The 72089-nt window shown below is 36.0% G+C and overlaps 2 protein-coding genes across 21 annotated transcripts; one reads left to right on the top strand and one right to left on the bottom strand.

Annotated features, from left to right (window-relative positions):
- Positions 1-28460: 28460 nt before the first annotated feature.
- Positions 28461-31748, bottom strand: LOC145006090 (uncharacterized). Of its 20 annotated transcripts, XM_078965187.1 has the most exons (8): positions 31403-31746; positions 30625-30735; positions 30370-30404; positions 30119-30154; positions 29847-29872; positions 29634-29734; positions 29017-29051; positions 28461-28729 (listed from the first exon to the last, which is right to left on the bottom strand). In XM_078965187.1, the coding sequence occupies exons 3-8, from the start codon at positions 30386-30388 to the stop codon at positions 28632-28634; spliced, it is 315 nt and encodes a 104-aa protein (XP_078821313.1). In that variant the 5' UTR covers positions 30389-30404; positions 30625-30735; positions 31403-31746; the 3' UTR covers positions 28461-28631. The 20 variants fall into 20 exon arrangements, 6 of the variants coding, with proteins under 6 accessions (XP_078821313.1, XP_078821311.1, XP_078821310.1 ...); XM_078965185.1 differs by lacking the exon at positions 29017-29051 and having other exon boundaries at positions 30648-30735; positions 31354-31748; XM_078965184.1 differs by lacking the exon at positions 29017-29051 and having other exon boundaries at positions 31354-31747.
- Positions 31749-40341: 8593 nt separating this feature from the next.
- On the top strand, positions 40342-41319 carry LOC145005316 (thaumatin-like protein). The gene is made up of 2 exons (XM_078964396.1): positions 40342-40387; positions 40463-41319. Exons 1-2 carry the CDS (start codon positions 40342-40344, stop codon positions 41125-41127), a joined length of 711 nt encoding a protein of 236 aa, XP_078820522.1. The 3' UTR covers positions 41128-41319.
- The last annotated feature ends 30770 nt before the right edge of the window (positions 41320-72089 follow it).

Here is a 72089-nt window from a genome sequence, read left to right as displayed (position 1 = left end):
ACAGGTCATTGGTCAAGTGGTAATTGCTTATGGTTTGATAGTATCACCCATGGATGACATGCGTGTCATTGGTTAACATGGTAGTTGCTTATGGTGTCCATGGATGACATATGGGTCATTAGTCAACGTGGTGTAGTTGCTTATGGTGTCCATGGATGACATACATGTCATTGGCCAACATGGTAGTTGCTTATGGTGTCCATGGTTGACATATGGGTCATTGGTCAACATATATCATTTTGACCGGTTGTGTATTAAAATAGAAATTGATTTTTCTTTTAATTATGAATTCTGACAAAACTACCCTTACTAATTAAATATGAGTCATTGTATGTATGAGGATAATTTGGTCATTTTATAATGGAACATCGTCTAGGCGCCATAATGTTTTCCGACAAAACACGTTGTTTCAGTTCTTCACTATTATTTCAGTCACTTGCAAACAACCCCAAATTCAAATTTCTGACAGTAAAAAAAAAACCCTAAAATCATTTTCGTAGAATCGTTATCTTAGTGAAGGTTTATTATTATGGAAGCTAGTACTTCTTCGAAGATGCAATCAAGAAATCAAAGCAGATCGCTAACAGACATGCCCTTGGAAGTGATGGATAAAATAATAGTTGACTTGGGAAAAATTTCAGCAGTTGAGGCTTTGAGGATGAAGAGTGTGTAAGTTTTTTTCTATGATCATTCTATTTCACAATTGTATTTCAGTTGTCTTTATATTTTGGAGTAAATGCTGTGTTTCATTTGCAGTTGCAGATTCTTTAACGAGGTAGGAAGAACGGACGACATATATAAACATATGGAGGTAGATGGATTACGATTTCGTGGTTGGTCTGACCAGAAACATACAGTTGTTAACAAATGCATAGAGATGAGAAACCCGAATATTTTGTTCAGGAATGGATTGGTACGTTGTTATATATATATATATATATATATATATATATATATATATATATATATATATATATATATGCATAGTATTAATTAATTTCTTTCTTGTTTGCATTACTTTAACTAGAAATTATGTGTTTAATGTTTTTTTTTTTCAGATGAAGTTATTTTTCTTAGAAGTTGATCATGAAGGGAAAACGATGCTTGAAGAAGCATCTGCATTGGTACATTTGAATTCAACATTTGTCATGGGAATGATGGTGATGGCTAAAGGGAGACATAGGAAGCAGGAAGTTTTGGACATGTTGAATAATGCTTGCCGCAAAGCAAAAGCTAAGTTGACTCTTAGAGCAACTTATTCTAAGGTTCATCTCAACTTAAATAGGGAACGGAAGAAACATGTACACTTCCATGGCTTCCATAGAATTTGTGTAATGCATAAGTATGTAATTAGTGTGTCATACACTTTTGTGAATGGATACAAATGGGTGTTTAGGTGTGAAATTTGTTTGTGGGATGCTTGTGTCGTTAGGTTTTCTAGGAGTTTGGTATAATTTATGAGTAGTTTGTTGATATGTACTTTCATATTATGACAATTAATGCTATGTACATTCTTTTGGTTTAATATACGAATATCTAGTAACTTACTTGATAAGTAAATACTTAATGTTGTTACTTGATTAGTAAATATGTTGTGTTGTTAATAAAGGACTAAAAGAGTAAAAGTTTGGAATGATGTTTGAATGATGTTTGAATAATGTTTGAATAATGTGTTTTGGACTTTCAATATTAGTTTTTATATTGTATTGTGATTATAGTTGTATGTAGCAAATGTTTGTTCTTTCCTAGTATTAAATACATATAAAATACAATTGTAAAGGCATAAACGTACATGTATTTTATTTTGGATTTGGTAATTTGGTTTAATATCAACTAGTGGAGAACCCATGCTTTGCATGGGGTAAAATTGTAAAGACATAAACACATGGACTAAAAGTGGCAACAAAGAAAAAGTATTGTGGCTAAAATCAAAGTAAAAAAGTTACTATAGAGATAGGGACTAAAAGTGGTAACAAAAATAAACTATTGTGTCTAAAATCTAAAGTAAAAAAGTTTACTGTTAAAATTTTGTTCCACTTTTAATATATATATATATATATATATATATATATATATATATATATATATATATATATATATATACATGATTATATACTAGTAATTTGGTGAAATGTTAATATGAATGTATTACATTATGGATTCTGATATATATGTTATTTTTGTCTTTTTCATTTCAACAATCAAAAGTCCACTGTTACCTAGCAATAAAAGGTTATAATATTTGAATAATGTGTTTTGACACAAATACCCTTAGTATTCACATATTTGGAATGATTTCAAGGGCACTTTGATCTTTTTGCACTCTAAATTGTTAAGGAGCCATCATACCTCTGACGTCACGCTTGCGTTTGAATCCTGCAACCATTCAGAGCATCTCAACTTTTACGGACGATAAATCTGCATAAAAACACTAAAACCCCCAAAATTGTCGAAGGATAATCGTTCTTAAAAACGATTTTCTCTAATAATAGAGACTCATGTACTCCTTGCGACCATATCATCATAAAGTAAGGTTTTTTTTATACTCTGTTACATTGTCTTTCATAGTTACACTTAATTTTTTTAAAAAAAAAATTGAAATCGACTACTCCAATGTGTATTTTGTAAGTAGAATGTCGAATACTAGAAGTCACCGTTCGTTAGATGATCTCCCACTAGAGATTTTAAGTCAGATATTTGTAGTATTAGGGGCAGAATCTACGAAAGACATTGTCTCTGCAAGACTTTGATAATTCTCAATAAACATCAACTAATGAATGTATATTTGATGAAATACAACTTTATTTATTTTTTATTTACTCTGTATTTAAATTTTTGAAGTTCAAAGAAGATGTATGAAGCGGGGGGTGATCCGCAAGTGTACAGAACATCATGCATTGACTTGTTTGAAGGAATGGGTCCCAAAAATCGAAAGCTGATTTATTTATACGCACATGTGCATTGCATAATAACATTGAAGCCATGTTCAGACAAGGAATTGTATGTGTAGTTTCAGTAATTATATGTAATCTATACCATTTATTAATATTTAGTGTCATTAATGTTATATATTGATATTGTTATTTTGTCAACAGGATGAGTGCTTTTATTATGGCAATTCTGATTTAGGATTGACTTTGTTGAGACAAGCAGCACATGAAGATCATCTTGAGGCAATTTATTTGCTTGGAATAATCTACATTTCAAGAGGCCTTCATCAATGTGATGAAGGTATGTATATTTGGTATATATGTAAATTAAATTATATATATAGTTAATTAAGGCATGTTTGTAGTTTGGGGTTATTATTTAGTTGTGTTGTGTTGTATAATATTTAATGTTGTATTGAAAAGGATACATTGCATAAATTGCTGGATATTTTAATGTGTAGGTTTACAATTACTTGATGCCTATTTTGGTTTGGCAATTCCGGATGAAGGGGAGTACACGGGTGTTGTTGATGGCGCCAAAGAGTTGTTGCGGGATATTGATGTTGTTCATAGACTTACAACGACTAACATCACATTCCAATGTGAAGACTCACGTCATTCTGTTAAAGGTGCATTTGCAATAGGCCATGAAGAGGATGAGGATCGACAAATATATTTCATGGTTTGTCGTTGGTATGTAGAGTATGGTTGGTTTTGTATATTTCTTAAAAATATAAATGGTTAATAATATATTGGACATTCAATATTATTGTTCATATTGTATTGTATATGAAGTTGTATATTACTATAATTTTATTTTGGTTTTATGTTTACATTATTTTGTTAAAAGTGCATTTTAGTCATTTTTTGTTTGCTATGTTGTTTAAGTAGGATGAAATATACATACAACCCATGTTATTTTTATGATGAATTATAGTTAATGGAATTAAAAATAAGTTTGTAATGAATTCGTTATTAAAATAAATAATCGATATAGATTATATATTTTAACATGCCCAATTTTAAGGGAGTGCAAGAGGTGCAACCGCACAGCCCCCGAAAAAATAGGGTCCAAGTTCTAATAAAATTATATGGTTAATAAGTCATTTTATACTATGTTTTTCAAGAAATTATACACAACTAGCTTAATCACGCCCTTTTCTAGCATAAGCTTAAGTTCGAGTCCGCTTGCTAGCAATATCTACTTTTATAATTCATTTTTACATTTTTAGCTATTAGTTTATGCCACATATTACCAATTCAAAAACATTTCATTCAAACCATATCTTAAAAATTCCATTGATCATAATAATAATTCATCCATAGAATAAGAAAACTAATTAAGCCTACAACATCCCAACAAATGTCATCACAAATTAGCTACACGTTTTGTTCCATAGCAAAACATGCAAACGAAATCATATTCCATAGCAGAATCCCCCAGCAAAATACCTATGAATGATACTTACATAGCAAATCAACTATGGAGTTGGTTTCCATCACAAACTCCGTTGCATAGTAACCACGATAATTAATTTCATAGCAGCAGTACAGCGGAAAGTGATTTCGTAACAAATGTCGTTGGAAAACTGTTACGAATTTTTGTTCCAAAGAACTATCGGTAGCATAATACCAACGGATATGGATTCGGTAGCATTTTCCCTAGCAACTCTCATTCTCGCTACCAGAAATAAAATCCGTAGACAATGTGGTAACAACATTGCTATGGAACAACATTCCATAGCACGATCCATTGAAGATTAACAAAGAAAATACGTTCCATAGCGACCCTCCCTAGCAAAATCGCGTTTTTCTTGTAGTGTGTGCAAACCCTAAAAATTAGGGTTTGCCCTTGGCTTGATTACGCCCAACGTACACATGGCTACGCACGTCGTACGTCGGGGATACCCCGATGATACGTATTCAAGGAGGATGTCGTGCGTACCTAGTGTACGCCCACCGTACTCACAACCTTCCATCACCTTTTACTTGAATTAAACATAGATTAAATAAAAAACTTCATACTTGGCGACTAGCGTGCTACACTTGGTGTGGTAGAATTTTTAAAGGAGTTGTCTTAAAATCTTACTCTCGCTAACTCGGTTCTCAATAGCTTTTCGCTTTATTATTTTCCATTTTATTGGGCTCCTAAAAAGGTTATTAATATTAGAAATGGTATTATAAGGAGGTTTTTGTGGGGAGATGATTAATATAAGAAGAATATAAATAGGCTTGCATCTTAGGAGGTTATAAAACGAAAAGATAAAATAGGTCTTGGTGTTGGGTGTTTCGATTCGACAAATCGGGCCTCGCTTGCCAAATGTTTGTGGTAGTTAAAACTAATTTATGGGAAACCAGTGAGTTAAAAATAGGTTTTGGTGTTGTATATAATTCATTCATAATGTAAAACTAATTTATGGGAAACTAGTGAGTTAAAAAAACAATAAAATATGTGTGGTTATGTATTTCTCAAATTGATATGGATTTGGGTGACAAGGATATTTTGATGTTTGATTTATTCAAAAGGTTTGTGGGTACGGGGGACAATTTTTTGTAAGGATTCTTGGTGTGGTGGAATTGTTTTAAAGGAGTTGTTTCAAAATCTTTCTTGCTAACTCAGTTCTCAATAGCCTTCCGCTTTATTATTTTTCTCTTTCTCGAGCTCCAAAAAAGGTTATTAATATTGGCAATGGTATTAAATGGAAGTTTTGTGGGGAGGCAATGAATATAAGAAAATGATAAATTGGGTTGCATGTTAGGAGGTTATAAAACTAAAAGATAAACTAGGTCATGGTGTCGGGTGTTTTTATTCGATAAATCTGGCCTTGCTCATCAAATGTTAGTGGTAGTTAAAAATGGGCATGATTCATTCGTGTTCACTTGTATAGAGTCCATTCATAATGTAAAGTTAATTTATGGGAAACCGATGACTAAACAAATAATAAAAGGCGTGTTTGCTATGTATTGGTCAAATTGATATGGATTTGGGTGATAATGATATTTCAATGTTTAGTTTCAAAGAAGAACAAGATCTAACCAAACACACAATGGTTATTATTGAGGAAAAACTAAACACAAATAAAACTCAACTAGTTCACGCTTGATATCACAGCTCGATAACTAAGCATGTATTTATATAGAATACAAGACATAACAAACTTGCATCTATTTAGGATCCTAGCATCAATCCTTATCAATATCTAATTTGTCAACCCACAAGACTAGATAACTCCTATTATACCTCATCGTATATAAGCATAATTCAGAAATTTCCAACAATCACATCCGTAATTTCTGAATCTGTATAGTAAAGTCTTCAACACCCAGGAGCCTCCTCATTTCTTCAAATTTAACCCTCGCCGGTGCCTTTGTTAAAATGTCAGCTTTCTGTTCATTACCACACACATGCTCAACCCATATCTCTTTTTCTTCTACCCTTTCACGAATATAATGATATCTAGATTTGATATGCTTGCTCCGTTTGTAAAATACTGGGTTCTTAATTAGTGTAATAGCTGACGTATTGTCTATCTTAAGAGTCACCTCCTTCTCACTTATCCCAAACACTTCTTCTATCAAATCTTTTAACCAAACAGCTTGACAACTTGCGGCTGAAGCAGCCATATACTCGGCTTCACAAGAAGACAATGCCACCGTATCCTATTTCTGTGAACAACAAGTAATGGGTGACTTTCCAAGATAAAATACATATCCTATAGTGCTTCTTCCATCATCTTCATCCGCATTATGAATGCTGCCATTATATCCCATTAACTTTCCATGATTCCCATGTGGATAGAAAATACCATACCCGATAGCTCCTTTCACATACCGTAGTATTTGTTTAACTGCCGCCATATGTGATACTTTCGGTGTTTGCATGTAACGAATAACGATTCTAACTAAGAATTCAAGATCAAGTCTAGTTTGTAATAGATATCTCAGTCTTCCCACCAAACTCCTATACTCGGTAGCATCAACCTCTTTTTCATCTTGTGCTTTTGTGATTTTCTTGTTACAATCCATAGGAATCAATGTAGGATTGCAATTACTCATCCCTGCATCTTTTAGAACTTTCTTTGCATATGCTTCTTGAGTAACAATTACACCCCTCATGCTTTGGTATACTTCAATACCCAAGTAATACCTAAGTATGCCAAGATCTAACATCTCAAACTTGGTTGACATTGCAACTTTAAACCGCTTAATAATATCTACACTTGAACCCGTTACAATCAATTCATCCACACAAACACCTACGACAATAAAATCATCGCCTATTATGTGTTGATACACAGCCCGTTCTTGCACGCAGCGTTTAAATTTCATACCTTTCAGAATACCATCTAACTTAATATTCCATGTTCGGGGAGCCTGTCTTAATCCATATAATGCTTTATCTAACTTGTAAATCATTCTTTCACACCCGGATTTAACAAATCCCTTAGGTAGTTCAACATAGACATCTTCTTGAAGCTCACCATGAAGGAATGCCGATTTTACATCAAGATGATGAATCTCCCATCCTTTTGATGCTGCTAGAACTAACATGATCCTCTTTGTTTCAATGCGAGCCACCGGTGCAAAGACTTCATCAAAATCAACTCCCGCTTGTTGCAAGTATCCTTTTGTGACTAACCTAGCCTTATACTTACTTATTTCCCCACCAGCATCACGTTTGATTTTAAACACCCATTTAAGATCTATCACAGTTAGAGCTGATGGTCTTTTAACGAGTCTCCATGTGTTGTTCTTCATAATGGAATCAATTTCCTCTTCCATTACTTTTACCCACCTAGGATTTTTCACCGCTTCCATAAAACTAGCTAGTTCGTCATCTTTCATTGATAAGAAAAGAAAATGATCTTCCATAAATAGATTGACAACATTATCATCAAACCTTCTTGGTCGTTGAATCTGCCTTGATGAATTCCTTAGTTGTTCATTATTGACCTCATCATCAACCTGTGGCTCGTTGTTGACCTCATCATCGATTTGTGGCTCGTTGTTGACCTCATCATCAACTTGTGGCTCGTTAACTATAATATCAGACTCTCCATGATTAGCATCCTCTTCATGCCGATTCTCATTTAAGTCCCCCATAACAGGGCCTACTCCAGTGTCTACGATCGTTTCCCATTGAACCCAAAACATTCCAGGCCTTAGCTCATCCTTTAGCCCACTATTCCAAGTCCAAGTGGCCTTATCATCAAAGACGACGTCTTGAGATACGATTATTTTTTTGGTAGATGGATCGAATAGTATGTACACATTGCACCCTGGTTCTGACCCAAAGTAGACTAATTTCCTTGATCTATCATCAAGATTTTTTATGTTCGGACCCAATACTTTCGCATATGCTATACAACCAAAAACCCGAAGGTGTTCAATGTTAGGTTTTCGTCCAAAATATCTTTCGAAGGGTGTTGTATCAGACAAGGCTTTTGTGGTAACCTTGTTGATGATATATGATGCATGTCTTACAGCTTCTCCCCAACAATAATTCGGTACCTAAGTTTCCTTCAACAAACTTCGTGTCATCTCAAGAAGGGTGCGATTTCTTCTCTCAACCACCCCGTTATGTCGCGGTGTATATGGTGATGTAAGGTGCCTCATCATACCATGGCTCTCACATAGACTATTAAAATATTGAGATGTAAATTCACCACAACGATCCGTCCTTAGCGTTTTTACCGAATTACCTGTTTCCTTCTCAACTTTAAGCACACATTTTTTAAAGAAAGACAGTGCATCACTCTTTTTCTTTTAATAAATAACTCCACATAAACCTCAAGAAGTCATATATTATAACAAAAATATATCTATTTCCACCCATTGTGGGAGGTGTTATAGGCCCACACAAGTCACCATGAATTAGCTCTAACGATCGTTTTGCCCGAAACTGTCAATTCAATGAAAAAGAACTCCGAGAGTGTTTTCCTACTAAGCAAGATTCACAAACCTTGTTTGACCCGTTGACTTTAGGTAGGCCATTTACCATCTTCTTATTTGCCATCAATGTTAGCGTTCCAAAGTTTATGTGGCCAAGCCTTGCATGCCAAAGCCACTCAACATCATCCAACCTCCCATGCAAGCACACAGGTTTCCCAATAGCAATCTGAGTCTTATACAAACGGTTAACTGACCTCTTCACCTTGAACAACAATGTGGTTGTATTATCATACAAGCATAAGTATTCACCCTTCATGCTAACTTCACAGCCACACTCCGTTACCTACCCTAGGCTGATGATGTTTGTTTTTAAATCGGGAATAAAGTATACATCAGTTAAAAGCTTTTGCCTACCTTCACAATTTTCGAACAATACCAATCCTTTTCCGCAAATCTCAACATAACAATTATCACCAAACCGAACCCTACCACCTATTCGAGTATTTATCTCACTGATGTAAGAACGATTACCACTCATGTGATTGCTTGCTCCATTGCCAAGGTACCAAACGTTATTTTCACTCGTTTGTGAGTATCTAGATGGAATTATTGCAGCCTCGTTTAACAGAGCAGTTTTGAACAGGGTTTCTGTCAAGAATACCGCCAGATCGTGCTCATCAACTTCACCGAGATTAACCTCTTGTTGTTTGACCTTACATTCCGGACAACGATTAGCAAAGTGCCCAAATTTATCACACCTATAACATTGGAATTTTGAGTGATCTTTTGCTTTACTTTTTATCCTTTCATTTTCACCACTGGCTGAACTCGATGATGGGTTTTGTTGGTCAGTTGTCCCGTTATTATTCCTTCTTCCACGACCTCGTCCACCGCCTTTACCCTTCCCGCGATAAGACTCATTGTTCCGCGATGACGACACATATTTGTTGAGTAGGAGTTTGCCTTGATTAATGGTTTGAGAGTCATCACGGGTCCTCTCTTCGTATGCCTTCAGCCTTCCAATGACATCTTCAAACCCAACTGACCCAAGGTCTAAGATTTGCTCTATAGAATCAACTATGTGGATGAATCTTCTTGGTAAGCTTGTTAGAAATTTTTTAACCATCTTCTTTTCATCAATTGTTTCCCCAAGAGAAGATGATTTAGAGGCTATGACCGAAAGTTGGCTCGCATATTCATCAATTATAGCCGACTCCTTCATCTTAAGATTTTCAAACTCTGTAATTAGGGTTTGCAATCTAGCCTCCCTCACCTTGTCCGCACCCAGGTTACGGATTTTTATGGCGTCCCAAATTTCTTTTGCCTTATCCATCATTCCAACTTGTAAAGTAAGATCCTCAGGTATTTCTTGGAAGATCACAGCAATAGCAACATTATTCTTCTTTGGATCAGTCTCACTAGCAACGCTATCTTTCTTTGGTTCTATGACATTCCACACCTGATGAACATTCAATATCACTTTCATACGAATTGCCCACACAGTATAATTCGTTGCATTCAACATTGGTACTTGAAATGAGAAAGAGGTTCCTTTGTCGCTTACCCCTGGACCAGAAGATGATGACGAATCTCCCTCCACCATGGCTCTGATACCAAATCAAAGCAGAACAAGATCTAACTAAACACACAATGGTTATTATTGAGGAAAAACTAAACACAAAAAAAACTCAACTAGTTCACGCTTGATATCACAGCTCGATAACTAAGCATGTATTTATATAGAATACAAGACACAACAAACTTGCATCCATTTTGGATCCTAGCATCAATCCTTATCAATATCTAATTTGTCAACCCACAAGACTAGATAACTTCTATTATACCTCATCGTACATAAGGATAATTCAGAAATTTCCAACATAGTTTGTTCAAAAGGGCCGTGGGTATGGGGACAATTTTTTTGTAAGGATTCTTGGTGTGGCGGATTTGTTTTAAAGTAGCTATTTCAAAATCTTACTCTTGTTGACTCGGATCTCAATAGCATTCTGCTTTATTGTTTTTCTCTTTCTCGGGATCCAAAAAAGGTTATTAATATTTAGATATTCGTAATGCTATTAGAAGGAGTTTTTTGTCGGGAGGTGATCATTATAAGAAGAAGATAAATTATGTTGCATGTGAGGTGGTTATAAAACTAAAAAAAAAAATTATGTCTTGTTCTTGAGTGTTCCGATTCGATAAATTTGGCCCTTCTTGCCAAATGTTGGTCGGGGTTAAAATGGGCTTGATTCGTTCTTGTTTTCTTGCACAAAATCAATTCATTACGTAAAATTAATTTATGGGAAAGTGGTGACTAAAAAACAATAAAAGGTGTGTGATTATGTATTGCTCAAATTGGCATGGATTTGGGCGACAAGGATATTTCGGTTTTTGATTTGTTCAAAAGGGCTGTGGGTATGTCGGTAACTTTTTTGGTAATCATGCTTGGTGTGGTGGATTCGTTTTAAAGAAGTTGTGTCAACATACTTATGCTTTGGGGATGAACAAGAATTGCTAGGTCATGGATAAAGTAAATACATGAGCCAATATATATTGACTCCAGCTGGAATTGAGAGTGGTCATGAAATTTAAGAAGGGGGACAGTCCAGTCAATTATCGGTTATGATGAGTTATGTGGATGATTTCTAATTTAGGAATAGGTGTGATAAATGGTAGTGGCATGATGACTGTGGGGGCATTTTCTCAGTGAAAGCTTTTAAAAATCTAATTGATAATCTAGGTGGAGGCAATCTTAATAGCCTTTGTTGGGTAAATTAGATAAATCTCAAGTTTAGGGATTATCGTAAACTCACCTTGATTGGGTGCATGTATAAAATAATTGCTAAGCTTCCTGCCTCCATACTCCATACTGAAATTGATTATTAGGCACAACATTGACGAGGTACATTCTGCATTTATAGAGGGAAATAATATTCTAGATGGGCCATTGATATTGAACGAAACATATTCATGGCCGAAAAAAGAAGAAATTATTATTATTCAAAGTCGATTTTCATAAAGCATTCAGTTCTATAAACTAGAAGTACCTTGCCTCCACTCTTACTCGAATGGGGTATGGGACGAAATGGAGGAAGTGGATAAAGGGTTGCCTCGAATCTTCCAAGGGAATGGGTTCTTGTTAACATCTCACCGAACGACGAGTTTCCTATTTCTAATGGGGGTAAGACAAGGTGATCCTCTTTAATCTTTCTTTTTTATAAGTGCTATGGAAGGTCTCAATATCGCAATGAAGACGGTGTGCGAGAAAGGTGTATTTAAGGGGTTGAAAATTCATTGGCCTTATATTAATGTGTCTCTGCCCTTATAGGTTAACTATGCTCTATTCGTTTGTGAGTGGTCCAAAAATAACATCAAAACCTTGCTTGTATTCTTCGTTGTTTCCACATTGCCTCTGGGCTTAAGGTTAAGTTTAATAAATCCAAAGCTTTTGGTGTTGGGGCTTCAATGCAGGAAGTAAATCATTAGGCCTCTCCTCTTGGGCGTGAGTCGACATCCCTTCAATTTACTTATATGGGTGTTCCAGTAAGAGCCAACATGAACCTAATGAATTGGAGATTGATTATTGATATGTTTCATTCCAAGCTCTCCTTATGTAAATATAAGACCCTCTCATTTGAAAGAATGCGAAGGAAATTCCTTTCGGGCAGAAGTGAGAATAGAAGTAAGATTAATTAGGTAGCTTGGGAACATGTTATTGCTCCAAAAGAAAGCGGTGGTCTTGGGATTGGATCTATCAGAGCACTAAACATATCCCTCATATAGTTAAATGGTGGTGGAGATTTAAACTTGATCATACTTCTCTATAAAATCAAATCGTCAAAGGATTACACAACCTTCAATCAAAACCGAACAATTGCTTGTATAAAAAAATTATTACTGGAGTGTGGAACAATATAACTGGAATCATAGGATCTATTGAAGTTGAGAAACCGTATCGGGGCTATAATTAGGAAACAAGTTAATGATGGTAATAATAAATTATTTTGGTGACATAACTGGATGGGACATGGCACCTTCAAAGATTACTTCCCTGATCTGTACAATCTTAAAAGAGTTAAGAAGTGCTTGGTGGCTAATAGAGTGCAAATTGGTGGTCCCTGGTGGGATTGGAAGAATACACCTCCCTATGATGATTAACTAGAGATGTCACTGATCTTTTCTATAATTCGGATGTTTCAAACCACAACGTCCCCCGATTCCTGGACATGCAGTTTATCCTCTAATGGGATATTTCTGGTGGATGTTCTTAGACACAAAATGACTGCCTTCTCTATATGGCATTTGATCAATTGTTTGGCTTATAGATATCCCCATCAGGGCAACTTTCATTGTTTGGAGAGCTAGCAGTGGGCCTATACCTTCAGTGGTTGCTCTTAAATGAAGAGGTATTCCTATTAAATCAGATACGTGTATCTATTATAGAGCTGATGTTGAAGACACCGATCATATTATATATGGGCATTCTTTTGATGAATTGGTCTAGAACTGGATCTTCCATTGGTTTAATATACCTCAACCTCACTTTACTTCCATAAGTGAGATAGTAGTATATGTGTTTCTTGGGGATAATAGCCTGAAAAAGAGGAACATATTTCTTAGCATTTGTTATGGTACTATGTGGTGGATATGGGAAGCAGGAAATGAAAGGATATTTATGAAGATATTCACATCTCCAATGAAGGTGGAGGATAACATACAATCCATGGTGTTTACATGGATCAAACATAGAAGAAAGAAACATAATTATAAATGGGTTGAGTGGTGTGTTTGTCCCTTTATTTGTAGTTAAACTAATGTAATTTTTCAATTCCTCTCTCTAGCTTCTTGCTAGCGGGGGTTTTTCTTTAATAAATCATTTGTCTGTTCTAAAAGAAATATAAATCTCAAAATAAATTGCTTTGAATGGCGATTGATACAATACATAATTCTTATTTATCCCAATTTATTTAAACAATAGATTGCAAATTCTTCATGTCAATGTCCTTTTTATCTGTAGTCTGACAATAGCCTAAATTACACTTTCTTTTCATGTTTTGTGGCTTCGGAACTATGGAACTATTAAAGTAGCTGGTGGGATAGTATTATGTTTTTCAACATCAACCCTCGTCATGCAACAACTTAATAGATATATTGAGCTCAAAGGATGGCAACAAGAATTGGCAAATTTGAGGTTGCCACTTGTGTACTTCACCTTATGGACGATATGGAAAGAGTGGAATGTGATAGCTTTTCAGAACAAAAGGTGCGCAATTATGCTTATGGCAGATGACATTAGCATTTTAATTTGTAATTAGATTAAACATAGATGCAAATAGAATAAGATTGATTAGTTTAATTGGTGTATGTCTCTCATTTCAAATGTTTGTTCCGCTCCTTGTTGAAGCCTAATTTATTTTTTGCTAATATATTTTTTTTCTTCGTTCCAAAAAATATATATATTTTAAAACGTTAGAATAAGTAATTCATACCCAATTTTCTCAATTTCATTTATATAATAAAACTTAGTTATCATCGTACAACGAGTGGATATAACATTACTATGCATGATCACTTGTAGTGTATTAAGAAGCTCCACTGCGTTCAGCATGAGGAAAGCAACGTATCAAATGCAAATGATATGAACATGTGCTGATTTTCCATTCACGATTTCTCATGTTTAGTGACCTTGCCTGTAAGAGCTTTTAAAGTCGTTTGTCCTACCATGAAACCCCCAACCCTCAAGCCCACGAGAGGGGATACCCCTGTAAGGTCCACAAATGAGTGTTTCCCTCCAACCCATCCAACAATTAGAACGTTGGCTGGCCTAAGGTTTGACCTTCCTTTTGCCAGGTCAGTCAAGAAATACATAGGAGTCTCTTTGTTGGCAGAAACCTTGACAGACATAAATATGTCAAAAAAAAACATTCTTAATCATATTGTGCCTGTATTTGAACCCTGAGAGTTTTTTACAATAAAGTGCATGCTCTCCAAAAGAGTACAAACATGCCTTGAGGCACACCGGACATATCTCATCAGTTGTGCATTGGGATCATGGGTTGATATTTGAGGATAGCACGATACCCCACAAGAGACATATGTTGGCCAAACCCATTTATACGGATAGATAGAAGAAAATCTTGAGCATGTGGTGCTCATAAACATTGGAAAACTGCTTTTTGCTGAGCCGTCATGTCGAGACGCACTTCCATATCTTGGACAATTTTACTAAAAAGGGCACTTGCTAGTGTATTCTGGGATTTAGGGGGCGATGTCCTAAGTAGTAAAGTTTCTAAGGTCAATTTCTGGAAGCTTGCTACGAAGAGAAGCCAAGGCACAAGCGTAATCAGAATCTATACCATACATGTAGGTATCCCGTAATATGTCATCTTGTAATACCCAAGATTGGAACCTTGAGGCAACAAAAGCGTATAAGTTAGCCTTAGCTACCAAGTATAAACCCAAGCCAACAAACTATAACATCTGGAATCTAGAAGGTCATTTATGGAAATAAATTCCCTTTTTAGGGGCCAAGTCGTTGTGTTTATGGCATAAACTCAACGTGTTGGAAGCTTTTGGGGTGTGTGCTTTTAAGGACCAACTCGTCGAATTGGTATAGGGAACTCAACGAGTTGGCCGCTGTTTGAGAAAACCCTAATTTTATTCTTATGCACCTTATTTAAAGACCTTAACTCTCTTAGCTAGCCTCCTTACCAACCTCCTTGTCCAAAAAACCCTAATTTCGTGTATTATCCTTCAAGGTTGAGTGCGTTAGCTTGTGGTGAGCTTGGAGAGTTGGTTTTTTGTGTTCTTTGGAAGGAGTTTGAAGAATGAAGGTGTTTAGTTTGGAAGGAAGGTTTTGAATCCAGAAACTCTCCGTTTATTGCAGTCCTTTTGAGGTATAAAGTTGAAACCTTGTGTTGTTATCTTCTAGATCTCTTTGTGGGAGGTTTTAGCTTTATTTTTTTTGGGTGTATGGTTGGGTTGTCCAAAGGTTAAGGGTTTCATGGGTTATTATGTTACATCTGACCCTTTTATGATCTATCTTAGCATTAAGATGCAAGCTTTGCTAAGTCCTAAGTCTCATCCATGCATTAAGTCCTTTATTAAGCTATTTGGTCTCTAGGGTTCCTTTCTTGCATGCATGGACGTAAAGTTGGAAACTTTATGTGATAATCCAGCCTTGGGATGCTAAATCTGTGTTTTGGCACTATGTTTTGAGAGTTTAAGGGCTTATTGGGTTAAGCCTCACTCTATTAAGTCAAGGATTTAGGTTTGGGCTCATTGTAGTGGGTTTTAAGGGTAAATTTGGAAACTTTACCCTTCTAGTCATCATTTGGGATGAGATCTGAGAATGGAAGCTTCTAGATTAGATGGAAACGACTTAATGCATTAAGTTGTTTGGTTCCCGGCCAACTCGGCGAGTTGATGCGAGTTTTCCCGATATGTGCATTTAATGGGGAAACTCAACGAGTTGAAGGGCAACTCGGCGAGTTGGGTCAACTCGGACTGTTGACTTTGACTTTTGACTTATAATTAAAGGAATTATCGGCTTAGTATATGTAACGCCTGTGTTTTTGGGCTTGCCATTTTTAGCAATGTGATAGTCTAGGTTAACCTTTGTAACCCGTTTTGAAATAATAGAAGTGTATTATTTGAGTATTATGTGTTTTGTGCTTAATTGCTTAATTATGTGGTTTGATTAATTAAGAATAAAAATAAGCGTCAAAATTTAAGTGTATAATAAACTTGATATCTTTACATAATGTTGTAGTAGTTGAAACAAGGTTTCCGAAGATATAAACAATGCCGAAATCCAAGTTATAACGAAGAAGTTATGACATGTCGAAATTTCGCGACAGAACCGGCACCGCTGAATAACGTAAAAAGTGAAATTTACGTTAGAACGATATTTAGCCTTAGTGATCTAAACGAGAATCGAAGATCTCGTTGTTAGTATCAAAGCGATAAAAAGTTAGGCAAGAACGGACGTCAAACGAAGAAGTTATGAATTTATAACGAAATTTTCTGTCCCGGGTTATTAAAAATAAATTCAAAATTAGCCGACGGAGTCTAAACGAAAGTTGTAGAGCGTAGTCTCACCTTCGTGTGGATATAAAGAATGTCGAAAACGGAGTTCGTATGAAGAAGATATGAATTTCCGAAGTTTATTAAATAATTAATAATTAAAATTAATTATTAAACCTCGGTATTATCCGGAGGCGAGTCACCGGACTCATCCGGAGTACGCCCTGCGTACAGCGAAGAGTGTCGACACTCACACTCGAGGACTTCGGATGACGCATGTAGTGACGTTTCGGAGGCAGTACGCCCCGCGTACTGCGAGGCATCAGCCTCCTATAAATAGGATGTGAGGGCAGCCGGCTTCTTTGCTGTTTTTCTCCATTCTCTCTCCTGTTTTGCCTCGATTTGCGTGCCAGAAATACCCTGAAGCCCCGGTAATATTCCCGAGTCCCGAAGCAAGTCCCGAGATCCCGAAGATCCCGAGAAGTGCGGTTTCAGAGCCGAAGCTCTGCCCGCGAGAAGTTCGATTTTTGTAGAGATCTTCCAGATCTGCTGAGGATTACTACTTTTGCAAGTCGTAGTGCTGTCCGATCATCTTCTGATCAAGTGAGTGTATACTACCTTTCATAAACACAATAATAATACAAGTATGGTTTGAGTGTATTAAGTATATTATTGTTTATATGTGGGAGTGCGTTGTTACTTTCTCCTAACGTATAATTATGAAGTATTTTATACGAGATACGTGTTATGTGTATATTTTGTTGTTATGTGTGTGAATGTATATTCACTTTCTTCTATCTTACAGATCTGATTATTTCTATATGAAATACGTGTTATGTGGGTGTGCCTCATCTGTTATATGGAAAATGTATTGATCAAGCATGCTATACAGGTTTTGAAAATATATATAAAAATGTATGTTTTTATCTACTAATATGTTGGGTAGAACATGGGTAGATAGTTGGTGTCTAATAAACAGATGAAAGGCCTCGTTGTTGTTTTGATCCAGTCATCTAGCGGAATTTAGATGACGACCACGGACTTTTCTAGACAGTCTAGTGGAACGTTAGCAGACTCATAACCTGTAGGTGTTAATGAACTTGGGTGTTCATTCGTTGTATTCCATCCCCCTCATGGTTGCCTTATTTGACTTATATTGCTGAGGAACCCCCGTAGCATGTGTTGTCACCCCGATGAAAATATTCTTAGATTAGGTCCCTTGTGTTAGTTATTTTAGGGACATAAAGTGAGATTAACGGGAATGGGTAACTGGGTTATTGTTGGTTGATAATAATTAATTTAATTATTTATTGTGGGTTGAAAACCCTATATGCTCACCAGGCTCCCAAGCCTGACCCACTCAGTTTTATTTGTATTACAGGAAGTGGCGCAAGGGCGTAAGATAGATGAACCATCAAGTTGTTTTGTTTACAAGTCTGTATATGTATATATTTGTTGAATGACTTGTAATGTTATCGTTTATGCTTATTGGTCTGTATCGGAACATGACACCTCGAGTTTTGATTATATAATGAAAATACATTTCTTTTATGAAATGCTTTGGTAAACATTGTTTTATCATGTTTTGTTTTTGGGAACAAATTCCGCAACTCTTTCAAATCAAAAGGATTTACTCTGAAATTATTTTAAAAGCATAAATGAAAATCGGTCTTTTCTGGCCATGATTTTGGGGATGTCACAGTATAACACCCGTGTGGGGTTGAGCCAAATTTAGAAAATTGGGCCATTAGTGGGCTTTGATGGATCTAGTAGTTTATGGTATTTTGGGCTTGAGTTATTAATGGGACATCGGGATACAAAGTGTTTAGACTAGAAAGAATGGTTGGGCCTTAAGGCAGGGCCATGTAAGGAGTGTTAGGAATTCATCCGAGCTGATGAATGCGGAATATCAAGAACAATCAAGCATCAATCACCATAATATGCAAGTAATCTAATAAAGATTTTGTGCATATTGATTATGATATGAACATACAAAGAAAACCCTAATTCAAAAAGAAAAGCTTACATTAAAATCTTACCTAATGATTATTTATAGGGAACATAAAATATTTATCATAAATATAAAACCAATGCCTTAGAAGAGCTCAATGAAGAACTTCTAGCGTAAAGACACCATACGGAATCATAAAACAATTAACCCTAAAAAGACTTCCCTAAATAACCGAAGATGCCAAATCAGTTTCAATATCTCAAATACTCAACAATCTCCCCTAGATGTTGAAACTGATGAAGATCACGATTTTTGATCTTCTTGGCATTTCTCCCTTTAAAATGTGAGACTCATCAGCACATGGGGTCTTCAAAGCGAAACAAATAAAAATTATCTTCCAAATACGAACTCCCCCTTTAATAATCATCACTCCCCCTTGAATCTTCAACAAATACCATTGAGAGAATCAAGAAAGTTAAGAAGAATCACCAACAATCTTCCAAACCCATCAGATTCGATGAAACAAATCCTTTTAGAGTATCCCCAATTCTCAAAAATTAAAACCGTAAAAATAACAAAAATTAATTTTGTATTTTTCAATTCTTAAATTTAGACAAAAGAATAAAATAAGAAACAATTATTTAGAAGGGACTAAAAAGAATATGACCAAAGAAAAGGATAAGAAGTGAAAATATTTTGGTAAGAAAGGGTTAAAATGGTCAAAAAAAAAAAAAAAAAAAAAAAAAAACCATTTAATTTGTAAAGAATTTTAGATATGGGGTTGAAACTGTGAAGGTCTGAAAGTTAGGGGACTATGGTGGAAAATATAATTCATCGTAGTGATTAGAATCGATGAAACAAATAACATTTTCCAAGGGGGTTGAAACTGTAAAGTTTGCAAACATTTGGGGACGGAAGTTGTAAACTAAAGCGTCTTCTACAAATGAACGGGAAGAACTCATGATTTAAGTTGACTTCCAAAAGTCAAAATTTGTTTTGATCGTAGACCTCTAATAGCCCTTCGTTTAAATCGTCAACAACGTTTCATCATTAAATTCCGAACGTGATTTCTGGATTTAACTTCCGATCAATTTCCATCCGATCATTTCGTATAGGAACATATCATGAGAACTCCTAATGATTGCAACCTCCGAATGCATAAACTCCGAAAGTGTTTTAATTGCGAAACCGATTCCTTCCGAATGTTCGCAGATGAATAGTGAACTAGGAATGCCTCCGAACGTTCGGAGGTATTCGGAGACGAACGGTAAAATCAATTCTAATTCTCCGAACACAAAACCTGCGAATCGATTACACATCCGATTCCTAGCCGACTGGAACTCCGAAACCAGGTTCCTTCCGATAGATTTCTGTTAGAAGATCCGAAGAGCAAGTGTCGATTACGAGATTCAATTTCAACGAAACCAGTTGTTGGTTCCTTACCTGATGCAAAATGAGGATTTCCTTATACTTACATTTTTCACCCCTAAAAAATCAGCAAAGAATCGAATTCAGCCCAATATATCGATCAACTTCATTTTTTATTGTAATTCCGAATTTGACCCTTAACATTATAATGAATTCGCACTTTTTACCCAAATTCCGAAAATGACAACATTTTGGGAATAATTCCAAATCTAACCCTCTTTTTGCAATAGATTGACAGTTTTAGCCCACTATTTGCTATAATGTCATATTGCAACCCTCCTTTTGCAGAAAATATCATTTTCCACCCACTTTTTCAGCTTTTGTCGTTCCCATCCATTAAAAATCAATAAAAATTGATTCCTCCAATAAAATTTCATCATTTTGACTCAAAATTCATCAGATTACACCAGATTTTGTCCCCTTTTTCGTTTTTTTAAAAAAGGTCAAAACTTTTTATGAGACCTTTGGTACCCATTTAAAATTCAAGATTGAAGTTGGTTTCTTCCACACCCATTTATTTGAAGAGAATCAATCATCTTCTGAAAATAATTGTTTTTTAGTTGGAAAACAAAATTCTCCAAAAACTTCATTAAACCAACCAAATACTCTTTTCACTTTTCTTTAACTTCTAACATATAACAAAAATGAGAATGAAATTTCTTTTGAACATTCTTGACTTCAGCTTTCAGAACCTTTTCACATGCATTAAGTACTTGTACCTTAGTCATCCAAACCTTCTTCATTTTACACTAGTTCTTTTTCTTCTGATTTTTAGGCTTCATAAACGAATTTCGGATCTGAACAACCTCTTCACCTTTCTGAATTTGAACATTTGAAGACTTTTGAAAACATTCCTTAGGAGTTTGGTAAATATGAACATCTTGAATAATTTACTTTCTGTAAGGAACCATTCCCTCAAAAACATCATCAGAACAAGAAATATCATTTGTTTGGCTTCCACTAGAACAAAACTTTTTCACTTTCACATTTTCAAGAGATTTGCCTTGCTATTCACTATTTAAAACACTGGATTCGGATTGTGAAGCTTCTGAAAAACATGAAACTTTTGACTCCCCCTCAACAAGAACATCTGGAGTTACTCTTTCATCATAAACATGAAGAACTTCATGTACTTTATCAAGAACATCAAGAACACTTTCTTTTTCTTTTCTTTCTTTCTCTAACTTCTATTGAATTTTCTTCAAAATTAAATATTCTTTTATAATGATAAATTGTTTAAGCAAATATTTATCATCTTGTACATGATTACTTTTAAATCCACCACAAGAAATCTATGTGAAATCACCAATCTTCTCATCAACATAAAGATTATACATCTCAATTGCATTCTTCAACATAGATTGATTAGGAACATCCCAAAACAAATATCCTTCATTAAGACAAAACTTTGGATCTGTAAAATTTAATCCTAGTCCTTTCATGTCTTTTAACACCATATAATTTGTCATTAAATCTTCAACAAGAAAGAAAATTTCAAGAAACAGAAAGTAGATCTGATAAAATTTCTAGAAAGAGAAAACAGATCTGAGGTGATTTCTAGAGAGAGAAAATGGATCTGAGATGATTTCTAGAGAGAGAAAACAAATATGAACACAAAAATTCAAAAAAACATGAAACTTTTCTTCTAATTCTCTTCTAGAACACGATTCAAGAACACATCAGATGAAATAATGAGTACAAGATAACAAATTTGAACAACATTTTGCAATAAAATAAGGTATTAGACTTTTTCTTTTCAGAAAACTTACAAAACTTGAAGAACAAGGTGAGATTTATTATAAAATATCGCCATAAACAAGATGGATTCTTGCAATAATCGTTGAGATCTACAAGAACCTGCTCTGATACCACTTGTCAGGAATTAATCTGAGATGACGAATATGGAATATCAAGAACAATCAAGAATCAATCACCATAATATGCAAGTAATCTGATAAAGCTTTTGTGTATATTGATTATGATATGAAGGTACAAAGAAAACCCTAATCAGAAAAAAAAACTTACATCAAAATCTAACCTAATGATTATTTATAGGGAACATAAAATATTTACCATAAATATAAAATCAATGCCTTAATATAAAACCAATGTCTTAGAAGAGCTCGATGAAAAACTTATATTGTAAAGGCACCATAGGGAATCATATAACGATTAACCATAAAAAGGCTTCCCTAAATAACAAAACATGCCAAATCAGTTTCAGTATCTCAAATACTCAACAAGGAGGCGCAATTTGGAAAATTAGGCCATCACTTGATTAGCGGCCCTTTGGGCCTTTCATATTGTAGTTTGGGTCATGGGCTTGGACAAGGTTAGGTTGGGGTAAAATGGTCCTTTTACCCCAGGTATGGAGTTGTGGTTATGGATCCGAGTCCAATTATTAATTGGGTGTATTATTGATATTTCTAGTCCGGGAAGCCGTCAGGGCAATAACTAGGGATTCTTCCAGTGAGCTTCTGTAATGCGAGGTGAGTCTCCTCACTATATCCATGGGTCGAAGGTACCAATTCCAGCCCATTATGTGTTATGTGGTATGATATTTGTTAGTGATATGTGGTATGCTAGTTGTCTTTGTGATACTTGCATAGAAGACCTCGGGGGGTGCCCGTGACAGTTGGATATCAGACCATGGGGGGACGTCCATGGCATTCCAGGCAAAGACCATGTAGGGGTTCCCATGGCACCAGAGTACGACCATGGAGGGTTTCCATGAGATCCTTATATGTTTGTATGCATGACTTATGTGGACTTATGTGGTTTCAAGTGTGGTATGGTATTTTAGAGAACTCACTAAGCTTTATGCTTACAGTTTTCATTTTATGTTTCAGGTACTCCAATCTTCAAATGAAATAGCTCGGGACGATTGCAGGACACATACCACATGTTTTCGCATTTTGTGAATTTCTCTAATTTTGATGATGTTTTTGCTAACTCTTGGTTACCTTGGTTTCATGAGAAAGAAATGTATTAACAGTTTATTAATACAAAAATTATTTCATGATTTTTGGGGCGTTACACAAACCTAATAGGTAGGAAAGCAATTCACCACTATATGTCACCAAAGAAAGGGCCACCACAAACCACAATGTCCTTAATTGCACTGCGCAACCCATTGTCAAAGAACAATGTTGCGTCTTCCATGTACACAGGTTGGCAAGTCCTCATCCCAATGAAAAATTTATCAATACCCATACAAGACTGAAGTAAAAGGAGCTCACTCTAAGGTTCATACAATTATGGAAGAAGACACATCACAGTATATTTGACTCTCCTTATTGCTAAACTACTAATGAAACTATCATCTCTACTAACAGCTCTACCAATAAGTTTCATCCCTAATGGTCGACTCCCAATACCAACCAATAAAAGCCCCTCATGTAACATTCTACCATCACACAAGGGCTAAAAGAGCTTGGTTTTCTTGATATTCAACTGAAGGCCCAATTTTGGGCTAATCACCCTAATGATGTCCAACACTTTAGCCACCTCCTTCGAATATTCAATAAGTATGCCATCATCAAGCTACTATGCATGGAGAAGATGCATGCAATTATCTCTAATTTTATGCAAGAGAAAGTGCAAAATTAGGACTAAGAGAAGTGGTCCCATGGGGTCTCCTTGTTGAACCCTAGTAGTGGACCAAATATATGTATCTCCTAGATACAACATTGCTGCATGACCATATAAGAATTTTACCCACAAGGATATAGAAGGGAACCTCAATCTGACCTCATGAATTAATGCGGATCTGTCGATAAGGTTAAATGCATTGGAGAAGTCCACGATAAGCATGGAAAGAGACCCATCATTATGGCGCTCACTCAACACCCTGTTGGCGCTATGTAATACGACATCAACACCACCCGATACGTCGACACCAAACTAAAAATCATTGAGATACTTGTCGATTTCTTTACCAACACCTTTCATAACCAACTTGGAAACTAAATGTATCTATATAGTTCCCACTACAATAGGTCGTATTGTAATAGCACATATGTAATAGCACATAGGAGGTCTTTGCCTATAGCTAAACCTTCTCCACAAAGAGCACCCAAAATGTGTTGAGCTCTCAACCCATCTCTCCCACATGAGGTTCCTTTAAGGAATGATTTAATGCCCCCATGGACATTATCAATATCCACTACAAAGGGAGGTTCTGAATATATGGTATTCAACATGGATGATGGTGGCTTCTGTGGATGCTTATCCTCCAATTCCTTCATGGTATCATCCCCATATGAACAACCCCTGAGGAATATAAAACTTTCGTTGGTGATGTGAAATTCCCATCTATAACTTTACAGATACATTGCCTGACGTTAGTGTCGCTCTGTGTTCTATCTTCCTGGGTGTACTCTTCTTTTTTGACTTGTTGCTCAAGCCTGGCATGGTCAACCAAGTTTTTACCAAGCTTGGCTATACTGTATTCTATACCCCTAAGTAGCTAATGCACTTAGGATATTATGATGCCACAAGGACTTCCTGTTCCTAGACCTACCTTCTTGGCTACTCTTAGGCCTAAACAATTAAAGAATACACCTAGGAAGAACTAACAATGCAACCCACGCTTTAACCGACACAGGATAAGCGACCACCTTGAAAAGGATTTATTTTAAAGCCTAAGATAAACCCATACGACAGTTACAAGGGATGATTTTCATGGTGGATATAGGTAGTTTGAAAGCAAGATAAAGTATCTGAGCATCCAACACCAAACCATCATTAAGGTCGTCTTCTGGTTCATTGGGTGGCGGATTTGGAATGACAACAATATGCTCACTCATGTCATCAGCCCCGTCAATAAACCTAACCAGGCCACCTGACTGGTAACACGAACGATTCATGGAATGAACACTCATGTGTTTCCCACATATCCATTGACCAAACGCCTTCAACCTTACTGCCACAGACATAAACAATTCATGGTCAGAAGTGATAACTCATTCCTACATATATATATATATATATATATATATATATATATATATATATATATATATATATATATATATATATATATATATGACCGAGTTATTATGCTAACTTTAAAATGTGTGAGAACATGCGAACTATGGGTCTACAGTTGAAAACTATGCGTCCCCAATCATATGGACTGCCGATGTAGATATACATGCATATATATATATATATATATATATATATATATATATATATATATATATATATATATATATATATATATATATATATATATAACAACAGTTAAAAAAACTTTGTCAAGTATTTTTTACTCTATATATGGTTTAGACGCTGCATTTCTTTATTATTTGTGGTTTTGGTGATGAAAAATAATGAGCAGATTATGACTTCTCAAGCTCTCCGAAATCTTTAAGTTCTCAAAAGTACTTCTCTCTCTCTATGTATGTATTCATATATATATATATATATATATATATATATATATATATATATATATATATAGAGAGAGAGAGAGAGAGAGAGAGACACTCACACACCTTAAAATGCATATTTTGTAAAACTATGAATTTTAAGAGGTACAAAGAATTTTAAGAGGTACAAAGCATAATGCAATTTGTATAATGAATTTATGAATCAAAAAATAACGAATCTTATCTTGTCAACAAGTTAGTGAATTACACATTTTTTTTTTGATTGGTCTCTTGCTCCTATCTCTTATATATTTTTACCTAGACCCCTTTAATCTCTATTGGAGTCAATGTTGAATCGTGATATCTCGACTGGTATCCGTCGATTCTTGCTTACATTCCTTTATTTTGTTATATGTGCCAATGATTTTCCTTTCCCCATATTTTCTCCCTAAAAAAACTTACACATTCTGTCAAAAATAGAGCGTGTTGTGTTTTTGCTTCTTGATTTTATCAAACGTTGCAAAAATCCATGTTTCCTTCCTCTCCATCCCTCCTCTCTCTAAGAAAAACCATCATCATATCCTCCATCAGCCACCCACCCTGGAGATCCATCCTAAAATCTGATCGGAAGAGAGACAACCTTTATAGCCGCTAACCCACGACACCACCAGCACCACCGATTCTCCCTTCTACGACAAGTGGCAGTGTAGTGGCTTGAGTGATTGTGTTCAACTACGGTGTTTTGTTGAAGGTCCGATTATGGTGGTAGGTTTTGATTATGATGACGATGGATTAACCATCTACCTCTGCCTCCAATGTTAATTGCCGATATCAGCAACCTTTACAGCCGCTAGTGGTTACCATCTAACAATGAGGAATAGTAGCGAGCTCCACCACTTTCATCTTTTGTCTCTTAAAATCCCTATCTATTCCATCTCTTTGTATCTAAAACACCAAATATGTTTATCCTCTACCTCTCTCATTCTCAGGCCACAACTACCACCCCATTATAGCCTACATTGGGTGCTTACACGACCACCATGTCACCATTTCAATAACATTGTTTATTGTTGTTACTATCACCATAAACATCGTTGATAAACAATATGACACAGCTAACCACCATCTCTCACCGACGCTTGTAAAACGATAGATCTAGATCAATTAACAAAGGTACTAAGCAACACCATCAGTTACTGCCATACAACTCACCAAATGCACTTCTTTCACATATGACCATGGTCACTCTATATCTCTATCACAAAATCACACACACACGGTTTAGTTTTTTATTTGTTTTTCACATCTAAAAATGTTTAGAGGGTTAAAATAACCTTGCAATTTGGTATATGGGTTTAATTTTGTTTCCATTTTGGTATTTGCAGTTGAGTTGGCTTTCATGGAGGATATTTGAAGCAGATGGGTAAAGATCACACATTATAGAAACAATTAGCAACAACTCATACATGCTAAATAAGGTGTAATTTGTTTTATTTTTGCAATATGTAGTTCATAATATTGTTTTTGTTTTTCGTATCTTGGGGTTATGAAGCATAACATGGAAAATATGAGTTTGAGTTTGAGTTTTTTATTTTTTTCAAAACAGATCTACAACATTTTAGTCATCTCAAATCAGAAATCTCTATTTTCTCTCCAATATATGGTCGATACATAAGAGCATGGTTATAGGTTATTTAACATGTTCGTATGATTGTATTAGTAGGATGTATATCTCCAATTTATATATATATATATATATATATATATATATATATATATATATATATATATATATATATATATATATATATATATATATATATATACTAGCCGTTTACCCGCGCTAAGCGACGGGTACGAATAGTTTTTTCAGAAATCAGTTTCTAAAGGCGATTAGCTCCTTTGTGCAAATAGTTTACTACATAAAATGATTATCAATAAAAGTTATTACAAACACGAAATGAGTAAGAAAAAAATGAATTTTTAGGATTGTTTACAAATGTGTACGAACATATGATTAATGAATAGTTTTCTTATGAGTAGTGTCCTTTGTTGATTAGTTACATAGTTGCCATGTTTTTTTATTTTAATTTTTTTTTTATCTTAGAACAATTTACACATGTATACACTACTTTAATCCTAAATTCACATCTTTTTACTTAAACCCCCAACCTCTTGCTAAAAGCAACTATATGTCAACTTCTAATACCGTTAGACCAAATACACTTTAATAGGGAGGGGGTACCGTTGCGGCAAGCAACAATTAGTTTTATTTATATCAACTTTCGTATTTCTAAGAACAATAATGTATTGATAAAAACTTACCATTGAAATAAAAATATACGACCATTAAGTTCAAAAGAAATACAAAAATTTCAGTTATGGTCTTGCAAGTTTTCTTTTTTTTTTTTTTTTTTTTTTGATCAATAGTTTTTGAAAATGTAAGTTGTTAGATTGGATCAATGTTATAAACAAAAATGTATATCAACATTATTTGTTTTATTTATATGGTTATTTATTTATAATCTATTAATAAGTATCATATGTATCAAATTAAAATTTTGAAACCAAACAACTTATAATTGATGATTGCAGTTGTGAGCCGTGTTTCAAAAGTTATTTAATTTCCATATTAATCTAAAAAGAAATATAATAAATAACATAACGAAATTATTAATAATATAGGTATATTTGAAACTTTTTGTATTTTTGAAAGATTTTTATCAGTTTAAATGAAACTAAAAAAATTATTTTATCCAAAAATCACTCTAACAATTAAATTTGAAACTCACAAAACGTTGGTAATATAGATGTAGAGAATTAGAGCGAAAAATTCATTTGAAAGCACGCAGATACACAATAGAATCAAAGGATTATGTCTAGTTATATTGTTTTTGAACTGTGACAAACAATAATAAAACAAATAAAAACCAACTTCCAACAAGTTACAAAGAGTATCAAACAAAAAACTTTACAAGAGAAAAAAACAACACTTAAGGTCAATTATGACATCACCATGTGAAATTACCAATATCAAATGAAACTCATAGCAACAGTAAGCATCATGAGAGAAAAAAACACCAATATAGCACTGAACTTTATTGTTTTCATCAAGCAACGTTCCTCCATGTCTACAAAAAAAGAACCATAGGTAGCACCAGAAAAAAAAAATATTCAAGGTTAGCAGCTGGTTAATTCAATCAACAATCAAGATTTAAAAAAAAAAAAAAAAAAACCCTTCTAAACTCCATTTTGCTCCATGTGGCTGATGATTTATTTTTTGTTTAGGTAAAAAAAAGTATATTTTTTTCATTTTAGTCCATATTTTAAGATTTCATTTTGGTTTAGGAAATATACGAATTAGGACTCTAAGCTTTGCAAGGTGCTGATGGCGTCAAATAGCAACCAACTTTTATACCTTTGTGAATCATAGATCCATTATTTGTCTTCAACCTGAAAAACCACTAATGGCTATATGAAGATGCAATCAACATTATGTACACACAATACAAATGTATGACCAACTCAATCGACTTGTATGACCATCAAAGAGTGATTAATGGCAAGAAAAGATAGTGTTCTACCTGATCAACTGATTTATCTTGTCTAATGTTTCCAATTGCTTTTTATCAATAACAAACTTTTCTTTTTGTGGAAACTATTGGTTGCAATGCTTGGCAAATGCTTTAGCTTTCTTTCAAAGTCTAGCAAAATCAATATTATTTTGCATTTATTAAACAAACCCAAGTGGGGTTATAGGTTAAAGACAAACATCTTAGGAAAAATGAATAATAATCACATCTTCATCAATCTAGTTATGAAGGAGGGAAAACTCATTTTCTAACCATTAGCTTCAGGAGGAGGGAAAAGTTTTGAATATGTATAAGAAATCACCAGAAACTGTTCTTACAACTGTTAGTCAACCACAGAGTTACCATTCTTGCAGAAAACAATCATATGAAGTGTTGGCCCTAATTAAACAAACATATATATCATAGTAGATTAAAAACCAAATAAACAAAAGGAAAAAGATACCTGATAAAAGTTTCATGTAGCAAATGAAAGACAATACCATCATCTATTTCCGATGGTGACACCCATGTTTGTGCATGGTTGGTTGAAGGCAACACCACTATCTTTTCTTCAAAGACCCAAAAAGAAAAAGATGTGTGAGATCTACAGGCTCAAATGAGGGGTGGATAATGAGAACTTAAAATAAGATTAGGAGAAGAAAAGCTGAGATCTTACAATGAGATAGGGATCTTCCTCTAAATCTGGAAAAAAAAACCAAAAAAAAAAAAACAAAAAAAAAAACAAAACAAATAAAAAAAAAACAAAAATGTACCTTTAGTCAAGATCATGTTTATGTCACATTTAGATCAAAGGGGACAAAATTTAAGAATTCTCTGTAGCAAAAAGTCATTAATATTATGATTTATTAGCAATAGCTTCTTATAAGAACAACAAAATTAACCTAATAACTAAAAACAAACAAAAGCTTACAAAAAATCGAGGCTTACCATCTTCATCTATTATGGTCCATTTCCACCATTGGCCTGCAATTATAATTCCATCATCAATAACATATTTTTAAAAATTAGTCAAGAATATCTATCTAACAACAAAACGGCAATTTTGATATATTATGACATAAAAAGAATAGGAAATTAGAACAAAATGCTGATAAAATACCATCTTCTCATCAAATATGAACTATCTGCTATCAAGATTATTACTGTAGCAAACATAACTTTCAAATTTAATATCATACCCAAATACCCTCTTATCATTTAATTTATCCACAATCTGCATCCAAATAACAAACTTTCAATATTAAAATCAGGATTTTCTTAAGCATAAAACATAGTATTTAATTATAATCCCATTGTATCTATTGATGGACCCCTGAAATATGCATCTACTTAGATTAAGAGTTGAGATAAGAGAAATGAGATCTATGTATATATGTAACAAATGTGTAGACTTGTCTGATTAAGTTTATGAAGTTAAAAAAAAAAAACATCACCTTAGGAGAAAAGAACAACATACTTGAGGTTCAAGCGACAATGTGAGTTGTATATCCAGATGGTCATAAAGAGATCATTTTGCTTGTTTTGTTCAGACACTTATTATATACCTAGCATCCAAATAACATACAAATTTAAAATTAGAGGAATATATACAACACACCATCTGTAGAATTTTTTTTTTTGCCATATTTAAAGCTAATGGGACCTGAATTGCATCACAATATAGGCATACAATCAACTTGCAAGTCTGTAACCATTACACAATATATTCTTGTTGACTTAGAAACAAAACTGAATAAAAACATTTGCAAATAGAATTAATTAGATTCAATCACGATACATTACCATTAAAAATTCAGACTTTCCTAGGATTCCAACTCAAAAATTGGATTTATTCAAACTTCTGTTGCAACATATATAAAACAAAATGAGCATATGTTGAGACAGGAGAGAGATACACGAAAAACTTAAAGCCCTTCTGTTTGATGTACCGTATCTAACAGTTCCATCTTAGATATCAGGGCTTTTATTTGAGTTTGTAGTTAACGAAGAACATGTGAAAGAAAGTAGAAGAAGAAATCAAGAAATAATCGAATCCGATAACCTCATATTTTGAGTGACGAATGCAGTCAAATTAAAAAATTGAACACCAAAACCTAACAAATCGGCCTTCGTTAACCATAACCCAACAAAGAAACAGACAAAAAATTGGAAAAACCACTAACCGAAACCAAACTAAGTCGAATTGCAGAAGAAATCGATGTAGGTTTCTACCTAGGAGTGAGAAAACGATTATGATCCATGGTGTAGAGTCGGTGCTTGTTGTGGTGACACTCGCTTCTCGGTGAAGATGATGGTGGACGAAATCTGCGATGTGTTGTGCCTTTTCATGAAAGCAGGAAGAACAGATAAGTAGAAGAGGTAATGGTGGTTGGGTGCGTTTAGGATTTGTGCATTTAGGAAGAACTGATTTAGGGTTTTAGTGAGTAATTGGATCAGGTCTTCGATGGGAGACGTTGGTGGAGACGATGAGAATTGGTTTGATGGCGGCTGTGTTTAGGAGATTAGGGTGAGTTCCGCGTGTAGTGTAGTGTAATTCGTATCCGTGTAACGTAATACGTATATGAGTTGTTATATGTTTAATACTATTGTATCTGATGTAATACATGTTGTACCTCTTAATTTTCAAGAAATGAGCAATATGTTTAATAATATAGTAAATATATATATATATATATATATATATATATATATATATATATATATATATATATATATATATATATATATATATATATATATATATATACTGTTAAGTTGGAGATACAAATCAAAATAGAGAAAAGAAGGTTACATTGTACATACAAGTATTTGTTAACCTCCTATCCCCTAAACGTTTCTATAATTTGATAATTTCTTTGGTAATTTTAGAGTTTATCTCAAGATTTATCGCCGTGTTCTATGGAAGTTGAGTCATTGGAGTCTATGGCGGCTACTAACACATGTATTTTATTTTAATGTTTGGTGCTTAATTTTGTTATAGTTCTTTTTATCAAACACCTAATCATAATTATGTTCTCCATTGAAATGATCTTTCGACTAACTTAAATTTTGTATAACAACACTGATATGGTATTTCTAATACACTAGTTTTTTATTTGTAACTCCTAGTCTATCGCATCTAAACCATACCTTACATGAAATGAACTTGATCGAGTATAATATAATTTTGATAAGCAAGAGCCTCGAACTCAAAGGGAACGATAGTGAATTAATATTATAATTTTTTCATCATAGGTTATACTAATAAAAGGAAGCAGTAAAAAGGGGTTTTTATTATAAAACCTCAATTAAATCAACAACTAAACTATCTAGATAATCTGAACAGAAACAAATCATTTCAGATACTTTGGTTTAGATTGGATTTCACCGCAAGACACTAGTCAACTACTAAGTATAACATATATTTATTTGTTAATCACTAATTTCTAGATCGACTAGTTTCTGGGTTTAGACAACTAATCCTTTGATTTTTAAGACTTTTAATTGCAATGATCAAGTGAACTAAATAATTATCCTAACAATCGGTGTTCAATTCATATCATGAGACTTGAATGACTAGCATCAAAGATTATGAATCTACTGAACACGAATGATCATCATATGTATTTTTATAGATTAAAATAATAAAATTTACTTTTTAACCTTAGTTTTGATCAAACACTAGTCATACAAATTTATAATTTATAAAATCATATGATTTAAGCACATCAAGCAAGATTGTGTATTTAAACCTAACAATACTCATCAATAACAGAAAATACTGAAACTTTAACACATAAGGATCATTTATCAAACAAACATGATAAATTAAATAAGAATAAATAATCCAAATAGCAAATTAATCCATAATCTCAATGATTCATCCAGTTTAACACAAAACAATAGGGATTTTGAATCCCTAAATCATAAAGTAAAACATACGAAAATCATAACGGAATGCGAATCATGGTCGGAACAACAAACCAAATGATTTATGGCATGAATCGACTCACTAATCCTTCAGATTTAGCTCCATGTCAGCTTAGCGGCCCTCCGACCGCCTTCGAGACCCTCAAAACAACACATCTGTGGTTTATTTGTATAGGGAACAAATTAGGGTTGAAGATATATCATTAGACTTAAATTTTGGCTTTATTTATAGGTTATAGAGACTCCACTGCGTGGAAAAAGGCTTTCCAGACCGTGGAATATGGAATCTTTACATCCATGAAATTTTCTAATTTTCCATGCCTATAAATGACTTTGTCACGGCGTGGGAACTGGGAATCCGAATTTTTCACAAACACGAAAGTCGTCTGAAATTTTGTCTAGCTTTCATAACATCTTGAATCTCATCAATCGGAGTTACGAGCCATGTGATATGGGCATAACAATGAAGAAAGGCCAGGGAATCCAACAACATCTTTCTTACGTCTTTTTTAGCTCTATTCTCTTCCTTTTACATCTTTACTCTTATTTTAATTGTAATTGAACATTTCAAAGCATCTTAAATATCATATACATTAAAATATAACATTTTCATCAAATATATTAGGAAGATAGCCTAAAATACATAGTTAAACAAGGCCATATCAAAATACCCACACTTATATTTTGATTGTCCTCAAGCAAACTAGAATCATTATGATTTCATTTTAATACCACCACATCAAAACTTTTTTTCACTAAATCATATAGAATAAACGAATTTCAATTCACCCATTATGTTTCACCTAAATGTATATATCTGTGTCTAAATCATAACTACTTCCCATGTTCTAAATACTAAGCATATATATCGAAAAATAACATAGAAAGAAAAATTACAATAAATTATCTCTTGGCATTTTGCCTTATTTTTCATTTTCTTCAAGATTTTCATACATTGATAGTTTTTATTCACTCAACAACTGTTACATTTTTTTTCCTATTTATTTTCTATTTTTCCCTTTTTCACAACTTTTTTCACTTTTTAATTTTTCTTTTTTCATAACTCACTTTTTTTCTCTAAACTAAAAACCTAAAAGAAAAACATATACTTAAGCTTAGAAACTAAACTCCAACCGTTATTAGTTAAATGTATTAGTCTAAAATGAAATGACTACATAAATTTTTCTGCATATATTTCACTACATGATGTAAAACATACTATGTCCCTCAAAGTACACAAATTTGCTTTTTTTTCTCATGATAACATTTCTCAAATAGCATCAAACTTTTATTCAGCCACCTTAAATACCCCTTCACTTTGACGTATCAGATCTGAAAACATCACCAAAGACAACAATAGTATTCGATGCTTCCTAATTAAATAAGCCAAAGCAAAATTGTGTTTGTTGATATTTTTTAACCTTAATTTATTGATTTTCAATTTTATTTTATGTAAAAAAAAGTAAACTCCAAAGCATAAAATCGGAGTATGTTGTGTTCTCGTTTCCCATTCTCGTTGTCTTTCTCTCTGTCCGGTTAATCCATCATCATCATCTCTCTCTCTCTCTCTCTCTCTCTCATGTTATATGTTTTTAGGGTTTTGTAGTTTTGGATGAGATTTTTTTACTCACAAATGGATAAACCAAATCAGATCAAGAAACTTTTGAGGGTTCAGATTTATGAATATATTTTTGAATATTAGGTGTGGTGAAGGCTAAACACCTTTTCACATAAGATCGTAAAGTGTAAAGTCATAATATTTGGTTTTTTTCTACACAAATAGCATTTTGTCCCCATTTGTTTAGTGAGATTATAATTTGTGTGGTGGTTCTTGGTTTTTACAGTTGCAAATGAAGTCAGGGAGTTCAATCAATAAGCATCTTACTGATATTATTATTATTATTATTTTTAATTTACATGTGTTTCTACAAAAAAATAAAAATAAAAAAAATAAAAAATAAAAAAAATATTTCAAACATTAATTAGGGTTGTCTAAATGATAAAATAGGATGTCTTTTTAGTCAACTCCATTAAAGAAAGTAAGGTATTTTAGGATTACGTCTAAAAATGGATGAGATGCACTTTCCATGAAAGCAAATTTTCCATCTAAAATATTTTATGATAATAATAGTTTTATATTTATGAAAATATTCATATTTTTCATATTTAGGTTGTTTAACTCAATTACCTAACAACTAAACTCATAAAAATAATAATATAATATTCATTCTATTTTCTCTAATTCAGACATTTTATGACCACTCCACATATATATATATATATATATATATATATATATATATATATATATATATATATATATATATATATATATATATATATATATATATATATATATATATATATATACACACGAAAAAGTTATAACTATAGAAAAGACCTATTATGAGTTGAATTTTCTATCATTTTTCATTATCTTTTAAGTATTTTTTTTTAAAAGTGAAATGCTATTAAAAAAACAACATATATTTCTTGATTATTTTATTATATCATTATACTTTCAGTTCTTATTAAAAATCTATTTTTTGATTTTTTTTTTTGACAATTTATAATGTTGTCCTTTGGATTTGCTTTAGTTGCTTATTGATACATTTACAAAGTATCATGTCTTTAGAAACTATTTGCCTCTAGAAATAAAATGTAACATCCTAAAATTCATGACAAAAAATTTCATTTTTAATATAACTAAAAGACATTTGTAACTTGGTTTACACATTGAAAAGCATTTCAAATAAAACATTTATCATAGTTCTTTCCTAGAAATCACATAATGCGGAAAACATAGTTGGATGCGCTGTAACCATCCCAAGCTCATTTATTTGAAAACTGGAGGTACCTAAAAGCAAAACTGAAAACTATAATCACGAAGCTTAGTGAGTTCCCCAAATACCACATACCATACGTATCAACATGTTGTCTAGCATAGCTGGGTGCTGGCCTACCCTGTCGGTCTCTTTCAACCGAATATTGTCTAGCATATAAGCACATAAGTCACATACTGTCATACATAACCATGAGCCATACATACATTAATGTATCATAATCAATAAAGATGTTATGTGCAGATAGATAGTCTTGCTATTATGTCACGAGCCACCACATGGTCTTTCTTGCCAAGCCAGGGGCCACCCCTAGGTCTTACAGACAAGTACCAAGAGCCACTTCCTGGTCTTCCATGCAAGCATCACAAAGACAACTAGCATGTATACTAGTCTACTTAGCTAATTAGTAGACATTGTGTCAGGAGCCACCTCCTGGTCTTTCATACATAATACCTAGGGTTAACCCTCAGGTCTTCCTATCATACATAATAGCATACAGTGTGTGCCAGGAGCCGCCTCTTAGCCTTTCATACAAGATGCCTAGTGTTAACCCCCGAGTCTTCCTACAATACATAAGCCAAATGGTTCGACATTGGTGCCTTCGACCCATACAAACAGTGAGGAGACTCACCTCGAATACAAAAGCTCCCCAGAAGAAATCCTTAGATGCTACCCTGTCGGCTTTCCGAGCTATCAATACCAGAACCAGATAAAATCTTAGTTAATAGGCCAAAACCCTCAAGTTTGGGCCACAGTCAAATTTGGTCAAAATTCAACGGAAGTCAAAGTCAACAAATCAAACTTTAGGCTGAGTACGCCCAACGTACTCAGCTCGTACGCATGGCGTAATTACCAACCAGAATCAGGACCCCATACGAGTACGTGCAGCGTACTCGAATGTACGCACGGCGTGCCTGACCAAATGGTACTTTTCCATTAAGTGCTTAATCTCTTAAGTCCTTTCATCCAACACTCAGATCTAGTCCCACAACATCAGTATATTTCATAAAGTTTCCACCTTTATGACTTTCCATGTCTAGAAAAGATCCAAAAGCTAAAACCGTAACTTATTAATCCATTAAGACATCATGATACTCTCATGGAAGGTATAGAAGGATCAAGATTACATTTTTATACATCCTAAAAGCTCCATAATGGATAAAGTTTCCAACTTTATCCATTAGAATGGTCCAAACAACCAAGATCTAGCCTTTAAGCATGAAATGGGACCAAAAGTGCATCTTTTTCAACTTAATCCATTAATTCCAAGTCTCCAACCTTCAGATCTGAATCATAATGATGTTTAGATGGATAAAGTTTCCAACTTTATCCATAACAAGGTCACAAACTTTCAAGATCTAAACTTTATGCACTAAAATGACCAAAAGCTCATAAAATCCAAAACTAGCTACATCTAACAAATGCATCATCAAGATTCAAACTTTATACCTCTAGGAGATAGATCAAGGTGAACAAAGTCTAGATCTACAAGCTCCAACGCAACCAACACTTCCACAAGAAGTTTCTTCTTCTCCAAGGTACACCATGCATAGTCCAAAGCACTTAAAATCACCTTCTTTTAGCTCACAATGCTCATCTAAGGTTAGCGATGGCAAAAAAAAAAGCCCGAACCCCACGGGGAAACTAGAAACCCGATCATTTCGGATCGGGTAACGGGTCGTTATCAGGTTTTTTATCGGGGCAGAGTGTGTTATCCTCGCCCCAACCCGCCCCGCCCAGATTATATATATATATATATATATATATATATATATATATATATATATAATGTTCGAAACATTTTGATGTTAATTACACGCGTTCAAAGATAAAATACTTGTTGTGGACAATCTTTTTAGTTATTAACAATCTTGTGTGAATGATCATTTTTTTTTTATGTTTTGACGTATTCAATTAAACTTAAATCAAATAATGTTTAATATAACGTCCAGTTTATTTTATTAAAGTGATGCTTAATATTTTTAATTTAAAAGAGATTCTAGAACATGTATTTTTTAAAAGATATCGGGGTACCCTAAAACGGAATAAAGATTCTATTATGAATTGTTGTAAACTCGATAAGATACCCGAAACCCAACAGGAAAACCCAAACCCAATGGGGCGCCTCGATAAGATACTCGAAAGATATTGGGGCGGGTTTGGGCAACCATGGCCCGCCCCGAACCCCTCCTGTTGCCATTCCTATCTAAGTTTAGGGTTTCATGAAAGGCTGTTGGAGGGGTGGAGGCTGAGAATGGAATGAGTTTGGGAGGGAGCTAAGGAGCTTAAATAAGGCTTAACCCATGAAAATAGGGTTTGGGCATTGATTGCGTACACCCAACCTATACCTGGTATGCCCAACGTACTTATGATTCCATTAGTACGCCTAACGTACACCTTTTTGTACGCCCAGCGTACTTAGCTTGGCCCGAAACCACCAAAACTTCAAATGGTCATAACTTCTTCGTTCTAATTAACTCCGTTTTCGACGTTCTTTATATCCACGGAAAGGTGTTGATGATCTCTACAATCCTATCTAATTACTTTTGACTTAAAACACATCGAACTAAAATACATAATTCATAAAAGAAGTGTGAAACCCTACATTCCAATTTTACCCCTTTGACTCCAAAGTGCAAACTGAACTATTCGGTCACATATCTACATTACCCACATCCAAATGGACCTAAATATTACCTTTTCAAAATCCCTAATCCACAAGATGACCGCTTTTCGGGCCACAACCTCGAATTAGGAATTGATTCGGAACTAGCGTTACATAAAAATTTCCGGAAATATTATTGGCATCTAACATGGACAAACGGCTAGTGTGTGTGTGTGTGTGTCTATATATATATATATATATATATATATATATATATATATATATATATATATATACACACGGAAAAGTTTAATAGAGAACTATTATTAATCAACGAACCAAGGAACCAATCCAAAGCGTCGGAATTTGAAACGATCAACGTCAAATGGAAGAGTTGTAAACTTTTATAATAACCGCACATATACCGGATTCTAACAAAACTCACTTCCTTTTTTTCATTTAAATTTTTTTTAGGCCAAGTTTTTTATCGAAAAAAAAACCGAATATACCGTTGTTCACGATTTTTCGTCCTCTTTCGTTAGAGATCAATGATGATATATATAAAAAACGAACTTTTTTTTTCTTCGAAAAAACCCCGCTTAATTTTCTTAGTTTTTTCAATATTTAAGTTTATTTTTATCGAAAAAAAAAAAAAAACTAATTATACCAAAAATATTAATTTTTTGTACTTTACTAAAAAACATCAACACCGACTAAAAAAAACATCGAACAGTGTAGATTCACATTGTGAATCTAAACTGTAAATATTTCAATTTTTAACATTCACAATATGAAAAATCTCGAACAGTTCAGATTCATATTGTGAATATGAATTACAATTATGTACACTGTGAATCTGAAAAGGTTCCAAAAAAAAAAAAAAAAAAAAAAAAAACTCGATCAGTGTAGGTTCACACTGTGAATCTAAACTGTAAATATTTCAAATTTTAACATTCACAATGTGAAAAAGTTTCGATAAGTTCAAATTCACACTATGAATCTGACTTATTATTATGCACACCGTGAATTTGAAGAGATTCACAATGTGAATCTGAACTGAAATATCGTTTTTTTAACATGAAAATGAGTCTATGTTTAAAAAGTACAAAAAAATATGAATTTTAATATTTTTACTAATTTTAATTTCTACAAAAAAACAGACCATTATTTTTTTCATCGAAGAAAATTAAGTGGGTTTTTTTCGAAAAAAAAATCGTTTTTTATATATCATCATTGATCTCTATGGAAAGAAGGCGAAAAATATTGAACAACATATTCGGTTTTTTTTTTCGATAAAAAACATCGCCTAAATTTTTTTTAAAAGAAAAATGTGTTAAGTTTTTTTATGAAAGGTGGATTTTTTGGTATAATCTGGTGTGTGTGGGGTCCAATGTAAAAGTGTACGTCTATTTTCTTACCCATTGATCGTTATGATTTTCGATGCTCACAATTGGTTTTTTGGTTAATTATAATCCCTATTGAACTCACCATATATATATATATATATATATATATATATATATATATATATATATATATATATATATATATATATATATATATATATAGAGAGAGAGAGAGAGAGAGAGAGAGAGAGAGAGAGAGAGAGAGAGAGAGAGAGAGAGAGAGAGAGAGAGAGAGATAACGATGAAACTTAAAGAGTGCAGCCTTACCCCTACTAAAGAGGGTTGCATTCTTTGTGTGCGTATACCCATTTCTATTAATTTTTATTTACAATAAACTTTATATAAATATCTCTTTGTGACAAGTATGTATCATGTTAACCGTCTTTAATGGCTCTTAAGCATTTCTCGGTGGTCCTACTTCTCTCTGCTTTGGGTATGTATCATGTGTTTTTTGCTTCAATACATCCGCTTTTCTTAATAATAACATTTCATGGTATTTCTTATACAGGTGTTGATGCAGCAGTTTTTACATTCGAAAACAGATGTGCCATGACCATATGGCCTGGGATCCAACCGTCTGCTGGCCGACCCTTACTCATGAATGGTGGTCTTGAGCTTCAACCTCTAGAAACAACGAATGTGACAGCTCCAATAGGATGGTCAGGACGCTTTTGGGGCCGAAGCGGATGCACCTTCAATAATCATGGTGAGGGAACATGCGAAACTGGAGACTGCGGAAATGGTCTTTACTGCAACGGTGCTGGGGGACAACCCCCAGCTTCGCTAGCTGAGTTCACCCTCGATAGCCCTTTAGATTTTTATGATGTGAGCCTCGTGGATGGATACAACTTGCCCTTATCGGTATTCCCATATGATGACTCGCGAGTTTGCCCCAGCATTAGGTGTGACACTGACTTGAACCTACACTGCCCTTCTAATCTACAAGTCAAAGGGAATCATGGAGAGACGGTGGCCTGCAAGAGCGGATGCACAGCTTTCCAGTCGCCTGAATATTGTTGCACTGGTCACTTCCAGGATCCTAATATATGCAAGCCCACGAAATACTCGGAATATTTCAAGCATGGTTGCCCTACTGCTTACAGCTATGCTTTTGATGACGGATCAAGTACTTTTACTTGCCGAGAAGCCAATTATATGATCATATTCTGTTAAAACTTTTTGGAAAGAATAGAATAAATATATGCCTCGAAAACGAGCGATATAGTACTTTATAAGACCATGTAACATATCTATAATTCCTTACTGTGAAGATTATAGGAATAAACGGAGTGACTTATGGACAATGGTTGCTATGTATGGCCACTAATAATTTTATAGTTATACAACATGATCTTAATAACACAAGATCATGTGTCTTAGTGTCACAGAGCTTGTGTCAAGGAAAATGAAATGGGCGGAAGATTAGGGTCAAAAGCTATCATGACATAGATATAGAATGTAATCTTGTACTTAGGGTTTCATATATGCTCAAGAGTCAAGACAAGCACAATAAAACTAATATTCATCCGTCCAAAATTATTTTCCACCTTATTATTTTAGTTTTTTCCAAAATTATTGTCCATTATCAAAATTAGATATACAATTTACAATATTACCTTACATTTAATAAAGTAATCTAGAATAATTAGAAATGCACATTACCTACGGTTTTCAGAAAAAGGGTCATTTTACAAAAAATAAAAAAATAAAAAAAAAAATAATAATTATTCTTTTTTCTTAATATGCTATAACCATCAAACATAGCGCCGGATTCCAGCAAAGACTTCGATTTAGAATGCATGCTGAAGAATTGTTTAGGCCAATTCTAGGAGGAAAGATAGAAGTATTGTCCGCAACAACTATTAGCTTTACAAAAAATTAAGTCAATGAATAAATAATATTTATCTATGATAGATATATGTTATTAATCAATATAAATAAAAAATTAGATAATATATTTATTTATTATTTAACAACAAGTTAAATAAAAGAGTTTAGTATAAAAATAAATAAAAATAATTATTAATTAATATTATTTTAAAAGGTTTTAATAAATTGTTGACTAAAGTAATTGAGTTTGAGTTTGAGTAATCATAGGTGGTGTTTGTTTTTATAAAAACTTCTTCAAATCTCTTATTGCTTTGCGGCGCAACACACGCGTAATACTTTTTGTCCCGCAACAGTTTGTTTTTCGGAAGTTTTTGGAGCTTAAAACCTTTGCCCATGTACTTGTAACGCCCTGTTCTAAAATATTCGTTTATGGAATTTCAGAGGCTAAGGCCAGGGGCGTTTTAGTCCTTTATTAAATTTGGAGTTATTGTTGAGAAGTTTTCGAGTCGGGTTGTGTTGTTAGAAACGTAGGATTTCTCGTCACCTTTCCGTGGATATAAAGTTCATTAGAATCGGATCTAGAATGAAGGAGTTATGACACTTTAAAGACTTGGCAAGAATGGCCCTTATAGAGAAAAGTTTGCATAGAAGACCATTCATGCGTGTTGGGGTGTACATGTTTAGCTGAGTACGCCCAGCGTAAGGCTGGTGTACGCCCAGCGTAAAGGGACAAAAGATCGCGGGTCTTATAGGCGTACGCCCGGCGTACGGGAGTTACGCCCAGCGTACCCTAACAGCTTAAAAACCCTAATTCCTGGGCAAGCACTATATAAAGGACATTATAGCTCCAACCCTAGCCCCCATGTCAGCCTCCCCAACCTCAGAGGAAACCCTAGAACATCCATATCTTCATTTTACGAGATCTTGACCTTGGAGAACCCATTTTGGTGGATTAAAGCTTGGAAGCAAAGAGAAGAAGGTTGGCAAGGAGGAACCTTTGAAGCTAGAGCTTGTAGATCTGGGATAAGTGCTTCATTTTGGACCTCTGCAAGGTAAAAAGTCTTGAGCTTGATGATTAACCTCTTAGATCTCCTTAGTACAAGTTTATGGACCTTTTTGGTCCCAAGATTGAGACTTTATGACTTAAGCTCGTTTCTAAGACCAGGGTTGCCTCCCTTAGAGTTATATAAGTCCCATAAGCAGTAAAGTTCTGATCTTTATGGTCCCAATGAGTTCATGCATAAGTTAAGACCTTTTTTCATGGAATTAGAATATGGGTTCTGGAGTTGGGAGTTATGTAAGTCATGGAAGCCATAAAGCAAGCAACTTTATGGATTAGGGAATGGAATAAGACCTAGATCTAAGTTTATGGCTCTTGAGTTGGAGTATTAAGTGCTTAATGGAAAGTGTCTTAACAGAATGAGTACGCCGAGCGTAATTGCAAGTACGCCCCACGTACTCTCTACAGGTCAGTACACTAAGCATACATCAGAGTACGCCCGGCGTAACGCAGTCAGTTGGGCTTATTGCATTTTGGGCCTCGGTGTGGGCTGAGTTGAGTCTTAGGGTCCTTGGGCCTTAATGGGCCATCAGAATTCAGTTATTAAGTACCAAAGATTAAGCATTGGGCTTGAGTAAGGTCCAGTAAAGGGCTTTGGGCCCAATGGAGCAAATTGGGCCATTAGTGGGCCTTTAGTGGGGCAATGGATGGGCTTAGAAGGAATTGAGGGTTTTTGGGCCATGATGCGATCATACCATAACAGGGGTAAAATTGTCATTTTACCCATAGGAGAATCCCTATTCTGATTTAGTATTTTATTTCCCGTGATAGCTGGAAAGCACCCGGAGCAGCAGTTAGGGATTTCTCATTCAGGAGTTCAACAGTTAGCATCACAAGGTGAGTTTCCTTCCAGTAGGAACGGGTCTAAGGCCACAATGTCGGTCCGTTTAGTTAGCAGTAGTTTCCGGACTTCGATCCGATGCAGTAGTTAGTATGTTTGATGCCTTCGTGGCTCAGACAGGATTTATGTGTTATGTGTTCTGGGCTACGACCCGATGTAGTATACAGTATATGTGTGTTCATGCTAGTTGATATGTTTATGTTATGCTTTGTTCAGTTGAGTTCCGGACTTCGGTCCGATACAGTTAGTCCGGACTCCGGTCCGATGTAGGGGACAAGGTCCCAGTTAGTTTCCGGACTTTGGTCCGATGCAGGGGGCAAGGCCCCAGTTAGTCCGGACTTCGGTCCGATGCAGGGGACAAGGTCCTAGTCAGTTTCCAGACTTCGGTCCGATGCAAGGAGCAAGGCCCGAGTTTAGAGATGCACACAAAAACCGGTTTCACTATTCAAAACCGGATTGGGTCAAAACCGGTTTTGACCCAACCGGATCGGATCGGATTTAAAACCGGATTTTCAATCGGATCCTAATCCTATATTCCAAATCGGATTTGATACCGGATCGTAAACCGGATTCGCTAAAAACCGGATCCAAATCCGCCCCAAAATCCGATTAAAACCCACTAAAATCGGTTTAAACCGGTTTCAAATCGGATTAGAATCGGATTCGGATTTTGGTTAGAACCGGATTGGATTTTGACCGGATTCGGATCGGATTTTGACTGGATCGGATTTTTGATGACGTAAGCGAAACCGGATCGGATTCGGATCCGGATCGGATCGGATCGGATTCGGGTTTTGTGCATCTCTACCCGAGTTAGTTCGGGCCTCGGTCCGATGTAGTGGTCAAGGCCCAGTATGTGCTTTATATGTTATTGTATGGTATGTGGTAGATTGGGGGAGCTCACTAAGCTTTGTGCTTATGGTTTTAGTTTTTGGTTTCAGGTAATCAATTTTTAAAAGAGGAGTTCGGCGAGGTTGCAGTGCACACACCATTGTCAGCTAGCCTGGGAGTGTTCTATTCTGATAATGAGATTATGTTTTGAATTAGAAACTAAAAAATTATGTTATGACTTATGATAATATTTTTATAAATATGGTTTTAGTAATGTTATAAAAGAAATTTTCAGTCGTGATTTTTGGGTCGTTACAAGTTGGTGTCAGAGCCTTGGTTTGAGGGATTCGGACATACTTGAGAGTGTGTCTGGACTCAAACTAAGGAAACGGGAAAAAGGTTTTCAAAAGAAAAAACAATTTCGAAAGGAATTTTTGGTAAAAAGGAGTTTGAGAAAAGAAAAGAGTTTTAGAAAAAGCGAAAAGAATATTTAGAAAGAGAATAACTTGAAAAGAGAAAAAGGGTGTGATGCATGCAATCAGCCGAGCTCAAGTAAGTACTTCCAAATTACCTATACAAGTTTATGATCATCAGTTTCAGTTTAAGTTTTAATTCCAGTTTCAGTTTTAGTAGAACAGCATGCTGGTATAGGACTAAGGATCTAGGAGGATGCCTTATGTGCCTGCTTTATGTGTTTCAACTTGATAAGAATTGCATGCTAGTATTAAGTAGACAGTAGTAGGACAGCCTGTGTACGTTATGTCTAATAGTATGAGCTTAGCATTGTATGCTAGTACAGTTTCTTATTATGAGAATAGTTCTGCATGAGTATGTTTCTTTTATCTGAATGTTGCTTGCTTTGTGCTTTGTGGGACTCTAAGTGATGGGAGTTAGCCATTAGGTGAATACGTCACATCATATGTGATAAGGGTTGAATAATCTCAGAGTGCTGAATTTGGCCCTACTGCGTAGCTCTCGTTTGAGTCTAACCATTATAGGGACGAGTCTTTTACTCGAAGGATTATCCGTGCCTCATTGTATGTGATGGTATGCAGGTGGTGGCTAATTGGCATTACGAGGAGGCCTTCAACAGTTGAGGACTGGTTTGGGTGGAGTCAGAGGTTCCCTAGGGCAATCCTAGGATGAGAGTAGCAAAGATTAGCAGTAGAGAAAAGGGACTTGGTGGAGTTGAGGTAACTCTTGAGGAAAGTACAAATAGATGTGGAAGGTATTATGGGCCTGTACTATTGAAAGCAAAGGATCCATACTCGATTCAAGAGGGGCCGAGGAAAAACCAGGGAACTAGTAGAAGGTGTGAGATGTCCCTCAGCAGCGGTGTGTATTAGTCAGTAATGTGTTATGTTTTCAGCATGGTGACGTTGCGCGAGATACCAGTTGGCAGTTCAGGTGCCAGGGAGAGATCTGGCTTAGGTTCTAGAGCCGGGAAGCTTACAAATCATATGAGGGATTTCATTTCCACAGAGATCGTGCGCAACATCATTGATCAGACTCCAATGATTTTTCGTTCAGTTAGGGAGGCCACTATGGAGCTTTTGGACAGTCATCTTAAGGCCTTAGGGTCGGGATAGTTTCAGGGCAGTTTGGGGCTCGTATAGAGCCCGATTCTTATGGAGTTCAGGGATCTATCAGGGAGGGACCTCTGCAGGATTGGATAGTCAGGGAGGTTTCGCGAGCCATTTGCAAGGAGCTGCCCGACGTTGTCATGAGGGTCACTGATAGGTTGACCGCAAAGCTCCAAGATCGAACAACGGTTATTCAGACGATGGATGGGGTTGTTGAGGTAACGCATGAGCAAGATTTGGGCAGGAAGTCGGAAAGGAAGAGGAAAACGGATGAGACTTAGGTAGCCACAGGTACGGGCAAGAGGCCCAAGGGGTCGGATTCGAGATCGAGGGACTACTAGAGCCGCAGTCGATGCGGGAAGTGTGGTAGGACACACGAGGGTGCGTGCAGGCATAGGAGTGGTGGTGATGGTGGATGTTTCAAGTGTGGCCGGATGGGCCATTTTAGCAGAGATTCTATTGTTACCATCTCCCAGGGACTTGACCCGATATGTATCAATTGCAGTCAGAGGGGCTACAAGAAGGCCCACTGTTCGAGTTTGTTTACAGCAGGGCGGGTACCAGCTTCTGCCCCTGGGACTTCGAGAGTCACCAGCAGACATCAGGTTCGGGCAAGGGCGCCTACGTCTCGAAGCCGAGTATTCCAGTTGATTTTCATCAAGGATTCTAGCAACACTAAATGATGGGGGTACATATATTTTACCTTCCTGTCAACTATTATTCATGATATTATTGTTATGTTACGGCATTGAAATCAATAAGCATATGTGTTGGGGTATTATATTACTTGCCTATGGTTAAGTGATATGCCATTTGCATACCTTGGGATTAGAATGGTGAATTGGAGGTCATCCCCTCTAGGGTAGGTTACTTTGGATACATTAACTGTAGCATGTATGTGTAAGATTCAGTAGTGCGTCACTACTTGCGGAAGGTGTTAGTCGGGTAATGATCAGTTATATTCTCAGTAGTGACAATCCAGAGTTTCTAGTGGAGTAGCTAGCAGTCGATAAGGAAGTGGGTCTGAGATGTTCACCCTAAGCACAGGTTCTCGGGATGCAATTATTAAAACAGGTACAGTTAAGGATTGAAGGGTTCCCGGTTAGTTAGCAAGAATGATTCGGATCTGGTAAAGGTAAGATGGAGCGCCATCAGAGGTAAACGTGGGCGAGCAGCAAATTGCCCTTTTTATGGAAGGAAGGTTAGGGAATCCTTTTGACCAGTAAGCAGTAAGGAGTTAGCCGGATCCAAGTGGGGGAGAAACCTCCGAGTATACAAGGGTAAGAGTATGCAGATCCATAATAGATTAATAGGTATGCGGCCTCTGAGAAGAAAAGATAGTAGCAGAGATTGATGGATTGAGGAGTTTAGGATTGGGAGTTTGAGGATCTCCCCAACAGATAGTTCATGTATTCGAGATGGTTAGTAGCTGGTTGGGAATCCAGGTTGGAGGACCACCTATAGGACTCTAGTAAGTTGGGATGAGGATCTTGAGAACAGTTAGCAAGAGATGCTTTCGTGTTAGTAGTTAGTAGCAGAGACATCATGAAGAGCATGGTAGAGCAGCGGGAAAGCCACAACATTTTTCTAGCAGTCAGATAGTAGCAGTAGTGTTGTAAGTCTACGGGGGTAGCCATAGCATACACTAGCAGTCAGGTAGTAGTAGTAGTGTTGTAAGTCTGTGTGGGTAGCCATAGCATACACTAGTAGTCAGATAGCAGTAGTGTTGTAAGTCTGCGGGGGTAGCCATAGCAGTCACTAGTAGCCAGATAGTACTAGGGAGTTGTAAGCCTGAGGATGTAGCCATAGCATTCATCAGGTCAATAGTCAGCATGAGCGCGTTGTTTGAATGCAGGGGAAGCAGTAGTACCCACCAGTTCGGGTGTAGTAGTAAGGATATGGGAATCCATAGGTTAGATTTCAGATTTCCCAAATGGTTCAGTTATGGTTAAGTCGGCGATTCAACAGTTGGATCGTCTCCACAGTTATGAGATCAGGGAAGAAGTGGGCTATTTGGGTTCATGTATGTTAAGGGCTACCGTTAGTCTAGGAGCCATAATTTTTAGTCCTGGATATGATGATGTCAGGATGCCATGTTTGGACCTGATCGGTGGATCGGAAGGTTGATAGAGCCGCAGTGACAGGATAACTAGTGGAAACTAGTTCCAGAGAAAGATTTTGTTGAGGAGTCATGGGAGCGACTAAGTGGGGAGTCCTTGGACTCCACAATTGAGTTGAAACTCAATGTTGCAGATAATCGACGAATGATTGGAGACCAGGAAGGTTTCGAGATATTTTGGGAAGCAGCCATATAGTAGTTCAGTGTTTCAGGCAGGTTAGTGTTTCAGGAAGTTCAGTATTGTAGGCAAATCAGTGTTTCAGGTAGTTGCAGTGTGATGGCCAGTATTAGTAATTGTGTTGGAATGCAAGTGCTAATGGTATAGTTGGTCAATTTGAAATGACAAATCCCTCTCAGCAGGACCAGTTGAGTCATCTGCCACGTATAGGTGATCTTCAAGGATAATTAGGCAGGTAAACTTTCTTTCATGATGGAAGACTCGAGTTATGGGAAGTCGAGTAGTCAGATGAGAGATAAGCAGGCTGGTTCCAGCATCATCGATTTAGTATGGGTGATAGAGTGGATAGAATGGTTATAGATAGTCAAAGTATCTTTAGAAGTCGCTGGAAGCGACTAGGAGATTACGATGGGGTGTAGTGATCGGTGGGAGCCCGGTAATCCAGTTATTGGCAGATTAGTTGGACCACGGTGGTCTCAGTGCATCCGGTAGGAGGATGAGGGGCAACAAAATTTTCAGTCAGAGGCAGCAAGTTGACAGAGAGTGCCACATATCTCGTAGAAGGGTTGGATCATCTTAGAGTGGAGGGTTTGGCCTTGCTGCGCAGCGCTCGTATGAGTCTTAACCGTTGCAGGAATGAATCTTTCACTAGAAGAATTGTCTGATCCATTCGCTGGAACGGGTGCTCAGCACTAAGTTATGGAAATGAGAAGCATTTAGTATGTTCCAGCAGTAGTGACCATCACTGAGAGTGGCTGGAGTGATGGACAAAAGGGTTAGAGTCACCAGGAAGGGTGTGGGAGGCGGATTGCAGGTCAGTTGACCATAGAGGTCTTCGAGGATGAAGTCTAGTTTAAGTGGGAGAGAGTTGTAACGCCCTGTTCTAAAATATTCATTTATTGAATTTCAGAGGCCAAGGCCAGGGGCGTTTTAGTCCTTTATTAAATTTGGAGTTATTGTTGAGAAGTTTTCGGGCCGTGTTGTGTTGTTAGAAACGTAGGGTTTCTAGTCACTTTTCCATGGATACAAAGTTCATTAGAATCGGATCTAGAATGAAGGAGTTATGACACTTTGAAGACTTGGCAAGAATAACCCTTATAGAGAAAAGTTTGCATAGAAGATCATTCATGCGTGTTGGGGTGTGCGTGTTTAACTAAGTACACCCAACGTAAGGCTGGTGTACGCCCAGCGTAAAGGGACAAAAGATCGCGGGTCTTATAGGCGTATGCCCGACGTACGGGAGTTACGCCCAGCATACGCTAACAGCTTAAAAACCCTAATTCCTAGGCAAGCACTATATAAAGGACATTATAGCTCCAACCCTAGCCCCCATATCAGCCTCCCCAACCTCAGAGGAAACCCTAGAACGTCCCTATCTTCATTTTATGAGATCTTGACCTTGGAGAACCCATTTTGGTGGATTAAAGCTTGGAAGCAAAGAGAAGAAGGTTGGCAAGGATGAACCTTTGAAGCTAGAGCTTGTAGATCTGGGATAAGTGCTTCATTTTGGACCTCTGCAAGGTAAAAAGTCTTGAGCTTGATGATTAACCTCTTAGATCTCCTTAGTACAAGTTTATGGACTTTTTTGGTCCCAAGATTGAGACTTTATGACTTAAGCTCGTTTCTAAGACCAGGGTTGCCTCCCTTAGAGTCATATGAGTCCCATAAGAAGTAAAGTTCCGATCTTTATGATCCCAATGAGTTCATGCATGAGTTAAGACCATCTTTCATGGAATTAGAATATGGGTTCTGGAGTTGGGACTTATGTATGTCATGGAAGCCATAAAGCAAGCAACTTTATGGATTAGGGAATGGAATAAGACCTAGATCTAAGTTTATGGCTCTTGAGTCGGAGTATTAAGTGCTTAATGGAAAGTGTCTTAACAGAATGAGTACGCCAAGCGTAATTTCAGGTACGCTATGCGTACTCTCTAGCAGTTCAGTACACTAAGCTTACATCAGAGTACACCCCGTGTAAAGCAGTCAATTGGGCTTATTGCATTTTGGGCCTCGATGTGGGCTGAGTTGAGACTTACGGTCCTTAGGCCTTACTGGGCCATTAGAATTCAGTTATTAAGGACCAAACATTAAGCATTGGGCTTGAGTAAGGTCCAATAAAGGGCTTTGGGCCCAATGGAGCAAATTGGGCCATTAGTGGGCCTTTATTGGGGCCATGGATGGGCTTAGAAGGAATTGAGGGTTTTTGGGCCATGATGTGATCATGCCATAACAGGGGTAAAATGGTCATTTTACCCATAGGAGAATCCCTATTCTGATTTAGTATTTTAATTCCCATCATAGTTGGGAAGCACCCGGAGCAGCAGTCGGGGATTTCACATTCAGGAGTTCAGCAGTTAGCATCACAAGGTGAGTTTCCTTCGAGTAGGAACGGGTCTAAGGCCATAATGTCGGCTTGTTTAGTTAGAAGTAGTTTCCGGACTTCGGTACGATGCAGTAGTTAGTATGTTTCATACCTTCGTGACTCAGACAGGATTTATGTGTTATGTGTTTCGGGCTACGGCCCGATACAGTATGCAACATATGTGTGTTCATGCTAGTTGATATGTTTATGTTATGCTTTGTTCAGTTGAGTTCCGGACTTCAATCCAATGCAGTTAGTCCGGACTCAGGTCCGATGCAGGGGACAAGGTCCCAGTCAGTTTCCGGACATCAGTCCAATGCATGGGGCAAGGCCCCAGTTAGTCCGAACTTCAGTTCGATGTAGGGGGCAAGGTCCCAGTCAGTTTCCGTACTTCGGCCCGATGCAGGGGGCAAGGCCCCAGTTAGTTCGGACCTCGGTCTGATACAGTGGGTAAGGCTCAGTATGTGGTTTATATGTTATTGTATGGTATGTTGTAGATTGAGGGAGCTCACTAAGCTTTGTGCTTATGGTTTCAGTTTTTGGTTTCAGGTACTCAGTTTTCAAAAGAGGAGCTCGGCGAGGTTGCAGTGCACACACCATAGTCAGCTAGCCTGGAAGTGTTCTACTCTGATAATGAGATTATGTTTTGAATTAAAAACTCAAAAATTATGTTATGACTTATGATACACTTTTTATAAATATGGTTTTAGTAATGTTATAAAAGAAATTTTCAGTCGTGATTTTTGGGTCGTTACAGTACTTCTTAGGGAAGAATTTGTTGTACCTCTTCCCACCCGTTCAAACCTAAACCTAAATAGAATCCAAACCCCCAAAAAAAAAGTTTGCATCCAGCATATCTTCTGCCCATCGATCTCCATCGTCGTCCCCTCCAAATTTGCAACCCACCACCTACCGTTGCCCCACCTTGCCGTCGCCACACCTCTTCGGCGCCTTCCTTCTTCCTTCTCCATCCAGCAGTCGATGTCGCTTATCAAAGGTATGTAATATTTTTTTTCTGTTTTTCTATCAAATCAACCTGGAAATTGGCAATTGAATTCGTTTTTAATCATAACTTGGTGCCGATTTCCTTTTTTTTTTGCATATATGTTGCTGAATTGTTATATATATATATATATATATATATATATATATATATATATATATATATATATATATATATATATATATGTTTTTCTTGTTTTTTTTTCTTTGTTGAAAAGATGTTGTTGAATCAGAAATTGTTGCTGATTTTGTTTTTTTATGCATACATGTTGCTGAATTGTTATTATTGTTGTATGTTGCTTGTTTTTCAACTATAACAGTGATAGTTTATTGCTGAAAGGTCCCCTGTTATATGCTGAAATATCATAAATTTTGTTTAAATGTTCACCGAATATGCTAAAATCTTTGCTGAATACGCTAAAATCTTTGCTGATTTGTTATTGTTGTTGTATGTTGTTTGTTTTTCAACTATAATAGTGATAGTTTGTTGCTGAATGATCACAAATATATGCTGAAACATCATAAATTTTGCTTAGATATTTGCTAAATATGCTAAAATCTTTGTTGAATATGCTAAAATCTTTGTTGAAATCATAAATTTCTATGCAAGTTTATGCTTATTTGCTTATTGTATTGTATAATCTATGCTTATATGGTTTTTTTTATTCATAATGCATTGTTGTTAAAATGTCATCAATTCAAGTTATTATTATGTTGAAATATCATTAATCTTTGTTGCTAAAGTATGTATTCGATATTTTTTGTCATTAGCAATGCGAGATAAACATACATGGACCAATAAGCAAACAAAATTTGTATTACACATTTCTATTGAAGAAGTACAAACTATGGGTAGAAAAGGTTTGAGTTTGCACAAATAATCATGGAACAAGTTAGGAACAACTATTAAGGAAAAGTATGGCGTGGATTTGAATAAAAGACAATTGAAAAACACATATGACAACCTTAAAGCCAAATACATAGGATGGTTATACTTGAAAAACAAAACTGACAACCTTTACAATCCACAAACAATACTTTTAAGTTAACAAATGAGGAGTAGGAGGACTTGAAAAAGGTATATATATATATATATATATATATATATATATATATATATATATATATATATATATATATTAGAGGTAGTTTGTTTATATAGTTTCCATTTATTCTTATATTACTTTTGTTACATTGATTGGGTTTAAGGAAATCCGAAAGCCACTTCTTTGAAAACCGTCTCATTATTGCTTCCAGAGCTTTGTGCAGAACTCTTTGATGGAAACAGTGCATATGGTAATCTCAGCTATGCCACATCCCAAATACCATCAGGAGATGGATCATCTTCTTTCCATGTCGCACCACTAAATCTTATGGACGCACCTTCCATTAACATAGATGTGGATGATTACTTTTCCAATCATACTGGTGAGCATTTTACTTAGCCACCACCATTTACTGCTTAATCTTCTGCTGATTCACCTTCTGTTGCTTCACCTTCTAGTAACTCCAATAAAAGGGCTAAACGCTCGACTCCTAGACCTTGAGCTCCTAGTGCCTCACTTGATCCACCTCCTTGTGCCTCAACTAAAGCTTCTATTACTGCTGATGATTTAGCACTGCAGATGCAAAAAGCTCTATGCCATTTTACTCAAGGGTCATCAATTCCCCAATATTTAGAGAAGCCTGAGTTACTCAAGTTAGGCCCAGAGGACCCTCTACGATTTGATGCATATCATATTTTTGGAGGGACCATGAATATAAGAGAGACGTGGATAAATTTTCCCAATGATCCACATATATTAAGAGGATGGACCGAGATGACAACTAAGAATTTAGGATTTTTAAAGGATTGAAATATTGTTCGTTAAGTTTATATGTTTGAGTTGTTTAGGTTTTAATTGCAAGTGTTGGAACTATTTGGTGATGTTTTTTGGTTATTTGCTACTTGAATGTTATTTGTAGCATTTGATATTTGAATTTTATGTTATTTGTTACTTGAGTTTTATGTTATTTGGTACTTGATTTAGTCTCTTATTTTTAAAAGGAAAAACGACCCGAATTTTCTTCCGTCAGTGAGGTTAGTTTCATTACTCGATTTATCCTTTTATTTTCGAAAGGAAAAACTAAATTAAAAAATATTTAGTGAAAAAAAATATAATAACAATTTAGGTGAAATAATTTAATTATGTGATTATAATTCATGGAAGGGTGTAAATTTACGTTGAGGGGTTGAGATGTTATAGAAAAGAAACTTGTATTGTCAACTTGCCTAGGTTTATGGTTGAAAGGTGCTAAAAATCAAAATTTTAGTTGGAAGGTGAAAATCAGGTATAACCCCCCATGGGGATTGAACCGATTATGTTTCCGTACTTGATAATCCTCGTGCAAATTAAGAAGCAATGCCGCAATCCACCTCCTGCCTTTGTTACTTGCTTGTAGTCGACAGGGAGTGAAGGAAAAAAAATCGATTCTTGGCCATTCGTTCCAGCGATTGTCGAGTAAGGAGAAGTAAGAAAAAACAATCCAGTTTGTGGAAGGAGGTAATGATCGCATGAGTGGGAAAACTCCATATCGTAGCTGTCGACGTGCGGAGGGAGGACGAGTTCGGTTTTAGGCTTGAGGTTGTATTTTGACTCTACTGGTATCATTCTTAATCGTCATTTTCTCATGTGATCAAACTCTAATTCCGAGAAATTTGATTGTATTATGAGTTTAAATTGGCTTCCAATTTATGCAATTAATATTGTCTTTTTATTCTACACTCTAGAACTTATGTTGGATCAGTTTCTAGCCACTTAGAGTGTGTTTCTTGGTCAATTGTGGCTGTGAAAATCACATGAAACACTCTTTCACAAGTTGATGTTGGTACTCAAATGATATTGGAATGTTGAAGTAAAAAACAAATAAATTTTGTTTCTGTTGTTATATCTCTTGTACCTTTTTACTCAAATCCTTGTGGGTGATTTCATACATTGAAGTCATGCTTTGGGCACTCCTTAAGACCCTTAAAATAGGCCTTTGAGGCCTTGATATGTGGGTAACTATGATGTAGTTTGGACTAACAAAGATGGTGTCAAAAGCCTGGCTTGAAAGTCCTCACAATTCTTGGTGGTATTGCTTGTATCTTTGGTCTCAATAACCATGATGTGGAGGCTAAAACAACAAACTTGAAAACCACATAATGTGTATCTAAAGTTCACTCAAAGTTCATCCATATATGTATCTTGAATGTGAACTAAGTATTTATTGGTGTATGAATATGTTTGGTGTTTGGTGTATAAGGGCATCTTACTTTCAATCAACTTTTAGTCAATTCTTGTTCTTTTCATAAACCATTTAATTTATGTCTTAATACCTTCATTCATGTTTTGTTTTGTTAAATCATGTGGCTTTAATCCTTTTTACAAGGTGATGAATCATATGGTATTGGAAATCTGCATAACAACTTTGTCTCATCTTGCGAGAGCTGTAGCTGCTAATCTGAGCAGAATGTGTGAATGCTCCTATGTAGATAAAATGTAGGAAATAGCGTCTAGTTTTCTAAAATTCTAGATATATGTTAATCGGAGTTGCAGATTTTGTTTTATGCCAAAAACATTGAACAATGGTCAAACTGTTAAAGTTTAAAACATACGTAACCCATTAAGAAATTAAGGGTGTTATTGAAAATTAACCCCAATTTGATGATTGTTTGGTATGTGTGGTTATTAGGTGAAAACTTGACCACTTCAAGAAGGTTCAAGACTTGAAGTAAAAAGGAGATCTCGCTTCAAACACAAGGTGAGCCGATAATTTTTCTTCACTTTAGTGCATAACCGAAAACAACATCTCATAGGTGGATTGTTGATGCAAATTAGGTTCATGATAGACTTATATATGCTTGTAATAATTGTTGAAAATATGTTGTTTGCATCTTGTGTATGGTTGTGCCTTGGTATCGGTTGATATGGTGATATTCATGTTATGTGATAGTTGTAAATTGCATGTGGATATGATGTTTCATGAATTGGTAGTTATATGCTAAAGTATGGTGACATCTTAGTGAACTTCATTACTTGATATTTGCTCATTTAAGCTATATGAGAAACAATGTTATTTTGGTGTATACATGCTTTTGCAGGGTGTAATGGTGACACGGATGGAACCTTGCAGGTCTAATAGGTTGAAAGAGCTTAAGACTTATCGGTTGTTAGTTGCACGAACTTTCATGATGGACATGTGTCACGTAGTTCATGTATACCTCGGTGTGCGGGAACTAGAGTGGTGTTGGCTGTATGGTGTGGCCGGATCAAACATCATATGAGAATCAGGAGCTGTATCATTACAATTGATACCGTTTCTACCGATCTTGAACGACACCGTAAAGTACTTGTACTTTGCGGGCCGGAGTAGTGAAAGTGGATGTCTTGGGGTTTGTGTATTCAGGTGGAAGTCATGAGCCACTTAGAGCACTAAACTGGTTGAGCACACGACTAGTGAACGCGGTTAAGTTATTGGTAGACTATCCCTAAGGAACCCCAAAGTAGTTAATTAATTGAATTAAAAACTACATATAATAAACGGTGAATTAAATTATATGTAATAATTGGTTGACTTAAGTTGAAAACTATATGATTGAAATAAATTATGTTATAATATTACTTGTTTTTCTTGAGTATGCCTTTATTATGATTTGCATGGATGACCTATACAGGAATTATGTGTTTTCTTTATTGGTCTCCTTCTGATTGGTACAGGTAGCTTAGGAGCATGGTTTGGTGAGGTAGGGTTCCTTTTCGGTAGTTAGTTTTAATGAAGATGCCACTTGAGCACGTTTTGTTTTTATTTTCCTTTGAACCCGCTTTTTGCAATAATTAAACAGTTGAATGTTTCTTTATGAAAATGGTAACGTGTGGTTTTAAGAATGGTTAAAAAAAAGTCTTCCGTTGCATTTTTCATTTTAAAAGGATTGTTAAAGTTTAAAAAAATAGAATAAAAATCACAACCTTACAAGTTGGTATCAAAGTCATGTCGTGAGTGAACTGAGTATAAATGCCAGTGTTTAGACTCACAGCTTAGTTGGCTCAATTTCGACCTTTAGGTACTTAGGGGGGGAGGGGGTGTTGAGAGTTGTAGGATAGTTGCTTATAAACTTTCCCTTCCTAATATTGTTATATGCATAAGAAAAAAAAGCGATAATAATAACTCTTTATAAACTAGGATAATGTTGAACGTTGAGGAGAATGTGAATGCTGGAGGAGTGGGCAATAGTTAGAACAACCGCACTCCCGGGACACCGTTTCATGTTTCAGAACCCACCCATTAATCGCCTAACACTTGCCCAACCATCGTAGAGTGCATGCAACACAACGAGTGTCGCCATTATTGGTGACCTTCAGGAGCAGCTCCACGAGCGGGATAGGACGTTGGAGCAGATGCGATAGGAAATGCATGCTGCTGGACTATTGCCACCCGAGGGTGTGAACGAGGGTAGAGATCAATTGTTTGATGATGAGTCACATAGTCGTTCCATGCCAAGGCAAAAGGTTGTTGGAGCCGTCAGACGCCGAGGGAGTTCATTCAAATCCTTCATGGATTGTAAGACGCCTACCTTCGTGGGAGGAGAGAATGTTATGGCGTGCCTTCGTTGGATTAGGAAGATGAACCAAACATTCTGATCTGGTGAATTTACTGAGGACCAGAAGGTGAATTATGCAGTGCAAATGTTTGACAAGGAAGCACTCAAGTGGTGGGGCACTATTGACGCACGACTCACTGAGGCCACTCGGAGAGCTATGACTTGGGAAATTCTTAGTAAGAAGGGGAAAGATCGTTTCTGTAGTGAAGGTAGCATACAACATGCAAATCAAGAGTTTTTGAATCTTTAGAAAGGTAGCATGATGATTGCTAAGTATAACACCACCTTTACTAAGAAGTTACAATTCGCTACTGATTATATCTCGACCAAGGATAAGTTGATTTGTCACTATGTGGAGGGGTTTCCATTTAAGTAACGTGCATTTATGAGATTGAAGACCACTTTAGGTGAGGCCATGGATGAGGCCCGCAAGATAGAGAACGATATAGCCATTTAGCATCGTACCACAGTGAGAATCAGGGAAAAACGTTAGTGGGAGGGTCAATTGGGGTCCTTTAAGAAGCATAAATTTTAGAAGAAGGTTAATAAATCAACATTTTGTAAGAAGTGTCACTCTTCTCATGGGGGTGCATGTAGCAACAACACTATGTGTTGCAAACGTTGTGGTAAGATCGGTCATCGGTTTGAAAACTGTAAGAGTGCTGAGCTGATATGTTATAATTGCAGACAGATGGGGGATATCAGCATTTAGTGCCCCAATCTGAGGGTTTAGACAGGTTATGGTGGCAAGAAAGATGATGCACCGAAGGCACAAGCTCGCGCCTTCAACATGACTATTGCTAAGGCTTGTCAGCATGATGAGATTTTTTTTTTCAGAACCATCTTGGTTAATTCTATTCCTGCTACTATTTTATTTGATGGTGGTGCCGATAGATCATTTATGTCATTACCATTTTTTCTCATTTTGATATACTGCAAACTACACTAGAGTATGCATTAGAGATTGAGGGGGCCACGGGTCAGTTAGTCACTGTTCGGGAGAAGTATGATGCGTGTGTCACTTCTATCGGTGAACATACTTTTCCTTTGACATTGATTCCTATTGGGCTCGGTAGTTTTGATGTTGTGATTGGTATGGATTGGCTATCGGTCAACTGAGCCCATATTCTTTGTCCAGAAAAGCTAGTGCGTATACCTCTCTCTTCCGGCGATTATGCCATCGCCTACAGTGAACACTACTCTAGGTCTGCATCTTTTATATATCAGTTATTAAAGCACACAAGTGCATCGCGAAGGGTTTTCTAGTGTTCTTAGCACAAGTTGTTGATTCCACTTCTGGGAAATTAAGTCTGTATGAGGTGGATGTGGTTAGAGACTACGTTGAAGTATTTCCTCATGAATTGTCAGGTTTACCACTGCCACGACAGATAGACTTTCACATCAATCTCATCACTGGTGTTGCGCCGATTGCCAAGCACCTTATCGGTTGGCTCCTTCAGAAATAAGGGAGATGATGTCTCAGTTGCAAGATCTCCTCGACAAGGGGTTCATCTGACCCAGTTCCTCACTTTGGGGAGAACCAATGTTGTTCGTAAAGAAGAAGGACCGTACCATACGAATGTGTATCAATTATAGGGAATTGAACAAAATTATTGTGAAAAACAAGTATCCACTCCCCAGGATCGATGACCTCTTCGATCAACTTCAGGGGGCATGTTATTTTTCAAAATTTGACTTGCGATCTAGTTATCATCAGGTGCAGGTTAGGGGCAGGATTTTCCTAAGACAGCTTTTAGGACTCGACATGGCCACCACATGTTCTTGGTCATTCCCTTTGGCTTGACAAATGCACCAGCGTTATTTATGGACCTGATGAACTGGGTCTATCATCCTTTCTTGGATAAATCGGTCATCGTCTTTATTAATGACATTTTGATTTAGTCACGTAGTGTTGAGGATCATCGGATACATTTACACGAGGTTCTTGACACACTTCGTAAGGAGAAGCTCTACACAAAATTCTCCAAGTGTGAATTCTGGTTACAGGAGGTTCAATTCCTTGGACACTTGGTTGGTGAGGATGAGATTAAAGTCGATCCAGCCAAGATTCAACCAGTAAAAAATTGGACCAATCCGAAATCTCCTACTGAAATTTGGAGTTTCTTGGGTTTAGAAGGCTATTATTGATGTTCATTAAAAACTTTTCCAAGATTGCCGCTCCTTTGACAAAATTGACGAGGAAGTCAGAGCCATTCGTTTGGACTGATAAGCAAGAACAAGCATTTCAGACATTGAAGTGGCACCTTTTTTAGGCTCCTATTCTTTCTTTACCTGAAGGTAATGAGGACTTTATCGTTTATAGTGATGCATCCTATTCTGGTTTTAGATATGTTTTAATGCAGTGAGGGAAGGTGATTGCTTACGCTTCCCGACAACTGAAAAGTGCTGAGGTGAATTATAATGCTCATGATCTGGAGTTAGCGGTCATGGTTTTTGCCTTGAATTTATGGCATCACTATCTGTACAGGATGAAGTGTACGTTATATACTAACCATAAGAGTTTGCAACACATACAGAACCAAAAAGAGTTGAACATGAGGCAGCGACGTTGGGTTGAGTTGCTTGCCGACTATGATTGTGAAATTAGTTACCACCTTGGGAAGGAAAATGTAGTAGCTGATGCCCTAATTCGTAAGGAGCCAATTCCATCCTACCATCTAAAGCGTATGGGACTAGTGATTGTTCCTAACATATTTGATCAGATCCGAGCATCACAAATCGAGGGTTTCAAAGAAGACAATGTGAAGGACGAGGTAATGGTGAAACAACAGGATCTATTGGTGGAGGATAAATAAGGTCTCAAGACATTTTGAGGGTGACTTTGGGTCCCTAAGGTTGGTGTTGTATGCGACACATTCTTGCGAGACACACATAGATCTAAATATTGGATTCACCTTGGTACAACGAAGATGTATTGTTACCTAAAACAGGGAATATTGGAGACCAGGCATGAATAGAGAAATAGAAAAGTATTTTTCAGAGTGTGTGACATGCTCTTAGGTTAAAGTTGATCATCAAAATCCCTATGGAGAATTGCAGCAACCTGAAATACCTAAATGGAAGTGGGATAAGGTCACAATGGATTTAGTCACAAAACTACCGAGGACTTCACGTGAAAACGATATGATATGGGTGATCGTTGACCGGTTGACAAAAAGTGCTCACTTTTTGGCAACCAAGGAAAAAGAAAAGTTTGAGGATCTAGCAAAGCTTTATGTGGATGAGGTGGTCATGAGGCATGGATTTCCAATATCCATTATTTCTGACTGTGACCGCCGCTTTTCTTCGAGGTTTTGGAATAAACTCTAAGAGGAATTGCACACGTGAGTTCATTTGAGCACGACCTATCATCTGTAGATGAATGGCCAAAGCGAGAGAACCATCCAAATACTTGAAGATATGGTGCGGGCATGCGTGATTGAGTATGGTGGTTGTTAGAATAAATACTTACCTTTGGTGGAGTTTGAGAACAACAATACTTACCATGCTAGCATTGACATGGCACCCTATGAGATGCTATATGGTAGAAGGTGTCGTACACCTACTTGTTGGCTTGAGCCCGAGGAGAAACAATTCACGAGCTCAGAGATCATTCCGATTACATAGGATAAAGTGAAAATAGCTAGAGATCACTTGCAAGTGGCTCAAGAAAGAAAAAAGAAGTATTTAGAAAAGAAGCATCTACTGAAGACCTTTGAGGTGGGAGAAAAGGTGATGTTGAAAGTCTCACCTTGGAAGGGTATCATTCGATTTTGGAAGTGGGGTAAGTTAGGACCTCGTTTCATTGGCCGACTCATTGAGTTGGAGTAGATCGAAGATCAAGCTTATAGGTTGAAGCTACCACCGGAAGTGGAGGGAATACATGATGATTTCCATGTTTGTTATCTCCGAAAATGCTTAGCAGAAGAGCCGAGTGTCTTACCGTTAGATGAGCTGCGCGTGGATGAATCGAAGCGCTTAGTGGAAGAACCGGTGGCTATTCTAGAGCGGGATACTAAACAAATACGTAAGAAGAGGGTCAAGCTTATTAAGGCTCAGTGGAAGAAAAAACATGTTGGCGATACGACTTGGGAAGTTGAATACGACATGAGGGCTCGTTATCCTCATTTGTTCGTGTCGGTACCTGATTCCGGGACAAAATCATCTTAAAGAAGGGAGGATTGTAACAACCCAAATTTTCTTTCGTCAGTAAGGTTAGTTCCATTACTCGATTTGTTCTTTTATTTTTAAAAGGAAAAACTAAATTAAATAATATTTAGTGAAAAAAATTATAATCACAGTTAGGGTGAAATAATTTAATTATGCGATTATAGTTCATGGAAAGGTGTAAATTTAAGTTGAGGGGTTGAGATGTCACAAAAAAAAAACTTGTATTGTCAACTTGCGTAGGGTTAGGGTTGAAAGGTGCTAAAAATCGAAATTTTAGGCGTTGGAAGGTGAAAATCGGGTATAACCCCTTATGGGGATTGAATCGATAAGACGAAATCCCACAATCCATCTTAGGCCTTCGTTATTTGCTTGGCATCGACATGGAGTGAAGGAAAAAAAGAACTAAGTCTTGGCTATTCGTTCCAGCGATCTTCGAGTGAGGAGAAGTAAGAAAAAAACACGATCGACTTTGGGGAAGGAGCTAACGATCGCATAAGTTGGAAAACTGGGAGTGTGGTTATCGACCTGAGGAGGGAGGACGAGTTCCGTTTCAGGCTTGAGGCTATATTTTGACTCCACTGGTATCACTCTTAATCGCCATTTTCTCATGTGATCAAACTCTAATTCCGAGAAATTTGATTGTATTATGAGTTTAAATTGTCTTCCAATTTATGCAATTAATATTGTGTTTCTATGCTACACTCTAGAACTTATGTTGGATCAGTTTCTAGCCAGTTAAAGTGTGTTTCTTGATCAATTGTGGCTATGAAAATCACATGAAACACTCTCTTACAAGTTGGTGTTGGTACTCAAATGATATTGGAATGTTGAAGTAAAAAAAACAAAGAAATTTTGTTCCTATTGTTATATCTCTTGTACCTTTTATCTCTAATCCTTGTGGGTGATTTCATACATTGAAGTAATGCTTTGGGCACTCCTTAAGACCCTCAAAACAGGCCCTTGAGGCCTTGATATGTGGGTAACTATGATGTTGTTTGGACTAACAAAGATGGTGTCAAAAGTCTAGCTTTAAAGTCCTCACAATTCTTGGTGGTATTGCTTCTATTTTTGGTCTCCATAACCATGACTTGGAGGCTAAAACAAACTTGAAACTACATAATGTGCGTCTAAAGTTCACTCAAAGTTCATCCCTATATGTATCTTGAACATGAACTAAATCTTTATTGGTGTATGAAGATCTTTGTTGTTTGGTGTATAAGGGCATCTTACTTTCAATCAACTTTTAGTCAATTCTTGTTCTTTTCATAAACCATTTAATTTATGTCTTAATACCTTCATTCATGTTTTGTTTTGTTAAATCATGTGGCTTTAATCCTTTATCCAAGGTCATGAATCATATGGTGATTTTGGCAATTATTGGAAATCTACATAGGAACTTTATCCCATCTTGTGAGAGCTGTAGCTGCTAATTTGAGCAGAATTTGTCGATACTTATCTTTGGATAAAATGTAGGAAATCGAGTCTAGTTTTCAGAAAGTCCAGATTCAGGTCAATCCAAGTTACGAACTCTATTTTATGCCCAAAACACTGAACAATGGTCAAACTGTGAAACTTTAAAAAATTTGTAACCCATTAAGAAATTAAGGGTGCTAATGAAACTTGGACCCCATTTTGATGATTGTTTGGTATGTTTGGTTATTAGGTGAAAACTTGTCAACTTCAAGAAGGCTCAAGACTTGAAGTAAAAAAGGAGATCTCACTTCAAACACAAGGTAATTCGACAATTATTCTTAACTTTAGTGGATAACTGAAAACCACATCTCATAGGTGGATTGTTGATGCAATTTAGGATTCACGCTAGACTTATAAATGCTTGTGATAATTGATAAAAATATGTTGTTTGCATCTTATGTATGGTTGTTCCTTTGTATCGATTGATATGGTGATATTCATCTTATGTGATAGTTGTAAATTGCATGCGGATATGATGTTTCATGAATTAGTAGTTATTTGCTAAAGTATGGTGACATATTAGTGAACTTCATTACATGATAATTTCTCATTTAAGTTGTCTGAGAAACAATATTATTTTGGTGGAGGGTGTAATGGTGACATGGATGGAACCTTGTAGGTCTAATAGGTTGAAAGAGCTTAAGACTTATCGGTTGTTAGTTGCACGAACTTTCATGATGGACTTGTGACACGTAGTTCGTGTATACCTCAGTGTACGGGAACTAGAGTGGTGTTGGCTGTATGGTCTGGCCGGATCAAACATCATATGAGACTCAAGAGTTGTATCGTTACAATTGACACCGTTTGTACCGATCCTGAACGACACTGTAAAGTACTTGTACTTTGCAAGCCGGAGGAGTGAAAGTGGAGGTCTTGGGGTTCGTGTATTTGGGTGGAAGTCATGAGCCACTTAGAGCACTAAACTGGCTGAGCACACGAATAGTGAACGGCGTTAAGTTGTTGGGTAGACTATCCCTGGGGAACCCCAAAGCAGTTAATCAGTTGAATTAAAAATTACATATAATAAATGGTGAATTAAGCTATATGTAATAATCGGTTGAGTTAAATTGAAAACTATATGATTGAAATAAATTATCTTATAATATTACTTGTTTTTCTTGACTATGTAATTATCATGATTTGCATGGATGATCCATACGAGAATTGTGTGTTTTCTTTTTGGTTGTGTACAACTTGTCCGCTCACGAAGCAGTTTCTGACACTTGTTTCTTTGTTGGTTGCCTTCTGATTGGTACAGGTAGCTTAGGAACATGGCTTGGTGAGGTTGGGTTCCTTTTGGGTAGCTGTGTTAATGAAGATGCCACTTGAGCATATGTTTGGTTTTTATTTTCCTTTTAACCCCTTTTTTGCAATAATTAAACGGTTGAATGTTTGTTTATGAAAATGGTAACGTGTGGTTTTCATAATGGTTGGAAAAAAATAAAGTCTTTCGTTGTATTTTTCATTTTAAAAGGATTGTTAAAATTTGTTTTTTTTAAAGAGTAAAAATCACGATGTTACATGAGTTTTATTTTGTGTTATGTTATTTGGTACTTGTTGATGGGTTTTGGTCATAAGAACATCCTATGTGCTCATACAAATCCTAATGCTTGGATCTAGGTTTCTCTATTGTACATGTAATTCATCCAAGACTATAAACCCTAGATCTAGCATATGATAATCAATATAACATATAAATTAGGGTTTAGATCATACCTTGATTGTTATGTAGCAATAACAATCTCAAATCCTTCTTGTATTGACTTTAGAAAGCTTAGAGTCACAAATGTCACTCCTCTAATGGTTCACAAACACCAAGAGCAAGAGGATGAAGAAGAGAAGAGAAGGATACACTAAAAAACGTGTAGAAACCCTAAGGATTCAGTTGCCCACGTTTTGGTGCCCAAGGTGTCCTTAAATAGTGAGGCTATTAGGGTTATCTAATAAGGAAACCCTAATTTGGATGCTTAAGCCCTAAGCAACCCATGAACCTCTTACTTAAAGGCCTTTGGACGATTTCTAATGGGTTTCCCCATAGAATTCATCCACCCCCTTTAATATGGAGTCCATTACCTCAATATTCAACTATTATACAATTAACAGTTCAAGTCCCTTAAGTTTAATTAATGTCTTTTAGCCACAAACTTAATTCTTATTAATTCTTAACTAATATTAATTAAACAATATGATTTCTCCTTTAATATATTATTCTCATAATATATTAATAAATCATATTTAATCCTTTCTCTACATAATTCATCCTATCAAGTTGCTTTGGTGAAGGCAACCCAAAAGGACCATGCACCATCGGGTCAAGTACATACCAAAATAGTTATGGACTTAGACACTAATCCAACACTTGTATCTTATGTTAGTTGGTTGCTGAGTTTTATTATATGTTATTTGGTACTTTTGTTGATAAATACGTTCCTAATGGATCATGACAAAAAAAGATACTTCTCATAATTGTAATATACTTATACGCCTGCTACTTTTGGAAGAGGGGTGTCAAACGAGTGCAAGACAATGATTCGGAAATGACGAGACATGAATGTATGTTAGAGTTACTTCACCGTAATCCTCTACAATGTGTTGAAGTACTACACATGTCCCGCGGATCATTTGTCCGACTATGTGCTCATTTTAGAGTAAAGTACGCGTTAAATAATAACAAAAATGTATCAATTAAGGAGAAGATAGCTATGTTTTTTATGATGATCGGTCATAACCAACGTTATGTGATTATCAAGCAGAGATTTCAACACTCAAAGCAAACAATTCATAAGTTTTTTCATGAAGTGTTGGATAAAATGTTGTTTTTCTCACATCACATTATTGTACCAACTTCTTTTAATCCGAATCCAAACATTCTGGGGCATAATAGGAGGCTACGATGGGTGTTCAACGGAGCAGTTGGTGCACTTGATGACACTTTGATACATGTTGTTGCCCTTGCAAACAAACGGGATTTATATAGAAGTATGGAAAAACGATTGTTACCAAAACATATTGACAATATGTGACTTCAACATGATGTTTACATTTGTTGTGGCTGGTTGGGAAAGGATAACACACGATTATAGAATATTATCAGAAGCATTAGCAAATCCACATGCACCATTCTCGTTACCACCATCAGCTAAGTTTACGATTATTTAAATAGTTTTATCTTAGTTTGAAAAAAGAAATGATTTTTATTTATTTATTTATTTATTTTTCATTTTTATAGATAAATATTATCTTTGTGATGCCGCATATGCAAATATTTGAAGTTTTATGGCACCATACCATAATGTGAGGTATTGGATTAGAGATTTCCGTTGAAAACGTGCACTGATGAATAAAGAAAAATTTAACCATATACACACAAAACTTCGGAACGTCATTGAGCATGCTTTTGATGTCTTGAAAGCATGATTCCCTATACTGAAGAGGATAACACCATTCTCGTTGGTTACACAACGAAACATTACACTTGAATGTTTCGCGCTTCATAATTTTATAAGAAGAGAGGGACTATGTGATGAGTATTTTGCACAATATGATGAACCAAATGTCTCGGTTCGGAATAATAATGCAGTCATTGATGATGATGAAGATGAGATTCCAACACATAGTACTGCAGTGGATCGTGAATATATGACCAAATTACTGGATGAAATGGCCAAGAAATTGATGCAAAATATGGAGTGGGAATTATAAAGTTTGGTTGTATGAACTTTATTGCAAAATGTTATTGTAAGACTAATTTAGTTGTATGAATTTTATTTCAATGTTTTAAGACTACAATTATTAAATTTTATGTATTTAAAAACTATTTTTGGTTTAGTAAATCATTTTATTTTAATTTTTTAATGTCTGCAGCAGCCTGCAGATGTTAACAAAAACAAACACGTTTATAATTACAGTTTGCAGCCGTTTTATCCATCTTTTCTGCTCCATAGGGTTGTAGAGGTGATCTACAGACTTAGAAAAACAAACAACACCTTAATGTCTTGAAATGAATTAAAATGGAGTTATTTACTAATGACTTTATAGATAGAAATTTTATCTTCATATGCAACCATGTTTTAATTTATATTGTAACAAAATAACAACAATCACAGCATATAATTGTTGATAAATATTCAAAGTAACACCTTATCCTCGTGAGGATAAATAAGATGATTTACTTGTTAGTACCAGATAAAAAGGATAAGCATGCGCACACAACTATTTATATGCGAGTACAAATGTTTTGCACATTCCCAACACTTTGTTCAATCACACAGACACACTTTTTTATCTCTGAAGAATCATGAGGTGTCCTATTTAAGAGTTTGGACATTATATTTTTACATACTGTCTGATTAATTCAATGTGATTATATGCCTCGTTCCAATTGTCGGTCACTATATATCATCTAATTTCGATTGTGTTTGAATCACATTTCGAGTTTGTTTCATAGTCTCTTTCCGATTGCTGGTACTCGACTCCCCTTTTTCATTACTCTATGTGATTAAGATGAAGAATAATATAGGAGATGTTAAACATGCAACTTATAATTGAATTAATATCCCATTATTTCTTTTAGAGAATAAACTATCTGTCACTATTTTGGATGTTATAATCCATTAATGCTCTATAATCCGGTCTAAAGGTCAAAGAACAATTGAGTAATGCTAATCTGGAAAATATTATCATTCAAAATCTGTCAACATAAGGGCTTGCTCTTGTGCATGCATTATTTTATTTTGATTGATTTATGAATTTATCTCTCCTTTGTTAAAAAAAGAAGGGGAAAATGACTTAGAATGGTAACTACCTCTTATCCGTGTTCACATATTGACAACTTCTTCTTTTTTGTACGTAATAAAACAACTAACTTGCTTTAACTATTTAAATTACACAAATATTACCGACTAATATCTGTTTTAACTAGTAACTCAAAGGGAAAATGACTTAGACGGGTAACTACCTCTTATCCGTGTTCACATATTGGCAACTTCTTCTTTTTTGAACATAAGAAAGCAACTAATTTGTTTTAACTATGTAAAATCCCAAAAATCATGACCAAAAATTTCGTTTTTAATTTAATACTAAAACCATAATTGTAAAACCATTAGTTTAATACTTCGGCATCGTGCCCCGCCCGGCATCAGGCCCTGCCTGGCATCGAGCCCCGCTCAGTATACAAATCTGTCTCTCTTAAGCCCCGCCTGTCTCCGGGCCCTACCCGCTAAACACATACAATCATATAACATGCTAACACATAAAGAAACATACTCTGCTAATAATGAGATACGAAACCTCATCCATACTCAACTAGTGATGAGATACGAGACCTCACCCACACTCACCTCCCTACCAGGAACATAGACCCATTCACATTGTGAGGAGACTCAGCTACAATGCCAGCCCATGTAGTTTATGAGTAGGAAGACCCGGTGGTTAGCCCTAGGCATATATGCTAGTATGTGATTTCGGACCTAGGTCCGATGTCAAGCGGGTGCCTGAGGAATGTTTGCATGTTAGATTATACTTGTTTTCTATGTGATACTTGTATGTGCCTGGTAGGAAGGTGAGTGTGAGGGAGGTCTCGTATCTCATCACTAGCTGAGTACGGACAAGGTTATGTATCTCATTATTAGCAGAGTATGTTTCTTAGGAGAGGGATACAGTAGAGTATTTTTCTTTATGTGTTAGCATGTTATATGATTGTATGTGTTTAGTGGGTGGGGCCCGAAGAGATATTGTAACGCCCGTAGATCCGGGCTAGTCAATTTAGAGGCAATAAGGGTCGAAAATGACTTTTCGAAAAAAGATTATTTAGAATAAATAATCTTAACCAAGTTGTGGAATATGTCACAAGGTTTCCGTACATATAAAGAACGCCGAAATCCGAGTTATAACGAAGAAGTTATGGCCCGTCGAAGTTTTACGGCAAAACCGGCACGGCACCGGGAAGCGTAAATAGTGAATTTATGATAGAGCGAGATTTATCCTTAGAAATCTAAACGAAAGTCGTATAATATGTTAAACTAAGAGCGTCGATAAAAAGAACGCCCAAATCTGACTTCGTATGAGGAAGTTATGATTTTTCTAAGATTCAACTTAGCAGTGTACAGCCCGAAACTCGAATTTTAGTTCGAGCGGTTTTTGGCTTACACGACCTAAATGAGAGTTGAAGGTCTCATTAATAAGAACTCAACAGTAAAAAGACAGATGAAAACGGAGTCCGTATGAAGGAGTTATGATATCTTCGCGGTCATTTAACAGTCTAAACGCCTCTTACTGTTAAATTTCATATCGGTCGAGAATTAGCCAACGGAGTCTAAAGGAAAGTTGTAGATCTTGATTTTACCTATGCGTGGATATAAAGAACGTTGAAAACGGAGCTCGTATGCGAAAGTTATGACTTTTCTAAGTTTGAAGGCTAATACGCGATAGGGGGTGACGTGGCACCACCAGAATTGGACACGTGGCACCACCAGAAGGTTGCCACATGCACCAACTCGACGAGTCATGACTCAGACTCGGTGAGTCCATCAGATTTCTCCCCTATAAATAGAGGTGTCGGGTTCCATTCATTCTCATACCTTCAAACCCTTCTTTCTCTCTCTAAACTCTCTCTCTAAGCCTCCCTAACCCCCTAAAGCCTAGGGTAACTCCCTAGCACGAGGCGGAAGCTCCGGAGCGCCCGAAAGCTCCGAGAAAAGAGCCTTTCGGCTCGGGAAACGCTGCTCCAGCGAAGCCCGGTTTTGCGAAAAACCCGCTGTAAGTGAGCTACGCCTACGCTAGTTTTAATATAGCTTCTAATTAATTATAGTAACATTATTAGGACCTTAAAATAATTGTTTGGGCTATTATTATGAGTTATATTGAGTGTTATTTAACGCTTATATAATAATAATAATAGCTATACTATTAATTTGTCGTGGATATCGGCAGACTAAACCCTAGTGGTGTTGATACTAGGTTTTATCGAAGAAAAGTTGTTTTGAGAGTATCGAAGCGCTGTCCGAGTGTTGAGTCACCACCTATCAGGTGAGTGCATGGTCTCTTTCATCTTACACATAGATGTAAAGTATTTTATTATAAATTACGTGCTATGTGTGCATATTGTTTGAATACTTGTTGTCTATGCTGATGAAAGATTTTATACATGTTTTAAATGATTTAAAGTATATATGTATTTTATATCTACGAAAATGTTGGGGTAAAACATGGGTAGATATAATAGATGAAATATGAGTTGGATGATGAGTTGAGAGGTGATATAGACTATGAAGTGTGGGTGAGAGGTGTACGATGTGAGAAGCCTTTTCCCAAATGATGTCCCCGTCATTCAGCAGAGTATGGATGACAACCACGGACTATCCTAGATAGTCCAGTGGATCACTAGCAGGCTCGTAACTTGTAGGTGTTGTGAACGATGTGTTCACCCGGTGTACTCTAAACCTTGGTGATCATGCAGACTTGATACCTAGACTCTGGCGATCATGCAGACTCGGTGCCAAAACCATGGCGACTATGCAGACTTAGTGCCTATTGTATAAATTCTGGCGACTATGCAGACTTAGTGCCTAAACCCCGGTGACGATGGACTTCGTGCCGATTCCTTAGGATGATCCTTAGGAACATATGAACGAGGAATAGTTGATTCTTAGGGTAGATCCTTAATAATAAAACAGATAATGGGGATGGGTAATTGGGTTGATTGTTTGATTGTTTCGAAATAATAATTATATTATTGTGGGTTGAAAACCCTATGTACTCACCAGGTTTCCCAACCTGACCCACTCAGTTTATTTATATCACAGGTGTTGATACGAAGTCACTTTACACTAAGAGATTTAAAGAGATGTAGATCACTAGTGTAAATAAATGTAAGTTCTGTTTATGCTTATGTTTATGTATTAACGATGACATCCCAAACGTTTTGAAATGAATAAAATACGTTTCTCCGAAAATGTTTTAATAACGTATTTATCATGTTTTTCTGGGAACAAATTCCGCAACATTTTTATTAAAAGAAGAACTCTGATCTTATAAAGCATAAACAAAAATCGGTCTTTTCTGGCCGTGAAAATGGGGATGTCACAGTTGGTATCAGAGCATTAGTTTAAGCGAACTAGGAATATGGATTTATTTCTAGACTTAAACTTAGAATGCTAAGCAATGATTGTGAGGAGTGTGTTTAATAAAATTTAGGTAATACACCTGAATAGACACAAGCACTAGCTTATTTAGGGAAAATTCCTAACATGCTTTTATGTGCTAAATGATTTATGATATGCATTATATGATCAGATCTATGGTCTGTTGCCGACCGGATCTGGAAATTTTATGTGCTCAGGTTTCTAAACGTTTAATTACGATATTAGAACTGGCATGTAACTTTTTGGAGTGATAAGGAGGAATACGCGTCTAATTCTTCCTCTATCTATACTCTCGTCTCGATACACCAAACGCTTGCTTTGGAGAATAGAATGTCATGATAAGGACTCATAGAGAATTGAGTAAGTGGAGGAAATGAAAAGGCTTACGATAGTGAATGACACCTATCGGAAGATATCATAAGAGTGGTATCTTGCCTTTAGAATATGTCATGCTGTACGTTTAGAGGAGTACAGTACGTCCGAAGTACACCTTCGATTGGCAGGATGATGGAATGATTGGCGTAATTCATGAAGTTGACCCATCGTATGGTATTTCCACTGAGCTGAAGCAGAATTGATGATTGAAGATACGCATAGAAGAAGTCCTAGTAGAGTCTAGGGAAATTTTTGTGATTGTTTGGACACATTTTTATGTGTTAAATTTTTTTTGTGATAATAACTTGGGAAAACTGCGAGACAATAGTTGGGACGAGTATGAGTAGGTGTGAAAGGTAGTAGATGCATATACTACCGGAAGCACAGGACTCACGCTTGGATCAGGGAAAGTCACAAGGTTACCAAGAAACTAGTAATTGATTTCGATTTATTCAAGTGTGTTGTTACCATTGTTTTGGTAATGACTAAGACGATTGTTGATATTCCGACCCTAGTGGTCATATCGAATTGAGTCCGACTACGATGAGTA

This window comes from Lactuca saligna, chromosome 7 (genome assembly GCF_052625555.1).
Source record: "Lactuca saligna cultivar CGN05327 chromosome 7, ASM5262555v1, whole genome shotgun sequence".
In the NCBI taxonomy this organism is placed as follows: domain Eukaryota; kingdom Viridiplantae; phylum Streptophyta; class Magnoliopsida; order Asterales; family Asteraceae; genus Lactuca; species Lactuca saligna.
The sequence above is the reverse complement of the archived record's forward strand: the minus strand, read 5'-3'. Positions and strand labels throughout refer to the sequence as shown.

Coding starts and splice junctions, on each gene's coding strand:
- LOC145006090 (XM_078965185.1), bottom strand. Junction 29,735..29,846: donor AGGAAGATCCCTATCTCATT/GTAAGATCTCAG, acceptor TTTGAAGAAAAG/ATAGTGGTGTTGCCTTCAAC. Junction 28,730..29,633: donor CTACATGAAACTTTTATCAG/GTATCTTTTTCC, acceptor CTTTTTTTGTAG/ACATGGAGGAACGTTGCTTG.
- LOC145005316 (XM_078964396.1), top strand. CDS start 40,342: ATGGCTCTTAAGCATTTCTCGGTGGTCCTACTTCTCTCTGCTTTGG. Junction 40,388..40,462: donor CCTACTTCTCTCTGCTTTGG/GTATGTATCATG, acceptor TTTCTTATACAG/GTGTTGATGCAGCAGTTTTT.